Below are 72,089 nucleotides of genomic sequence, written 5' to 3' on the forward strand. Positions count from 1 at the left end.
TAGGATGCAGGAGTCACGCTCCTTACTCACCCGCGGCTCTGTCTGGGCCTCCCGCGGCTCGCATGGACTCCTTCCCCATGGCGCCGAGCTCCGGTCCTCCTATGCGCGTGCGCGCATGTCAAGTCTCCTCTTCTGCCCTCGGTTCAGGGCATGGGTCCGCGCACGCAGCTACAGACGTTGCCACATGGAGGCGCGGCCACACATGGGCGCACCAACCTTTTAAAGAGACAGTACCCTTTTTCAATGCCACAATACAATTCACCAATACTTCTAGGATTTATAGCTCCTCCTCCAGGAACTCATCTAGACCTATCCCTGTCTCAGCCTGGCCCATTCACACACCCCCACCTTGCTACTCGGCTATTGGTTCCTCATACCTACATATACCCTCCAGATTCATTAACTCGTCGGCTGAGCATAGAACCAGTTGTTCTCATCACTCTCTGCCTCCCTAGTTCTATTTCACAGATTCCTCATGTACCGGACCGGCTTCTGCTACGTCTTCCTGCACCTGTGGCATTCCGAACTCGGCATACGGCATCACGAATCTTCCTCTCTGGCATTTCGTTTCTGGCTTACGGTAAACCATAACGTCTCTCTCTCTAACCCCGGACTTGGCTACCGCACCCTCTACCATCCTTACCTCTCCTACCCCAATCCCGGAATTCCAGACCACTCTTCAATCAAGACGTGCCCTCGTGGCTGTGGGTGGCGTGATAATCTTTCCCACCTCAGCACCGCGGTCCCGTCTCGTTTGTGGTGAGCATATCCTGACAAAAGATATGCGGCCTTTTTTGTGGAATGCAAAGCTTGCAAATCTCTCCAGCGACACAGTAGACTCGTCAGTGAAGATGCAATCCTGGAAAGTTTCCCCACTGTCGATCCATGCCTGGGCCTTGACCACTCTTTTGATTTTGTTTGCGTCCCGTATCATGGGGTACACTCTGTAATGACAAGGAATAAATAATTTTAGCGGTACAGTACAGTTTCCTAAAAAAAACTTTTACCTCCTGTACTGGCCAGTACTAACCTCACACGTCCATATTTCCATCCAATGCTGCGTCTCATCTTCTTTATGCTGGTCTCGGATACAGCGAGATTGTGATTTTCCTGCAGAGTGTATTTGACCCCTAATGCACTCCTCTCATCATTCTCCTCACTTATTTTGTCCACCAGAAGAGTTGTCTCCCTACAATATAAAGAAAAACATTCTGGTAAGTAAAAATATTAGAGACAGTAGATCAAGAGGATACAATATATTGTTCTATTAATATGCAGCAATATAAAACTGTTGAAATATAAATATAAATATACAAAATATATACACTGTTGTAATATAAAAACACAAAATATATATACTGTTATAATATAAATATAAATATACAAAATATATATACTGTTGTAATATAAATATACAAAATATATATACTGTTGTAATATAAATATACAAAATATATATACTGTTGTAATATAAATATAAATATACAAAATATATATACCGTTGTAATATAAATATACAAAATATTTATACTGTTGTAATATAAATATAAATATACAAAATATATATACTGTTGTAATATAAATATACAAAATATATATACTGTTGTAATAAAAATATAAATATACAAAATATATACACTGTTGTAATATAAATATACAAAATATATATACTGTAGTAATATAAATCTACAGAAATAACAAAAAATATTAGATAAAGTACTGTAGATGTACAGTACATTTTTGGATCTAATTTTTTTAAAAAAGTTTTATAAATATACTTACGCGTTAGTTACCCTTGGTGCCCTTTTGCGTTCTCTGTTTTTTCCGTGTGCATGATAGCTCACGGTGGTTGCTGGCACAACGAGGCCAGAAGTAGCTAACCAGCGTTGGATAGCAGCAATTTGGTGTCCACTCGGGTACATCTCCTTAATGCCATCTTATCATCTGTTGCATTAATCGCGGCCTATATCAAATACGCGTAACTTCTGTCGGGTTTTTGGAAAACGGGCTGCACTTGAACACTCATGGTGGGCGGCGGGTCTCTGAAGAATACTGTAACCGAAACTGCTCTTTGTCTTTTAGAAAAGCTAAATTGATACATTTTTGCAACCTCTTCCTTCAGTCTCAAGGCCAAGTTACAATAGCACACTGTGGTATCTTTTTTAAACGAAACACCTGCAAGTCGACACATTATTGAAGCGTATGCGCATTACAATTCATGAATATCTGCCATCTGGTGGACACGCAAAGAATTGCAACCTATTAAATCCGAACCATTCTCAATAAACGCATCAACCGCGCGTCAACCGCGCATGACAAGTGGCTGAGAACGCAAAATGAATGCGGCATGCTCCAGGTGAAGTGCGTCGCATTCCGGGAAAAAGCCAGGGAAAAACCGGCGATGTGTTAGACTCAGATGCGCCGCAGCAGTAATAAGGCTTATGTGTTTTAAAACCCTTAGCCTTTGGGGTCAGCAGAAGGTTTTCTTTATTAGCCTTAGCCTGTTGCTTTCACCTTGGCTTGGAAATGGCTACCGCACAGCAGAGGTGAGTGGCTTCCTGCGTCTGTAGAATCAGGGTTGATCCATGGAAGCAGATGGCACAATGCAGTATCTGGACATGGGCAAGTTCAGATACAGATCATCGAGTGGTGGGCTATGCAAAGTGTGTACCTTTTATGCATGGCGACGAGGTACAGGTGTTAAAAGTGGGTGTACTCTAATGTGAGTAATTAACGTATAAATACACAATCCATTTTGTGGATTCATTGCACATTGAATACACATCGAGAAAACATCGAATATACATTCTTGTGCTTGTATTTCTTTCTACTCGCAGCTATGCCTGTTAAAAAGATTTTAAAGGATCTCAGCATTATAATTAAGGAGATGTACACGAGCGGGCAATGAATTGCAGATATCCAACGCTGGTTAGCTGCTTCTGGCCTCATTGTGCCATCAACCACTGTGTGCTATTATGCACAAGGAAAAACCAAACAACGCACGAGGACACCAACGGTAACCAACGCGTAAGTATATTTATATAACTATATAATACAGTATAGCTATTATTGTTTATATTGCTGCATATATATAACTATATAGTATAGATCTATCTAATTTTATAGTTATTTCGGTATATTTATATAATTACAGTATATAATACAGTATATATATTATTGTTTATATTGCTGCATATTAATATAACTATATAGTATAGACCTATCTAATTTTATAGTTATTTTGGTATATTTATATAACTACAGTATATAATACAGTATATCTATTATTGTTTAAATTGCTGCATATTAATATAACTATATAGTATAGATCTATCTATTTATACTATTTAATTTTATACTATTTTTACTGTAAATGATGTGCTGTACTTGTGACCTACTGCACTGTAACTTACCGGATTGTTGTTTTTCTGTACACTGTAGGGAGACAACTCTTCTGGTCGACAAAATAAGTGAAGAGAATGATGAGAAGAGTGCCTTACGGGTCAAATACACTCTACTGCAAAATCACAATCTCACTGTATCCGAGAGCAGCATAAAGAAGATGAGACGCAGAATTGGATGGAAATATGGACGTGTGAGGTTAGTACTGGACAGTACAGGAGGTTAAAGTGTTGTTTAAGAAACTGTACTGTACCTATAAAATTATTCCTTGTCATTACAGAGCGTACCCTATGATAAGGGACGTTAACAAGATCAACAGAGTGGTCCAGGCCAAGGCATGGATCGACAGTGGAGAAACTTTCCAGGATTGCATCTTCACTGACGAGTCTTCTGTATCGCTGGAGAGATTTGCCACCTATGCATTCCACAAAAAAGGTCGCATATCTATGAATCCGCGTCCAAAACACCCAGCGAAGATGCATGTGTGGGGTGCCATCTCTTGGCGTGGACCAGGATGCATTGTCATCTTTGAAGGTAAAATAAGTCACACATTTTTGCCTTATGCACTGTACTGTACTAGTGTGCAGTTTTTTGAGCACTTTTCTTTTCTTATTAAAGGAACCATGAATAAAGCTTTTTTCCAAGAGCAAATTGTGCCTGAGATTGTGGAATACATCACACGTGAGTTCCCAGATGGTCACCGTTTCTACCTGGACAACGATCCGAAGCACACCGCGTCAACAGCGCATATTCTTGAGCGCGGTATTAACTGGGTGAAGACGCCAGCGGAGTAAGTGCGGTAACAGTGTCTCATTTTTTCCCACTGTTTTTAGTGTGTATCTCTTTAACTAATTGGCCTTTTTTTTCCCCTCCAATGAAAGATCACCAGACTTAAATCCTATCAAAATGGTCTGGCATCAGCTGAAGGATCATATCCGAAAAGTTGTGAAATCCTCCAAAAAGGATGAGGTGGAGCAAGGCATAATGAGTTTTTGGAACGATGTACTAACCGTGGAACGATGCAATAAATATATTGACAATATTGCGACTGTGTTGCCCATTGTGATTGAGCGTAATGGGCAAACATCAGGAAGGTAGTATGGTATAGTATTTTATCTAAAGCCCTCTCCCGCCTTAAACCTTTTTCACTGACTGCCCCACACCTCTGGAATGCCCTTCCCCTCAGTACCCGACTAGCACCCTCTCTATCCACCTTTAAGACCCACCTTAAGACACACTTGCTTAAAGAAGCATACGAATAGCACTGTGAACATTCTGAACACATGATACACAAAGCTTGGCCCCCTGCAGACGCACTTACCAGAACTCCCTCCTACTGTCTCTGTACGTTCTCCCTACCTACCAGTTAGATTGTAAGCTCCTCGGGGCAGGGACTCCTCTTCCTTAATGTTATGTTTGTCTAAAGCCCTTATTCCCATGATCTGTTATTTATATTATCTGTTATTTATTTGATTACCACATGTATTACTACTGTGAAGCGCTATGTACATTAATGGCGCTATATAAATAAAGACATACAATACAATAGTACTGTACTGTAGTATGGTAAGTACAGGCACACCAAGTACAGTACTGTATAATACAGGTAAGTATGGAGGATATCCAAGATGTGAAGGTTGTGATTTTCAGGAACACCCCAAAAGGAAAAAGACAAAATAATAGTGTAATAAAATCACACAATAGTGGAACAGTTATGATCTTGGCTCGAGTAGATCTCCTACTTACAACAGGTAAGTGAAGAGTCAGCGTTTAACAGGAAAGCAGGATTGGAGGATATTCAGGTGCACTCTCATTCAGGGTTGTATTCATGTAAAACAGCAAGGAGAGACCATAGTATGGACCAATAGGCAAAAATGAGAAATACGGCTTTTGAGAGAGCAAAGGCTCTAGATAGAAAAACTTTAATAAAAAGTAAAACAACAAAAAAGTACACCATAAATAATTTTGACACAGCTTTTATGACATCATTTAATAGAGAAGTAAGTAATATTGGTAAAATAATTCGCAAGCACTGGCATGTTTTGTTAAATGATCCTGTATTAAAAAAGGAAATCCCAGAAAACCCAAAAATAATTTTCAAAAAAGCAAAGAATTTTAAAAATATTATTGCTCCTAGTGCTCTTAAGAAAGTAGATAACAAAGATAAGGGGTGGTTTCAAAAACTTGAGGGCTTCTACGGTTGCTCAACATGCAAAGCCTGTGAGCATAAACAATCTGATAAGAAAAACTTCAGATCAAATAACAAAAATGAAAACTTCAAGATTAAACAATACATGAATTGTTATACCGAATATGTAATTTACCTATTAGAATGCCCATGTGGGCTACAGTATGTGGGTAAAACAAAGAGAGCAATAAAGAAACGCATTATTGAACATTTAAGTAACATCAGACGTGGCGTAATGACGCAAAGCGTTTCCAAACATTTTGCTCTTTTTCACAATTCAAACCCTAAAGGTCTAGTTTTTACTACTATTGAAAATGTTACCCAGCATTGGAGAGGTCGTAGTAGAGATACTGATTTAAGTAGATGCGAGATGTATTGGATCCACAGATTACATACTCTAATACCTTATGGACTCAATGCAGATTTCGAAATTACACTTTTCCTTGACTAGTTATTATTATTCTATCTATGTTCCTATTTCCCCTCTTGCTACCTCACTCAATATAATTAATAGCAATGTTAAGTTCTCAATGACTTATTAAATAGTTATTAATGCCTTTTTATTTTTCCTCTCTCCCATCCATATGTAATCTCTATCTCGATTTTATTATCATGTTTTATGTATTTTTTACCTTTTCTATTATCATTTTAGCCCTTTTTTATTAAAATTTGTTTATGTTTTGGATCACATGGTTATGTACTCCTTTAAAAGAGAACCTGTGAGTAATTTGCCAATTAGTTACCAATTGTACCTACTATTTAAGTAGCAGACCCATAGGGGATGTTATGTTGCTCCTGAGGAAGCTGACGTTTACATCAGCGAAACGCGTAGAGCTTGTACACCGCATGCGACCGTTCCTGCTTCAAAGATAGAGATGAAGAGTCTTTCATGCCTCCTTGCCATCTGCTCCTGCCCTCCGCTTTACTGGAAGTCATCCGTCCTTGACGGATGTGACGTCAGACGCCGGTTACCACGATCGGATCGAGGAAGTTTCAAACTAAAAGGCTAGACTACCACCCTTCCTGATGTGAACCATACCGCCTCAAAAGATACCATTATGTGTCCACAATTGATGTACATATTGTGAGTACATTTCATATGTTTTTACTTTTATACATTTTTGCCTATTGGTCCATACTATGGTCTCTCCTTGCTGTTTTACATGAATACAACCCTGAATGAGAGTGCACCTGAATATCCTCCAATCCTGCTTTCCTGTTAAACGCTGACTCTTCACTTACCTGTTGTAAGTAGGAGATCTACTCAAGCCAAGATCATATCTGTTCCACTATTGTGTGATTTTATTACACTATTATTGTGTCTTTTTCCTTTTGGGGTGTTCCTGAAAATCGCTCCCTTCACATCTTGGATATCCTCTATTGCCTATGAGGGAACTTGTACAAATTCCCTGTGAAGGTTGAGAATTTTCTTATACACCTTACAAGTCACTGTTTGTATTCACTATACTGTGTTTTAGCGCCTTCTAAATCACTTGGGTTAATACAGGTAAGTATGGCACAGATTTTTTCTTTCCTGAGAGAGCAGCACTAGCCATCTGGTTACAAAGTATTTGACAGTAGTCACAGTATACAGTAGTTCCAGTATAGACTAGTTTGACAGTACTAACTGCATACTGTAGTCCAATATGGAGTAGCTATATAGTACACAATGCCATAATATGCACCTAACTGCACATTTTTTTTCTTTACTGAGAGAGCAGTACTAGCCATCTGGTTGAAAATTATTTAACAGTAGTTACAGTATACAGTAGTTTGACAGTACTTACTGCATACTGTAGTCCAATATGGAGTAGCTATACTGTACACAATGCCATAATATGCACCTACAGTAACTGCACTAATTTTTTCTTTTCTTGTCTTTTCAGAGAAAAAAAGGATGGAAAGGGGGAGGGGTGTATCATGTGTACATTGTGTGAACTGTGTGTACAGTAAAGTGTATCTAAAGTGTAGTCATGATTTACACAAAACCTCCCCTCTCTCAATGAACTACACAGAATGAGGAAGAAGATAAAGACATAAAATGTTATATTATTAAATATATTATTATATATTATATATTATTAATTAATATTATTATCAATGTGCATTATTCATGATTATCCACCGGCCCTCAATTTTCAACTGACAGAAGAACTGAATAAAGACTGGATTTTGTATTATTCATGATTATTTCTATATTTGTATTTTTTGTTCCTGATAAAATAAAATAAATATTTCTTTACATTCATGATAATCATAATCATGGACACCCCCCCCCTACACCAAAGAAAAAGAAAGAATGACAAAAAGTGGTAACTTACTGCATCAAAAACATGAATCAGATTATGTTTTTTTAACTCTCAATTTCACAGTGCTATGCAAATCAGATTTACATATCAAATTCGAGAAGGGATTATCACAAGCGTTACCGTAAACAAAGCCTCAAAAGGGTTGGGGGGGGTGGATGGGTGAGTAATGCGCAGTAATCATCAGCTATCTCCCTTCCCAAAGAGGATTACAGAGAGGTGACTCAAAGCCAACAATAGGAAAATTAATGAATGGTTCTGGAGAGGTGTCAATAAGAGGTTCAAATCCATGAGCGAACCTTGTGTGTGTGTGCGTGGGGGAGGAGGTTTGATCCCTACACCCCCAAATACATAAAAACCACACAAATCAACCATGTGCAGTCAATCGCACAGTGTCGCAGTCAAAAGCTACAGCACAGATTGAATATCGTAATATCAAGATGGTTTAGGCAGGCTTGTGGAGAAAATAAAAATAAAAAATGACGAGAGAATTTTTTTTTTTTGGTCACTCACTCTTGAACTTTGCATGCAAGCAGTGGTGAAGTTACTGTATAGATGCATGCGCAGTAATCATCAACTATGTAGCTTCCATCCCAAAGAGGATTACACACAGGCGCAGAGAGGTGATGCTCGGCTAGGGACGATTAAAAGCACAATGACAAGCTTTAGAAACGGAATGGTTCTGGAGAGGTGTCGATAAGAGGTTCAAATCCTTGAGCAAGCCTTGTGTGTGTGTGCGTGGGGGAGGGGGGTACAGGGTACAGCTGCATGAAGGATTAGCTGTACTGTAGTTCAAAGACATGACATTTTCAACAGGCAGGTCATCATAATAATTTGATCCCCACACCCCCAAATACATAAAAGCCACACAAATCAACCGTGCAGTCAAACGCACAGTGCCGCAGTCAAAAGCTACCGCACAGATTGAATATTGTAATATCAAGATGGTTTAGGCAGGCTTGTGGAGAAAATAAAAATAAAAAATGACAAGAAAAAAAAAATATATTTTTTTTTTGGTCACTCACTCTTGAACTTCGCAAGCAAGCAGCGGTGAAGTTATATACGCATGCACAGTAATCATCAGCTAGCAAGCAGGAATGTGATTGAAACCAGAAAGACACACATTCAAAGGAATGGTGTGGGAGAGGTGTACTGCATTGTTGATAAGATAAGAAGTTGAAATACTGGAGTGCAGTAAATTAGCCTGTATGTGCGGGGTCGAGCGAGGGGAGAGCGCTGCATATGCCGAAATGTGATACTGTTACAGTACACGCCTATGCGTTTCAACAATGTTCAAATGAGACATACTGTACAGCACTGCACATGCATGTATAAATATGCAAATTCACAATTATTGCGCGCGCACACGCAGACTGTGTACTGACGTACTGTAAGTTGAACAGCTCGCGAACGGCCCCCTGAGTTTTTAGACGGTATTGCATTATTGCAGACAGCGCTAATAAAATGCTAATATTACGAGCACTAAAATACCGGAACATATTCCGGAAAAAAAAAAAACTGCATCTGCCCGCAGTTATCAGAGTTGCGCTGATACGGCCGCATTAGGATAAAGGCGGCCGCAGCTGTAAAAGCTCATAACCAGCTTGCATAATTGATAAAAAGGTATATTGTGGGAGTAGACAATACTACTATGAAATGTAACGACTTTTTTTAGCTGAAACTGACAAAAAATATATATTGTAGGTGTACTGAGACGTATTGCCTCTGGCACTAGTTCAAGAGGTTTGACCACGACCGCGACCACGGCTGCCCCTGCACCGGAAGATACCATAAACACTTTGCAAGATATGCAGCAAGGGTACATAACAATTGGTTGTAAAGTACATTATTCAAGATGTTTATTATACTGTAGAAAAGAAAAAGATGGCACTAAGTGAGCTTGCAACAATGTAAGTAATGGTATTGTTATCACTATATAAAAGGAATGACGCCTGCTGCTGAGGTATATTAGAAGGGAGTCTTCAATTCCCATACATACAGTATATAAAGAATAGATGAAAAGAGAATATACTTCAGCACATGGAATCAATTAAAGAGAGAACCCTATGTCTCAGAGGCCAAGGAATTCCAAATAAGACCTCACTCTAGATGTGTGTGGTACAAACAGTAATTTTAATAAAAATAAAACAAAACAAAAACGTGATAAAACAATTATCCCAGCTGGGTGCAGAATTACACCAACACAAAATTGAATATTAAATTAAAAATAAAACATTCATCTTATACTAAGCTTCTAAAAAACAGGCGCTTTTCACTCTGGAAAGCACCCCTTATGTACATATATTTGCATGCATATATATAACCATTTAAAATGTTTGCAATATTAGTGATCTATATGCTAAGCCTGTACGTCCTTCCTGGGGGAACAATGAAGACTTTTGAATCCTCTTTGTAAGCCCCCTAGGTGTTACAGACAGAACCCAACACAGATAATCACCAAATATCTGACTCCAAGGAGAAATCATATAAGCATATTGTATCAATGAAACCAATGAAGTCCAGCTGATGGTATATAGCAGTCAAATTGGTTAATGAAAAAGTAGTAATGCTAAACTTCTTCGTTTAGGGCACGCTACAAAAATGCTAGAATTAAAAATAAGTTGGTGTAAATGGTAGTAAGAATAGTCAATCTTTGTATTCCCGTACTTGTAGTATATATGGCTGGGTAAGAGGGAAGAGGTAAGAGAGCAGTGGAAACACAGATCCCTTAAAGAGATATCTTGCACACTATTTGCAGCTCTCACAAAGTGAAAGAATGGGTTAATGTGCATACTCAGGTTAAGAATGTACAGGTATTTTCCCTTCACCTGGAGCGTTCCTGGCTCTTCACACAAAACTTGGAATTTTTCACAGTTGTATTTGATCTCTCAGCAGAGAGATATTTTGACTCCACTCACCAGGTGCAGGCTGCAGTTACCTGTACTGAGTATCTGTGGGATACTCTGCTTCTTGTCGCCTCTGGCTTGATCGAGTGGTTTGCTGTACACATCCTTGTGGTACTGCGACCCACTAGCTGTTCCACTTCCTCCTCTGCTACCGTCCAGTGTGGTTCTCCGTCCGCAGGTATCTTAGCGGTCACGTGATGCACAATACTAAAATTAACCATAAAAATAACAAGTGGCAAAGATTTATATCTGAAAGAAAGAAACAAGAATTAGTTCCGAGGCAGACATGAATTATTTAAATGACAGAATCAATACAGGGACCATATATCCACATCCTCATTTAACCCTTTAGGGGTGTGGGATTCTAATTTGTAAATCCAGAATGTTTCTTGGATAGAGAGATTCTTAATTCTATCACCACCTCTCCTCCTTAAGGGGACAGTGTGTATAACCTTAAATCTAAGGGAAGATGGGTCTTTTTTATGGTGTACAGAGAAATGCCGAGACAAACTGTGCTTATCATAACCATTTTTAATATTCCTAATGTGTTCCTGGATGCGCACTTTCAAACACCTTTTAGTGCGACCAACATATTGGATATTGCAGGAACATTCAATCAAGTAAACCACATGGGTGGTATTGCAGTTTATAAATTCTTCAATTTTAAACTCCTCATGATTAACTAATGATTTAAAAGTTTCCCTCTCTTTATGTAGATAGTGGCAAACAGAGCACTTACCACATGCATAATTACCTACTATATATAAACATAGTTTATTAAATTTTTCACGATGAGTGTTGTGCGCTTTGTTTGTTTTTTTGTTACTAGATTCTAGGGTCTTGGGCTACCCTTTACACAGCAGCAGACGCTCATCTACATTGGTATATATTTATTTACCTTTTCCACATGGTGGGGTGTGTTTTTTTTATTTAAATTGACATCACAATTAACACTTTGTATTAAGTATATATTTTAGTGCGCACTTATTTTTTTTTTCTATTTGTTCACTCTATTGTTCTAGGGTGCTGCACAGTATTTGCTTTTTATTTTTAGTGTTTAAGGTTATTGTTACTATCTGGGAATAATGGTGTGGAGTCTGCTTTTATCACGTGACAAGCGTCAAGAGGAATTTGATCGTATGTTTGCAGATGAGTCAGATAATTTTAGTAAAGGTTCTGTTAAAGAACTATCTGCAGATGATCATTTTAAATACCTGGAAAAACTTTTATTGGTTGACAATAAACTCTGGTTGGAGAAAACAACCCTCCAGAGATATATTGACTGGTAGGATCCTGAGAGGGTTATGGGTGTCTAAACTACCTACATCTGGCAAAGATAATACCACTTCATGAAGGAGTGGAATAGAATTCTTGATGATTGCTCTAACGAGCTAATGCGCTTGATTATTTACGAACGTAATAAATCACTGGCATTGCTCGAGAAGGAAATAGTTCAAGCAATCAAAGACTTGGAACCTATAGTGATTAATCACGACTGTTCCAAGTTAGAATTTGAACTTAAAACTAAATTAGAGAATGCAGATGATGAACTTATTAAAATTAAACATAGGAAATTTTTCCGCGACAAGAATGACTATGATACAGGAAAAGAAAGGGATTGGGGTAAGGAAGAAACAAGGGGACGTGTTATAGACCGTGTGTATGTACCCAATAACAGAAAGAGTGATGGTTCTCACCCCACGAGGTCAAAAACACCTAGGCCAGAAAGATCTGGGGGTTATTTGGTACCTGCACAGGGTAAGAAACATGGAAATTATAGAAAAAAATCTAAAGGGGGTTATAGAGGACCCCATAGGGATCACTCTAACCATGGTCAAAGTACCAATCAGTATTACCAAAACCCTAGACAACAGAGGTCTAATGACGAACCTCGTTCACATGGGGATAGTGATTCCAATTACCATGAGAGTAAAACTCAAAATAACAAATACCCTGTAGCAAATAAAACTGCTACACCTAAATCCCCCCAAGGGCTTCATTTTTTAGAGAGTCTGAGGAAAAGATTCCTCTCCCCTATAGAGAATACATCCAAATAAAAAAACCCAGCCCCATCTCCAGAAAAACAAAAGAAAAAAAGAGTGTTGTCAGGAGAGGGACAAGAGGAGGAACCAGAGTGCAAGAAAAAAGATCACTACAGAAAAGAGTCCCAATAATGCGTGGTATTTTTAACCTTTCAACCACTATACTGACAGAGGATCAGAAAAGGGTACTTAGTAGAGGTCTTACATTCTCTAAATCTAATGGACCAGATGGGTTTCAACTGTATAAAGACTTGCATAAGTTTACGAGAAATGTTACGCTTAAGAGACACTTTATCAAAACTGATCAAGAGAACCCAATCAAAATACCTGAAGTACAAACTTTGACCATGTTGGAGAATGAGGGAGATAACCTTGTGTGTAAACATACACCTTTTAAACCAAGGTCAAAATTTTACCCTGCCCAATCCAAGGGCCACCACGTGGAAACATTCTTCAATATGGTTAACAGTGAGTTCCTCGAATTAACTAAAACTTTTAAAGCTAAGAGTATTAAACATAATATTAGTTTTAATGAAAATATAGCCTTAAGATGTTTAATAGATAATTCTAATTTAATCATCAAGCAAGCTGATAAGGGGGGCGGTGTGGTCCTCCAGGACCGTAAGGTATATGAGGCTGAGGCCAACTGCCTCCTTGGAGATCAAGCTTTTTATATTAAAATTGCTAAAGGTCCAACTGTAGAGTATACAGCTTTATTAAAACAGCTTCTTACAGTAGCTATGGATGAATTGGTACTTTCTAAATTAGAGTTTGATTTTTTATATTCAGAATGTCCCCGAGTACCTATTTTTTATCATTTGCCCAAGATTCATAAATCTTTAGTTAACCCCCCTGGTCGCCCTATCATCTCAGGCATCCAGTCACTCACATCCAACCTCTCACAGTATGTTGATATCTTTTTACAAAGCTATGTAGTTAAAATGCCTGCTTATTTGAAAGATACTTCATCGGTGCTTCAGATTATTTCTGGCTTCGAATGGAAAAAGTCATATACAGTAAGTGGTTGACTTGTGACGTCCAGGCGTTATATACCCACATCCCACACGACAAGGGTTTGTCGGCGATAAGGTTGGTCCTGGAGGAAGACAGTTTACTGCACCCCCTGAATGTGGAATTCATACTAAAAGCAATTGAATTCATATTAACAAATAATTATTTTCTCTTTCTGTCCCAGTTTTTCTTGCAGGTTTGCGGAACTGCAATGGGACTAGATTTGCCCCCAGTTTCGCGAACCTGTATATGGGAGACTGGGAGAGGAAGAGGATTTGGACCAACAACCCCTACAGTAGGAATGTTGTGATATGGAAACGCTTTATCGACGATATCCTGTGTGTGTGGGATGGTAATGATCAAGAATTGTTACATTTCATAGATTATCTTAATGATCATGATATGAACTTGATCTCCAGCCACATTTCCAACGAGCGATCTATCAATTTCCTTGATCTCAATTTAACTGCCTCGAGTACTGGGGAAGTAACCACAAAGGTATTCTTCAAAGAAGTGGACAGTAATAACCTACTTATGGCCTCCAGTAATCATAAAAAATCATGGATTTCCAATATCCCTAGGGGCCAATTTGTTAGAATCAAGCGAAATTGCAGTTCCACCGTTGATTTTGAGGAACAGGCTAACATACTTTTGCATTTTTTACATTTCTAGAAAGGGGTTATTTGGAAAAAGACCTGTTGAAAGACCTGGATAGAGTAAGGGGAATGGATAGAGACCACATGATATTACCAAAGAGGAAGGAATCACCTGTTGTAACTGGGTCTCTTGATATTCCATTTGTGACTACCTTTAATTCTGTGAGTGTTAAAATTGAGGAAATTTTTAAAAAACATTGGGCAATATTAAATAGGGATGTGTTTTTAGGGGGCCAAATCCCACCAGCACCAACATTCATCTACAGGAGAGCTAAGAATTTTAAAAATACCTTGGCTCCTAGTGATATTTTTCCACCAATCCATAATAGGGATACGTTATGGCTAAATAAATCTGTAGGTAATTATGCATGTGGTAAGTGCTCTGTTTGCCACTATCTACATAAAGAGAGGAAAACTTTTAAATCATTAGTTAATCATGAGGAGTTTAAAATTGAAGAATTTATAAACTGCAATACCACCCATGTGGTTTACTTGATTGAATGTTCCTGCAATATCCAATATGTTGGTCGCACTAAAAGGTGTTTGAAAGTGCGCATCCAGGAACACATTAGGAATATTAAAAATGGTTATGATAAGCACAGTTTGTCTCGGCATTTCTCTGTACACCATAAAAAAGACCCATCTTCCCTTAGATTTAAGGGTATACACACTGTCCCCTTAGAGAGGAGAGGTGGTGATAGAATTAAGAATCTCTCTATCCAAGAAACATTCTGGATTTACAAATTAGAATCCCACACCCCTAAAGGGTTAAATGAGGATGTGGATATATGGTCCCTGTATTGATTCTGTCATTTAAATAATTCATGTCTGCCTCGGAACTAATTCTTGTTTCTTTCTTTCAGATATAAATCTTTGCCACTTGTTATTTTTATGGTTAATTTTAGTATTGTGTTTTAAGCAGCTTTTTAAGTATTACAAATAAAATGTTTTTTTTTTTTTAGACAGCTCTGATTTTGCAGCTGTACTGCATTAGCATGGTGCATAGTGATTCGTTGATACTACTAAATTGTTAACCAATCATATGGTTTTGAATGGTATAAACTTTGATACAGATATCATGTGTTTTATTCCCTGAAGAAGTGGCCTGTTGAGCTACGAAACGCCGCGTAGGAGAGATACCATTCAACCTATATATTTTTATTATTCATGTTCCAAGGTGTATTGTATTGTTGTCAAACGGTTTGCTGAACACTGAGTTGATTTCCTCTTCTGCGCATGTGCCGCGCTGTTGCCTGCCTCTGTGGTTGCCAAGTGAGGTCTGAATCATTACTGGCAGACGCTATTATTCAAAGCAGAGCGGGAGCTCTGATGTCACAGAAGGGCCCGCGGGACCACGCCGTCAAGCTGCCTGACTGATCGGGAAACACAGTGAGGTCTGCAGAGGAACCTGTGTACTACTTGCGAGCAAAGGACAACAACTCCCCAGGGTCCACTAAACGCATTGATGCTATTTACAGGACATTGAGACTGTGGCAGAGTCATCAATTATCTGGCATTTCACCTACCTGTAGGTGGAAAGGAGAGTGAAGCTCTGGTGGTTCCTGGTTGCAGACGCTGGTAACTGCCACTCTGTGGCTCTATGCTTGATTAATCTACCTTGATGTACGCATAACCTTGAAACACCTTATATATAAACATAGTTTATTACATTTTTCACGATGAGTGTTGTGCGCTTTGTTTGTTTTTTTGTGGTTTGTATGAAGCTGGTGGGCATGTGGTGTGTGAGTGTGGGAAGGGTGGAGGGCCGATGTGGTGGCAAGTGCAGGGGGGTGATAAAGGGGGGGTTCAAGGCCGGAGGGGTTAGAGGGGGGAGTGTTGTACTTACTTTGTTCTGTGTCGTGGTCAGCGTCTCGTCAGCTTCTCCAGGGGTGACAGCGTCTCCAGGAGTGAGTGGTTGAGGCTGTGGTGTGTGTTACGAATGGAATCTGCAGGGTTGGCTCACACAGTATGATGAAGCTCAGGGGGGTGAGAGTCTGAAGCTGTATGAGTGTGGTGTGTGAGTGGAACAGTGTGTTAGAGCACACCGGCCAATGAGAGCCGTGGGGGGGTGGGACACACTGGTGGGGGGCGAGACACACCGGCCAATGAGAGTCGTGGGAGGGCGGGCGGACCGATGGACCAATCAAATGGTCTACAGAGACTCACAACCAAGATTTTCAATTATATAGATATATATTACTTCCACCAGCAAATATTAATGGCATAGTTTTTAAAACAAGGGTTAATTAAGATATAGTAAAATCGATGTCAAACTATACTGCACGTATTGCTAGACAGTGTGCCTAATACACAGGCATTTGTTTTTTTTGTTTTGTACATATCTTTTTAATCAAACATTTTACATTTATTTAGATTAGTCAGATAAGTTTGCACTAAATTTGATTGGTTGAGTTTTTGAGGCTAAGGGGCCTATTCAGGTAGCTTCGATAACATCATTGCCATATCGAATAGTTTGGTACAGTATGTTCCTACTGACTGGTCTGACATTTGTGCTATCATGGTATTCAGAAAGTGTTATCGCAAGTCAGAAAGGAAAATGCCAAACCGATTGAGTTAGCAGTGTCTTTAGCAGTGTCCTTCTTAGAGTTGCCTGTCCGATCTCCCTGCAGTCAGTAAAAGCTGGGTATAGAGAAAGCTGCATCTCCCTCGACAGCTCATACAGGTGATCGTGCTGTTTTTATTAAAATTTTATTAACATATTACTAAGCAGGTGGTCCGCATTAATTCAAGGTCCGGGGATTTCGTGCTTCCAGAGTTACAGGCCCGGTATGGGGTACTGAAAGCTCTGAAAAGTTTATATGTCCCAGTCATGTGACGTGGGAGAATTAAACTTGGTGGAGTTACCATAGCAACTAACCGCTAAGGTAATGAAGTGATTACATACTAGTGTCTGGTTTATTGGGGGTAGAGGGGGTGAGTGAAGGTGGTATTTGGCACATGGTGGGATTTTAGACATATTGGGAGTGTTGCGGGAGGAGTAAACACCTTAATTACCTTAGCGGTTTGTACTGCTAAGGTATTGAAGTGGTTAACCCCTTCTGCTACACACCCGGTAGACATAAATACCCACCACAGACAACTCCAACCTTCACACACCCCGTCTACCCCAAATAACAATTAAAATACAATACAAACACCAGTACTGTAACCATGTAACCACTGTAACCATGTCATCTGTGCTCAGGACATACTGGTGTATGTAATTAATATTGAATTAACACCATTTACGGTATATACTATACACTGTTTTTCTTTTCTCTTCATCCACATAATGCACTTAGCATTAACCCACGAGGACTAGCACCAAGGAGGTCCCTTTCTTCGAACATTTCTAGAGATGATTTGAACAAACATAGGGACTTCCTGGCTTCAGGACTTCATCACAGAGGTGGACTTTTTGAACACAATTAATATATTTGTTTGTGATAATTGTATTACATATATCAATGGTCACTTTTGATTTTAACACTAGTCACTTATACATGTAAGAGTGTGGGGTATAGTGCTGGAGTTGTGTATTATTATATTAATTATTTGGATATGCAAATGATAAATTATATAAGTATATTGAAATGATTTAAACTAAAATGTAGTTAGTGTTTAGGCTTGTTCATAGGTATCTCTCCATGGCCTAGTTTCACTAAAGGGAGCACACCATAAGCATGCTAAAGCTTAACACCTTTTAGTGAATCTGCACCCACATATTTTATAAAGGGTTTAAGGAGGTGTAAAAATAACTGGATAGTAGAATACTTTCTCCATTCTTTATAACAAATCCTGTGATGTAATAAAGAATGGCACCAATCATGTTAGAGCAAATAATTTGATTGGTTTCTGTAACATGTGATCCATTTCCATGTGTTATGCAAAGGTCCTATCTAAGGCCAGGTCCCTTGCAGAACCCTGTGAAGGTGGGGGAGGCCACAACTGGTGGCTGAAGAAAACAGAAGCTAAGAAGATTGAAGAAAATCTTACAAATGAAGACTCTTCAAGCAACTGCAGATCAAGGGTATCAAACAAGTCGGTGATCCTTCATCACTTGTCCATGGATGACCTTGGATTTAAAAAAGTTATCTGGTCTTGGATTTACAAATAGGCCCTTGGACCTGGATTAGAAACATGCCATTTGACCCTTGCATTACAAATGTTTTCATTTTGGATGGTTTTAATTTTGGTTTAGATTTCTCTTACTGCTGGCTATCTGGCCTTGAATTCATTTTTTGAATGGTTTGGGAGTAGTTGCGGGGGACAGAGGCCGTTAAGATGATGGTGGCCTTCAATATACAGCAGATGGAAGAGGTTAAATATTTATTTCATTAACCTCTTTGTTGCTCTTGTGGTTACATAGGCTCTCTACTAAAGAAGGCCTAGTTAGCCTCAGTGCTACTTATGGGTGAATGAGCCATCATATATGCATCTTTTAATGCAATTAATGTATAGTGTGTAATTGTGTGTATTTTTATATACCATGAGATGCTTTTTAATTTAAATATATTGCCCCACAACCCTATTATTCACTTTGGGCTGCCCACTTGTGGTGCTCCGGGAGGGAGATTAGGCTCCCATGTGGGAGAATGATAGGGGTTAACCCCTTGCTTGTGTTAGTGGCTAGTGAGGCATTTCTACGGAATGCTATATTAGCCTCTTAGGTAGGACATTGTATTTACAAAATGTTTTACAGAAAATAATACATTGAGTCACCTCCCGTTTTCAAGTATATTCTGGGTACAAAGTTATGAAAACAATACATGGTTGTGTTAAATGAACAGAGATTATACATTATCTTTAAAGACATTTCATGGAGTAATAGATAATATGTTACAGTATGTGCAAATGTAACAGTTGCAGACAAGATAAAAATGGAGACAGCAGAAGTCTTGAAAGAACTTAAACTTGAGGTAGTTTTGAGAGTCTCTGGTAGGCTGTTCCAGTTGTGAGGTTCATGCAGAGCTGCTTCAGTAGAGAACCGGAACAACTGTCCTGAGCCCGGTGGCTGTGGTTGCCTTTCCTTCCGGTGATGGAAGTTGGGCCCAGTCAACTTATACACCTGGCTGCCATTGCTCATATGCCCAAGTTGCTGCATCTGCTGTAATGGGCCTACCAAGCCGGTAAGCTCTGGGCCACCATCCCCAACCGGAAGTTAGGTGGCTCAGAAGTTGGGACCAACTTCCGGGCACCAGTTTCGCACCAGTGACCTTCCTCCCTAAGGTACAATTTTTTGGTGTGCGAATATTGTATTGTATTGTATATCTTTATTTATATAGCGCCATTAATGTACATAGCGCTTCATAGTAGTAATACACGAGGTAATCAAATAAATAACAGATAATATAAATAACAGGTAATGGGAATAAGTGCTTCAGACATAAAAGTAACATTAAGGAAGAGGGTTGGGAATTGTGGTGGGAATTGGGGGAGATATTGTGTGGGAATTTGGGGTAGGTAGTGTGTGGAGGAGGAATTCAGTGTGGGTATTCTGCGTGTGTGGGGGGAATTGCGTGTGTACAGTATGTGGGTGGGATTTGTGTGGGTATTACAGAAGGTATTGTCTGTCGAGTGTGGGGGGTATTGTATGTGAGGATTGTGTGTGGGGGGGGAGTTTTTTCTGTGTTTTTTTGGGGGGAGGTGTGTGTATAGGTGAAGTGTGTGTGTGTGTGTGTGTGTGTGTGTGTGTGTGTGTGTGTGTGTGTGTGTGTGTGTGTGTGTGTGTGTGTGTGTGTGTGTGTGTGTGTGTGTGTGTGTGTGTGTGTGTGTGTGTGTGTGTGTGTGTGTGTGGTCCGTGGGCGATTTAGTAAGAGGAGGGGGGATTGAGTTTTTGAGGGGAGGGAGAATGTCTAAGCGAGAGGGGGGTCGAGAGAGAGGACGAGTGTAAGCGAGAGAGGGGGAGAGAAATACATTGAAGGTGTAAAAACAAAAGGAGAAGTGTTTACAGCGCTACTGCTAAAAAATAATAAAATAGTAACATAATAATATTACAGTGACTACTACAAACTTTACCTTAAAAGTGCGTCTGCCTAGGCAGAAAATGACCAACACAGATCAAATAAACTTAACAATAAAAAACAAACAGCCAGCGCCTACAATAAAATAACTCAGTGAATAAATTCTGACCAAATGAAGAGTCCAATCACGGATATCAAAAAGTCCTGAGAATGATCTTGACTGAAGTCTCACAGCACAGAAAAACAAACATAAAAGACAAGAAAGACAAAGAAAAAAATCATAGTGTAATCCTAATAGATAAACCATAAAAATTCAGACACATAGGAAGAATAACCAAATAGCTATTACAATCTAATAAAACAATGTAAATGAATATAAAAGGACAAAAATTGCCCGTTAGGCTTGGGATATAGGCAGAACAAGTTCATCCAGTAGGGGTAAAATTAGAATCCTACTTACAGCAAAGCTGAAAATAATAGGCCCATAGAACAGATCTCCTTCCTCCCCAGGTGTATAGACCTCTGCGGGGGATGCCACACGAGACCTCCGGAGCTCCATGCTGCTTAGACAAGCTCCTCCGCCGCGCTCCAGACCCGCTGGTCACGTGGTGAACTGATATTGTCACTACACAGCGCTGAGGTGCCAAAAGGTCCTGGAAGCCGATAGAGCTCCAGGCACTCAAATGAAGAAATTCCTGGCTTATCACAGCTCTAAGGGAGAATGAACTATAAAAATCCATGTCCTCAAGCACAGATAGAACCACCCTACGCGTTTCGTGACGGAAGTCACTTCGTCAGGGGCATGATGGGTAATACAGCATACAACCATATATATACTCTCATGGTTAATTAAAAACCAATAATTGAATAATTAGATAATATTAAAATGAAAGAACAATAGGGGTTATTCTTATTAGTGAATGAATATACTAAATGTTAACACAATAAGTAAGTAAAATGGATACAACAAATACATAAAAAATATATAATACATGTATTAATACAATAAATAAACAAATGAACAGGCAACAGTGACCTCATAGAACCCATCAGGGCTTGAACATCCATCCAGAAACAGCAATGCCAAAGTGCATCAATCGCAAAATAAGTCAATGGTAACCTAAAGTGTACTTTGTTAAGCAATTGGGCTGAATCAACAACCCAAACATCCAAACTGCCAGTATCAACAGCAATCAGCAAAACATATCAAACTCTTACATATATAGTCTATTTGACCAAAAAAGCTCCAAGATCAAAGTCGATGTTAAGACCATTTTGGGATAATGGTTTTAGTTCATATATCCAATATGACTCACATTTACTAATCCCATTTATTCTGTCCCCTCCTCTCCAATTACCTGGATATATTTTAATTGCTTGACAAATGAGGCCTTTAGGGTTCTGTTGATGGTGAACTAGGAAATGGTGAGACACACTATGAGTACTAAGACCTCTCCTGATATTATACACGTGCTCATAGATGCGCCTCTGGTATGATCTCCCCGTGCGGCCAACATATTGTAGCCCACAGGGACATTGTAACAGATAGATGACAAACACAGAGTGGCAGTCAATGTAAGAACGAATGTTATAAATCTGGTGTGTTACATTGGATTTAAACGTCACTTGATTATTACTATATTTGCAAGCTGTACACTGGCGACACACTTTATTCGAGCTCGGCTAGTCCCACGAATTCGGGTATACTCGGGTGTATTGAGGTTTGTGACTGTTTTCTGCCCGAGTGCATTGCGTTATTTTCCAGGCAGGGATTGAAGCATTTTATTCCGGCTGGCTGCAATACTGCACAGTATATATATATATATATATACTGCATTACAATTCATGAATTTATGCCATCTGGTAGATACGCGAAGCATTGCAGCCTATTAAATCCTAATCATTATCATTTAACAGATCAGCCGCCCATCAGCCAGGCATGAACCATGGCTGGGAAGGCAAACGCAACGGGGCTTGTCAGAGGTGAGGAGCGGCGCATTCCAGGTATCTGCCAGGTACATACTGGGTATTTGCTCGAATAAAGTGTGTCGCAGCAGTACAACTCATACAGGTAAAGAAGCCCTTTTTATGGGATACTGCACCTGATGTTGCCTGTATATTGGGACAACTAGGTGCTATCCTTGATTGTAAATTAGAGGCCTTCTTAAAAACAATGGCAGGTTTGGGGGGAAGAATATGTACCAATGTTGGATCTCTTAAAAGGATTGGCCAATGCTTACACAAGACCCGTCTGATTTCAGGGGCCATAGAATTGTATTGTGTGATGAATGAAACGGCGTTGGTAGAACCAGGATCTGTCCTATCCTATTTGTACTCCAAAAGATCCAGTCTTTTTAATTTACAATCAAGGATAGCACCTAGTTGTCCCAATATACAGACAACATCAGGTGCAGTATCCCGTAAAAAGGGCTTCTTTACCTGTACGAGTTGTACAGCTTGCAAATATAGTAATAATATAGTTTGTTTGTCTGTGCTGTGAGACTTCAGTCAAGATCCTTCTCAGGACTGTTTGATATCTGTTATTGGACTCTTCATTTGGTCAGAATTTATTCACTGAGTTATTTTATTGGGGGAGTGTGAGACACGGAGCGGAACTAGAGAAGCTCAGAGAGGGGGACTTCGCATGGCCATTGTCAGGACGGGCAAACAGTGGAAACAAGCCCTGGCCCCATTAAAGGTGTTGGCGGCTCTGGGTGCTTGGTAACAGAAGGAGGAGTGACTGGATTCTTTGTTGAACCTTGGGATTCTGAGTACTCTTTTGGAGTCATATCTCAGGTGATAAGAGCTACGTGTGGCAAGAGGAGATTGTTCACATTGATGGGAAGTTTACCCAGAAAGTATTTGAAAGCAAGACAGGAAAAATATACTTTGCCTCTGGACTCAAAGGATATCCAATCTAGTACTTGGAGCATTTTGCAGTGATGTATGTGATAGTTCCATTGTAGGACAAAGTGGCATATTGAGTTGTGCGATGCACTTTCTGAGTTTAAGGCTTATGGAGCAGTTGCTCCTATAAAGTACACCTAGTTTGGCATACGTTTTGGATGTCAGAGTATCAATATTCAACCCAAATGTTATATAAGCATCACGTCATATGCCCAGTGGGCATATAATAGTATTAGAGTTGCTATATGGGGTAATTAGTGCAGTCTTAGGACAATATTAACCCCTTAGTAGCCCTAATTCATCTGTTAGTCATGGGTTCCCATAATTATCTGACTTCTTGCGCTACTAAGGGGTTAATGTGATTGGAGGGGGTAACCAGGGTCTATAATAAAGGCCAAACCCATTTTGGTTACCCCTGATCTGTGTATAAGGGTCCCAGAGAGTTAGCTCTTGGGCCCAGTAACATTGTATTACTGCATTATACTGTCTGTAATAAAACCAATTTTTATATTTTTCCCTTTCCGGGCATGCAGTCAAGCAGGGATTGCTAGTGTATGAGTTTCAAGGTTTTTTTTGCGGAGGAACCATTGACAGAATGTGCCTAGAGCTTGGGGTCTGGAGTTGCCGGTTCCCCAATAAATGTACCCGGGAATCATGCCTGATTCTTGGATAGATGTAGGCACATTATCCCGGCAATATCTCCCCTTGAGAATGAAGCGTGACTCACCACTAGGGTACCCTGCTTCAGAACATCCCAGAAAGGAGAATGAGGCATAGGGATACACATGTATTCCTGTAGCTGAGGGAATCCCTAGGTTAGGTTAAGGTTAAGGGGGGTACCCCAGCAAGTACCAAGGTGACCCACAACTGGTAGAGGGTTTGTGGGTGCCCCACAATATATAAGGTTGGGGGGAGTCCAAACTGATTCACAGGGAAAGTGTGTGGGGAAATAAGTCAGGCAGAAATAAAACAACTAAATTTTTTCCTTTTCTGTTCCCTGCACCCAGAGACTCAGAGTGTATTAAAATATAATATGTTTAAACATTCAGACCGATGTCCAAACAGGCAGCCCATGCAAACACATAGGTGCCGGTATGTCTGCTGGACATAGGAGTTCAAATCAGCCAGAGGTTGCCCAGAGGTGTGAACAGCATTTGGTCAGCGGGGAAAAATGGAGCACTTGGTCCGGAGATCAATGGCAGTTCTCCTGGATGCCACTTGTTCTGCCAGACCTAGTGGAGCCTGCCCAGCGGGTGGCATTGGGATGGCTGAGGGGGTATTTGGCAGGCTTGCGCATGCCCCTTAGCTGTTTTCAATTTCCCGCTGACCTGGCTATTCTAGCCGGCTCAGCTCTGATTGGCTGCTTAAGGAAAGTCCCTACGTGCTGATTAGCTATCTGCTCTGCTTCTATTTTATGAATGAAGCAAAAAATACTATAAGATGTCCAGAGCCAATCAGATGGTGTGCTCCCCTTGAGTCAAAGCTGAAATTGCATGGACGGGCATTTCAAAGAGGCTCGCTTTGTAATAGCAAAGCAACCGGCTTCGATTTCATGCCTGAAAAGCTTGCCTGCTAGAGACTAAGTCCAGCATTTTGCGCCCATGTTTTCAGAATAAAACGTAGCGGTCGTGGCTGGGATTTTATGCTGATTTGAGTTCCAGGAGATTTAGGCTAGTCAGGAGGGACCAAGTTCTCAGAAGAGAACATAGCGGTAGCGTATGGAATTTTATGCCGATTCGGATTCTAGGAGATTCCAGGCTAAGTCCCAGTCAGGGTAAAACTCTCCCATAGAGTTCCCTGCACCTAGCAAAGACTAGTTTTCAACTTCAGCCCCAAGTGCCATTAAAGCCATTTGTCACAGGAGACCCTGAGGGGAAGATTGAGGGGGTTAGTGAGGGGGTTGTACCAGAGTAGGGGGCAAAGATAGCTTCAAATTACAGACTTTCATCCCAAGGGACCCAGAGGAAGTGCTAAAGGGGAGTTGTTCCAAAGTGATGGACAGCAGGGGTTTCCCATTGCACTCATCACCCAGGATATGGCAGTATTTAAGGACCTGTGAAATAGTGATTGGCCAGCACAGGCCTGATTGCTAAGGAAGAGGCAGGGAGACAGACAGCCAAGGGAAGAGAGATATGGGCTTGGAGAGATAGAGACAGCAAGAGGGAGACAGTGAGGCAGAAAGAAGAGACAGAGAAGGAGAGCATGGGAGAGAGAGAGAGAAACAATAAGAGGCTGAGAGGCAGAGAGGAAGAGACTGAGAGACACAGACAGTCAAAGAAAGAGAGAGATAGAGAGACTGAGTAGAAAGAATGAGGGACAGCCAGAGTAAGAGATCAAGCCTGAGAGACAGCAAGAGAGACAGTAAGGAAGAAAGCAATGCTCTCAAAGAGAGATAAAGAGCCTAAGAGACAGTCAGAGAAAGAGACGGCTAGAAAGAGAGAGCCAGTAGGGATGTGGACCCCTGAATGGGAATGATATGGACGGCTCATCATGCCAAGGTGAAGGTGGTATTCATGCTTCTCGGGGCTTACTGAATCGTAGTAGGCATTTTTTGTGAGAAACTGGCGAAAAGTGCCTTTTTGCCGCTTAGTGCATGACCCCCAAAGTGTTTTCTGTAATAGTACCAGATGCTATCGGGGCCTTTGATAGGGTGTTGGTTGTGTTTTGGTGTTATTCCATATTTTAATTTAAAATGTTTTACTAGTGTATTGAAGCAGGGTGTCTCCGGAGCAGAACCATGTCTATTTGAGGTCCGTTTACCCGCTGCATCCCGAGATACAGGCCCCGTTATGGGGTGACGGTATCTCCTACGCATGTAAATGTCTCGCGTCACGTGATCGGGACATTTCAATGCAAACCCAGGAAGTAGGGGGTCCCCGGACCTGAAATCAATGCAGTTCAGCTCCGGAGACCCCCTGCTACATTACTGTAATATTTAAAATTAAATAAAACCCCTGTGATCACCTGTGAGAGGCGCCCAGTTAGAGTTACTGGTTTAGCCAATCTCTTACTGCGCATCTATTACAGACAGGCATACCCTGGTAGGACTCGCACAGCAGGGACCCCTGCTGTGTTAATCAAATGGGCAATTATGTCTGCCCCGGCAAAACTAGTGAATAAATCTCAACCTACACGCGGCATAACGCAACATTTACCCAGGTAAATGTTTGAATATCGGCCGCTGCATCTGTATCTCCTTACATTTCTCTTCTTCCTACCATCCCCAGTCCAATAGTCTCATGGAATGGACCAATCAGCCCTTAGAACAATTCCTCAGATGTTTTGTTTCTGAACTACAGGACAACTGGGTTCAACTGCTCCCGTGTGCCGAGTTTTCCCCTAATTCCATGAAGCATGATTCAACACTGGAATTACAATTCTTCTGTGGCTACGGGTACCATTCCGCTACCCTTCCTCTTTCCAGTCCCCTCTCCAGAGTTCCTGCAGTGGATGGCAAAATTCAAGAACTCTAGTTACTCTGGAAGAAAATACTGGTCAATCTGACTGTGACAGGGTGAATGAACATCACCAGCCATATACCTGCAAACATATGTTTAGGCTTGCAGTGCAGCAGTGACAAGGTTAAGTTTCAGTTGGGAAGGGCTGCTTAATTAGTCTGACCCCAGCTGCATAATCAAGGTGTTTTAAAACCCCCAGGTTGTACACACATGCAGGCTAGCTGGTCAGGAGACAGGACTGAAATACTGAAGAGATTACTGCTATAGGGTCTGTTTTTCAAAGTACATATGTGATGAACTGTCTGTGTCCTGCATGCTGAAGATAAGCTGCCTTGTTTTGTGCATGCTGAAGAGAAGCTATTTTGTTTTTGTCTGCTGAAGAGAAGCTATTTTGTTTTTGTATGCTGAAGAGAAGCTATTTTGTTTTTAAGGCTCAATAAATAAGGCTTATCAAGAGAACCCGCGTGTGTGGTTGCATATACCCTGCAACATATGGTGTCAGAAGTGCTGGGATTTTGAGAGGCCCCTGCAGTTGAAGGGCCACATACACACACAAAAATTAGAAAAATGGAAGAATTTTTCAAAGAGTTTCTGTGCAAGCAGACCAGACAGCAGGGACTGTTAATGCAGGAGCAGACCAAACAGCAGGGACTGTTAATGCAGGAGCAGGCCCAACTACTATTGCAGCAGCAAACCCAGCTCCTAACCCAGCAGCAGGCAGCACAGGATGAGCAGATGGCCAAGCTGCTGACCCAATTCCAAGGGTCTGCCAGTCCAGAACTTGCGAACAAACCCCCGGTTCTCCTGAGAAAAATGGCTCCGAACGAGGATCCAGAGGCTTTTTTACTGAAATTTGAAAGGGTTGCCGAAGGTCAGGGCTAGGCTGCAGATCGCTGGGCAACTGCTTTGGCCCCGCTCCTCATAGGAGAAGCCCAGGCCTCATATCAGGGCCTCCCAGCAGATCAGGCAATGGACTACCAACAAGTAAAAGCCGCCATACTGGATCGCTTAGGTTTGACCCCAGAGACCTACCGGCAGCAGTTCTGGAACCTAAAGTACACCGCTAAGATGAGATCCCGGGTCCTCTCTCAGTGGTTATTGGACTTGTGTACTCACTGGATACAACCCGAGGAGCGCACTAAGGAGGCAATTCTTGAGCAAGTGGTTTTGGAACAATTCTTACAGATAATACCCCCTTCTGCACGCTCGTGAGTAAAACGCCATGCTGCTGAAACCGTAGCGTTGGCGGTCTGACTCGTTGAGAATTTCCTTGGGGCCGAGGATCAGGCGAGTGCCCTGGACTCGACGGATCCAACTTCACCAGCACTTGCGGATACCCAAAGTGGGAGATTGGAAAAACGGGGAAACTACGGCTGCTCCATACGCAACCGCCAAGTGCCACGAAAGGAACAGTCCTTCCAACAAGGAAGAAGTCAAAACGCTGGGCACCGCCGAGACCCTTATCCCCTTCTTGATGTCGGCATGTCACCAAAGGAGAGGAACTTCCGAGGATGTCGCCCACAGCACCCCCCAGATGCCTGGTCTCCAGTATCCGGTCCTGCGGAGCGCTAACCGCGGCACCCTCCTGCGAGGGAACCCTCTCCATGTTCTGCCTGCAGAGAACAAGGCCAACGGCATGTGGACTGTCCACAGATGGATTGTTCCTTCAGCAGGACTGTCGCCTGGGCCTTCACTGGAGAAAATTACAAGCCCTGGTTACTTCCAGCCCAGGTTGGGGGAAAAAACATCCAGGCCCTTGTAGATTTGGGCTCTGGGAAATCTCTGGTCTTCCAGGAACTGTTACCGCCTAACGTGTGTTCTTTTGACTCCCCATGGAGTATAGAATGTATACACGGCGATGTAAAATGGTATCCGACGGCCAAAATCCAGCTACAGGTAAAAGGTCAGGAGGCCTACCTCGAAGTAGGAGTCGCTCCTGGGCTCCCTGCCCCCATTGTGCTCGGCCGGGACTGGCCTTTCTTTTCTGACCTAATGACTCCAGTCTCTCATGAGGAGCCTTATTCGATGGCTCAGGAGAACCATGGCAAACTGTTCCCCTTCTCGGCAGACCTTTTTCCCAGTAGACACTGGGTTCTAAAGACTCTGAAGCAAAGACGCTCTGACAAACAGGACTGGTTGCAAAAATTTGGGTCTCAAGGTGACCATTCTAGTAGCCAGAAGTCACAAGTGATGACTGGGGATGGCCAGAGGGAGGGGGATATGGGCCCTGGAGATTTACCAGACCTATACCTCCCTGATTTTTGCCAGAGGCAAAGGGAAGACCCAGTCCTTGCTAGACAGTATGATAAAGTAGTAAAAATTGATGAGCAGATATTGAATGCACAGTGGGTGATAATGTTCCCCCATTTTGAATTAACTAATGATATCCTGTACCGGGTGAATAGGCAGACACAAACAGGGGAGGTCACCAGACAGATATTGGTTCCCAAGGCGTTTGTTAAATCTGTGTTCACTCTAGCCCATACTGTCCCTTGGGGTGTTCACCTGGGCAGGGATAAAACATTGGACCGTATTTCGTCCTGATTCTATTGGCCAGGGATGCATAGTGATATTGCTAAGTTATGTGGGGCATGTCCGGAGTGCCAGCTAACTAGTCCGAAGGGATAAAAAACAGCCCCTTTGGTTCCTCTACCCTTGGTGTCAGTTTCCTTTGAGAGGATTGGGGTAGACTTGGTAAGACCTCTAGAACCTTCTGCGAAAGGACACAGGTTTATTATTGTAATAGTTGATTATGCAACAAGATATCCTGAGGCATTCCCACTGAGAACAGCTACGGCGAAGCAAGTAGCCAACAAGTTGTTGGAGCTATTCTCATGGGTTGGACTTCCCCAGGTTATGTTGACAGACTAAGGTACAAATTTTATGGCTAAACTGATGCACGATGTCTTAAAATTACTAGAGGTCAGTTCGGACATCGGTCTACCATCCACAGACTGACGGATTGGTGGAAAGATTTAACCGAACTCTAAAAGGAATGCTGAGAAAATATGTAGATTCAGAGAAGAGAGCCTGGGATGAACTTCTCCCTTTTCTGCTGTTTGTAGTGCGGGAAGTTCCCGAGGCCTCCACGGGATTCTCTCCATTTGAAGTGCTGTATGGCCGCCAACCCCGGGATATCCTAGACCTCCTAAAGGAGACCTGGGAGGAACAGCGGTCCCCTTCTAAGAATACCCTGCAATATGTATTGGACCTTAGGAAGCGCCTAGATGTGGTGGGCATTTTGCTAGGAAGAATCTTAGATCAGCCCAGGACAGTCAGGAGAGACATTACAATCAAAATGCTCGTATGAGAGTTTTTCGCCAGGAGATCAGGTGATGTTGTTGTTACCCAGTTGTGAGAGCAAACTCCCAGCCAAATGGCAGTGCCCATTCAAAGTTCTCCGCCGCACGGGTGATGTGGATTACGAGATCGTTCAACCAGGGTCCAGGAAGGGTAAACAAATTACCATGTGAACTTGCTGAAAACCTGGAAGATGCAGCGGTCTCTATTCATCCACCCGGTGGAGGAGGAAATGGACTTGGGTCCTCAGCCCCCACGGGAGAACATCGTGGGTGACGATAAAATCCCAATGGGTAGACAGTTGTCCTCTGAACCAAAAGGGGACTTGTTAGAAATAATTACACAATACCATGATGTTTTTTCTGATTTGCCAGGGCAAACTAATTTAATTTCACATGTGATCGAGACAGCACCTGGGGTAAAAGTACGTTCACATCCTTATAGGTTGCCTGTAAGTCGTAGGGCCCTGGTAGAGAAGGAGGTACAAGAAATGTTACACTTAGGAGTGATTGAGGAATCATGCAGTGAGTGGTGTAGTCCACTAGTTATGGTCCCTAAACCCGATGGGAAGGTAAGATTTTGTGTGGACCTCCAAAAGGTCAATGCGGCATCCAAGTTTGACGCATATCTGATGCCAAGGGTGGACGAGTAAATTGACACCCTTGGTAACGCGGAATATATATCCACGCTGGACTTAACAAAAGGATACTGGCAAATACCCTTAGAGGAAAAGTCCAAGTGCAAAACAGCCTTTGCCACTCCCATGGTTTTATACCAGTTTGTGAAAATGCCATTTGGACTGCATGGAGCCCCAGCCACATTTCAGAGACTCATGGATAAAGTGCTTAGACCCCATAGGGCTTATGCCGCAGCCTACCTAGATGACATTGTCATTTATAGTAAACACTGGCGGGCCCATCTAAATAGGATGAAAGCGGTCCTCAAATCTCTAAGAGAGGCAGGGCTCGCAGCCAACCCTAAGAAATGTGTCTTAGGTAAGGCGGAAACCAAATACTTAGAGTATGCAGTGGGAGGTGGAAAAGTACGGTCACTAGCCGACAAGGTAGTTGCCCTGAAAGAAGTTCTGACCCCCCAAACAAAAATGCAGGTACGCTCTCTGCTGGGTTTAGCAGGGTACTATCAGCGGTTCATCCCCAACTACTCGGAAGTTGCAGCACCATTAACGGACCTCACAAAAAAGTGTGCCCCTACACAAGTGGTATGGTCAAGGGAGTGTCAGAGAGTCTTTGAGGACATAAAAAGGTGTCTATCAGAGGGTCCCGTCCTTAGAAGCCCAGACTTCAACAGGCCTTTTGTAGTGCAAACCGATGCATCAAAGATAGGGCTAGGGGCAGTGTTGTCACAACAGTTTGAGGGAGTGGAACATCCGATCCTTTTTCTGAGTAGGAAATTGTTCCCGAGGGAAAAAACTACTCAGTTATTGAGAAGGAGTGCCTCGCAGTTGTAAAAGCTGTAAAAATGTTACAACAAAAATTCAGTTATCAAATGAGTTTATTCAGAGTGCACACAGTGGAGACAGCTTTAAAACAAAAAGCTCTCCCCCAGATCACACTGTATGCCATATATTTATACTTTAAAACCTAAAGCTCCACCCCTTTATGTGGGGGCTTGCACATCACTAAATATGATGTCATTTTGTAATACATAACAATATTAAAGCTGATGTAATTTTGTAATACATAATAATATTGGATAAATGTATGTAAGCTAAAAATCATTATGGGGTTAAATGTGATGTCAGTTCTGCCACCTAGCATATTGTATGAGACACAGTTTCATTGCAAGAATCTGAGCTTATCTTAGACTACTAACGAGGCTTTCTCATAACTTCTGACCTGTTTACACTTTCATTTGGAGCTGATTGGATGAGGAAAGATCAATAAAGTCAGCTAGGAGCGAAAACATTCCATTCTCTGTTTCACATGTTCGTTCACACAGACATAAAAACTCACAAAGACAAGACAAGATGGAGGACTAAAATAGTCAAACAAAATGGCTTCATAGATCCTAATGCTGTTATGTCAGACCCCTTAATGTCTCAACTTCATCAGTCCCTCCTCTAATTCTTTAAAACATTGCTTTTTTGAGAATTATTGGCATGATTTTAGTCCAGAAACACGTTGGGAGGCACAGGGGTGCTCCATCTCCATCATCCGATAATGCTTGGGGTATAGGACAGTGCAAGAGGGTGCCTGTCAAATATAGTCATTGTCTCGTATGGCGTTGCGGCCAATTTCTTTTCCAGAGTTAGAACACTGTACTTGGCATCTTCTTTCTTCAAGGGACTGCTGTAAATTGGATCTGCAAACAATGGCATCATGTCTGCAGAGGGGGTAGCACATTTGTGGATCATGCATTTGACAAACGTGACACAAACATAGATGACAACGAGTATCACAAGCACACACATACCGCATTCAAAAAATTCGCTCCCATTGATCCTACCAATCCACCAAGCCCCAAAGGGTCCCAGTCTGTGTCACCTTCCTTCCTAAGTCTTTCTTGAATTTCTATCTTGTCTAACTCATGCTGTACCTTGCCACTCTGATCTTGGATGAAGACACAACATTGTTCTTTAATTAGGGCACATACACCTCCTTTTGATGTCTAAAATGTAATCTAAAGCCATTCTGTTTTGTAAGGCCATAAGCCTGATCTGAACCTGTTCTTGGTTGAGTGATGCAATAGCTGTAGTGGTGTGATTGAGGACATCATCTAACACATCTGTTAATGTATTAAGCCTGTCATATAGTAACCCAACTCCTACATTTGGAACTAAACTAACCCAGAATTGTTCTTTCCATAAACTACTTTTCAGTCCTGAAATATATCGTGTTTTTCTCTTGTTTCTGGTTGTTGGAGGCACTTGACCCATAAATCATTGGTGTTGCTAGTGTGTAAAAATGGATACAAAAAATGCTAAAAACCTTATTTTAGGCAAGTGACCTTTCTGCTACTAGCTAAAGAAAATGGCATCTATCTCTATCATCATATATTTTGAGAATTACAGTAGCACAACATTCTATTACTGAGAATTGAAGGGGGTTGGTATCTCTGGAAGTGAATGTATGATCATCATTCCTGCACACATCATATACATTATTCACTCAGAAAAACAGAACAAAAAATGTCTGCGATGGTCAAAAAATGGCTGACTTGTGATCCTTTCCTTTGGCTGACACACGCCCCTGGGTTACCCCCTCCTCTTGGTGGGGGTGCAACACACTTCTGGATCAAAGTTTTGCTGCACATGACACATACATAGAGAGTGATGAGTACTGCCAAAATACATACAAGAGCATTCACAAGCCTCACTTCCAGGGAACCAATGGACTTTGTGATGTTTGTGGGTGAGATGCTTAGTGTAGTGTTACCTTGACCTTGGTGATAGATATCTGCGATGTATAAGGAACACAGGCAGATGAGTATTGTTGACAAAGCTCCGCAGAGCATCATCATTACAATCCTGTCATCTCTCTGTGGGTTATACCTTCGCAGACCCAATGGTGCATACATCTTAAAATTCTAACTTAAACACACTATAAATGAATAAAAATATTGAGTCTTTGAAAAAATGAAATGCTCTGATAAAACCAGGCCTCTGCCTGGTATCTTATTTTCCTCGTTGGTTAACGGTGAGTTTTATGACTAGTCAAAACGTTAACTTGATGCGGCTGTGCTTTAGATGACTTTGGTCTTTGGTGGAGCTGGAATGAGTTTTATGTGAGCCACGTGGATCCAGGAAGAAATCTCTGACACTTTAATTGCGGTATTAGTGGTAAGAAGTATTTGAAATGGTCTTTTCATCTGGGATGAAGAGCGTGCTTGTGTAGGAACTACTTGACCTATTAACTCCATCTCGCGTAGGTGAATTTTTATCATACCTTATGCCTAGAGAGACTCAAAAAATATATTAGATGCATACAATACTTATTAATTGTTTTATTACAAATAGATGGTACTTAATTTGTTCCTTTGAACTACTGATAGTCATAAGTCATCCCATAAGTGTCTCATAGGGAGATAATTTATACCTAGGAATAAATTCTTGTATCATTGTGTTTACTTCTGTCTTAACATCCACATATAGACAGAGGTATCTCCTATTAATGCTCCTCATATTTAAAACTAAGCAGCTAATGTGGACTTGACTATACTACAATCTAAGTTCCTAAGACTTTGGGCCTCATCCATTGTCAAACCAATTGCTTCCATAATCAACTCTTTTCTCTAGGCCATATCCCTAAGACCTGGAAAACTACCAGAGCTGTCCCAATCTTCAAAAGCAGGGACAAAAACACTGTCTAAAACTACAGACCAATCTCTATTCTCCCCATTCACACTTGCTCTCATCCATTCCTCACTGTCCTCTTCTCCGATGCAAATGGTATCAACCTTTTTATTAAATACTAACTAACCTTAAGACTTGCCCAGCAAATCAAGCATCCCAATAGCCTGCACTCATGGCTCTTATCCCACACACAGTCACTCCTACCACCCATTGTGGCCAAGCACTGCCATCTACATTACTTATTCCCTCACTTGCTATCTCTGTAAATTCCCCTCAAACCTTAAATTGTAAGCTCTTAAGGGCAGGGATTTCCTTTCCTATTGTCTCATTTTGCTGCACTTATTATTATTATTTGTGAAGTGCTGAGTACATTTTTGACGCTATATATAAATAAAGTCATACACTACAATACAATACTATCCAAAGTCATGGACAAAAATGTGTTCACTTCCAATTAAACAATTTCTATACTAAGACAAATGCCCCTAGCCAATTCCAGTCTTGCCTCCACCCCAAACACTCCATTGTAACTATTCTGCTAAAAATGTGCAATGCCTTGCATATAATATATACCCTGCTCACTTATGTAACTGCATTTGCAACTATGTATCACCTGTCCTTTAACACTATACCCAGGACACACCCATAAATGAGAGGTGGCTCCCAATGTACCACTTCCTGGCAAAAACATTCTACAAATAAATAAATTAGCAACTAGATGTTGTTTGCTTAATCAGCAGAATTAGAATTATATGTTATACAGTGATTTTAACAGTAACTACTGCTTATAATAAAATAGAACACGTATGGAAAAATAAATGGTTAGAAGTTATAAAATACATCACATATTCAGTTGATAGTCAAATGCTTTTGTATAGGACTACACACTAATTTTTGTAATATAATCTCTTTGCACAGTGCTGAGCACACTGACAGCGTTATTTTTTAAAGACACTCAGCATTATTATTTATTTGACTACAAACTAATTTCAGAGTTTGTTTATCTTGGGCAATTAGCCAGCCCGGGCGTTTCACCAAAAAGACCTTGAGAGTGCCGAGCAGATAACAAAACAGTTTCTCCGTCTTCTAAATATTAATTACTGGATTGAAACTTCAGCTCAAAGTTTAAAATGGAGCTCTCTCCACAGCAATAAAAACGAAAAAATTTATGGCCTCTCATAAATAAAAACGGGACAATTAACTAAACTGAGGAAGTGACGTCAGTCACGAAACGCGTAGGGTCAGAGGTCACGGCGCCTTGGAGAAGTACTGGTTGTGAGAACGTGTCAGTCAAGTGAAGCAGGAAGCAGCGTCATCGAGATATCGCGAGAGAGGCTGTTGTGCTTGCATGCAGGAGTGTGTGGATTTCCCTTACTCGGCGTCCATCTTGGAGAGTGCTCTGAAGTTAGAGGGACATATACCACACATCGGGGAGCTCGCGAGGACCCTTACTACTGCCGGCGTCTGCCCCACTTGGTTATACACGCTTGTTTTTTCCAGTCCTGCTGTAAGTAGGGTTTGGGGTTTTAACCCCTTGATGACCCGCTGCAGCAGGCTCGTTTGTTTTATTAAATAGTTATTTTACTTTCAGCTTGTTTGTCTAGTGTATGTCTTTTATTACATGTTTCATGTTGTTTGTCCAATTTTAACATTACGTATTACACTATTATTTTCCTTTGTTTCTGTCCCTATGTCACGGACCCCTGGATTGGAGATCTTCAAGTGATTGGACCATTTGGATTTTCTCCCCCTCCATCTGTTTGGACTCTATTAGGGACTTTGGACTCTTTTGGGCGCATGTCTGTATATGTTCTTTGTGTTTTCTCTGGTGTTGGTCTGCTAGTGTTCCTGGCTGCCCTGTACACATTGTATATTGTTACATGTTTTATTTAGATTTTATATTGTTAGTATTTTTAATTCAATGATTTATAGCGCCTAAGCACTTTCTTTTGTGTTAAACTGAGGTTAGATACACACCATATATAATTTAAACAATACGTGTGAGCTTAAAATATTTCCAACATATCCTAATCCTATAGAAATACAATTGATGTGTTTTTACTGGTTTACACATACAGAAATCACAATACAGACACACAAAACACAGAGACACAAACTTCTCTCCTACACAGCCAATCAACTTCTCATAAATAACCTGCTTTTGAAACTTTTTTTTTTTATGCTCTGGAGCTTTTGAGTTAATTTTAATATTTTTTGCACATTCCTTTGGAGAAAAGGGGGGGTGTCACGGTCTGTGTTGCTGTTATTCTGATTCTCTTTCTAGTTGACATTTGAACAGAAGGAAAAAGAATATTTTCTGGTTTAAAAGACCTATTCGTGTGGCCAGTACGAACAAACCTTTTAATTTTTTACCAGTTACAGGGCTACTTTTCATCTGCCCATTCTTTTTCTTTTATTCTCTCTCTTAAGGCTGCACTGCAATTACTAGCAAAATGTCCTGCCTTTTTGTTTACAATTATAACACTTTCTGTCCCTTCCAAACAATATACACAGTCTCTAATTGTATCCCAATTTCTGCATATAAAGCTTTCATAAAAATAACCCTCAATACCTACTTCCTCAACACCATCATATGCCTTGATTATCTATCGGCAAATTCACTTGCTATTTCTTTCCTATTCACTTTCTTTTTCACTTCTTATTATATTAACTTCTGTCCTGGCAATGGTTAAAATAAATGCAGTGGGACCCTCCTGTCCCTCAACAGAATTCTTTTGACCCATATTAACGTAAGGTATGTTTCCCTGTGGGATACAAAAACACACGAGACGATGCTCGCTGAGCTTATCAATCCCACAGAAAAAGACCCCTCTTTCATTTAAACTTCTGCGCAAATTGTTGATAAAAGTACAAACAGTGCCATTCACTAGCCAACAAAATATATTTATATTGTCTCTTTTCGTTCTCTGTATTCATTCTTTATTATTTTTGTCTGCAGACACACAATCTTTTCAGAATTTTTGGTTTTCCATTATTCCCCTGTTACAGCAATCAAATTTAATTGACCTGTACAATACTCCTGATACAATAATCAAATTTAATTGACCTGTACAATACTCCTGATACAATAATCAAATATAATTGACCTGTACAATTTAGCATTACAATAATCAGCTGATTACGTACAACTCTTTTGGCATGTTATTGTTCTGAATAGTGTAAATATGCAATTAAGGACCTGTCACGAAACTGTTCCCCAATCATATTTTTTCACCATATCTATACCAAAGAAAAAACTTGAATTACTTCAGCAGGTCCAACCCAGTCCTGATAAACCTTATACTTTTATAACATGGATACAGATAAAACCATCTAAACAGATATCAATGAATAAACTCACTTGGTATGTTAATGACAAGACAGAGCAAATGTACAATCAGGGACCCGTCCTGCTCAGACAACAAAAATATTTAGCAAAACCCAGGACAATCCCTTAAGCATACAAACACTCCCTCTCTTCACCAAAAACACCAAAGCTTTTAATGGGACTCTCACTTTAGCCCCTCACAACTCTTAACAACTCTTACACTTTAAAATGAATACATGAACAGAGAATAATAAACTCACTTGATAAAGTTTCCGTCACTCAGAGAAGACACCCTTTAAGGACCAGCTCTCAACACAGCACTCAAACACTTTTAAACTCAGGCTTTCCTCAAAAGGTGCTTTTTACCTTGATTCTTATGAGCGCTCAGGTTTGAGTGACCGAGGAGTGGCCTGTCCAGGTGCTCTGCATCCGAGATATTGGAAACCATCCTCTGCTACCATCTGTAAAAGCTGTAAAAATGTTACAACAAAAATTCAGTTATCAAATGAGTTTATTCAGAGTGCACACAGTGGAGACAGCTTCAAAACAAAAAGCTCTCCCCCAGATAACACTGTATGCCATATATTTATACCCTAAAACCTTAAGCTCCACCACTTTATGGGGTGGGCTTGCACATCACTAAATATGATCATTTTGTAATACATAACAATACTAAAGCTGATGTAATTTTGTAATACATAATAATACTGGATAAATGTATGTAAGCTAAAAATCATTATGGGGTTAAATGTGATGTCAGTTCTGCCACCTGGCATATTGTATGAGAAACAGTTTCATTGCAAGAATCTGAGCTTATCTTACACTACTAACGAGGCTTTCTCATAACTTCTGGCCTGTTTACACTTTCATTTGGAGCTGATTGGATGAGGAAAGATCAATAAAGTCAGCCAGGAGCGAAAACATTCCATTCTGTTTCACACGTTCGTTCACACAGACATAAAAACTCACAAAGACAAGACAAGATGGCGGACTAAAATAGTCAAACAAAATGGCTTCTTAGATCCTAATGCTGTTATGTCAGACCCCCTAATGTCTCAACTTCGTCACAGTAAAGTGGGCAATCGAGGCTTTGAGGCATTACCTGGCGGGAGTCCATTTTAATCTAGTGACGGACCATGCTCCATTAAAGTGGTTAAATAGTATGAAGGACTCCAATGCTAGATATAGCCCTCCAAACCTTCTCATTTGAGATTCAGCACAGGCCGGAAAATAAAATGCAAATGCTGACCTCTTTTCTAGACAAGGGGTGGATGATCGGGCTTCAGCCGTGGTGGCCTCAGCCACACACTAACAGGGGAGGAATGTGACAGGGTGAATGAACGTCACTAGCCATATACCTGGCAAACATATGTTTAGGCTAAGGCCCCGGTCTCTCCGCTGTAACGCGCACCCGTGATATTGGCGGCACGTTCAGCCGATTCCCCGGTCTGCAGCTAACTGCAGGAAGTGATACCGGGGGGAGGCGTGGCAGGGGAGTGACGGGGGCGTGGCCATGACGTCACCCGGCAGGTTCGCCCTCATTGGCTGAACCGCCGGGGGGCATGCCTAATCGCTCGACGCGAGTTCTGCTCTCAATTCTATTGCGAGCAGGAGCAACTCTCGCCTGAGCACTGTGGCCCCCCCTCGCAGCGGGCCCGGCGCCATTGAGGGGAGGGCTCTCGTCCGTGCAGCGGACGCTGTAGTAGGTAGCGGGGGCAAGGCCTTAGGCTTGCAGTGCATCAGTGATGAGGTTAAGTTTCAGTTGAGAAGGGCTGCTTAATTAGTCTGACCCCAGCTGCATAATCAAGGTGTTTTAAAACCCCCAGGTTGTACACACATGCAGGCTAGCTGGTCAGGAGAAAGGACTGAAATACTGAAGAGATTACTGCTATAAGGTCTGTTTTTCAAAGTACATATGTGATGAACTGTCTGTGTCCTGCATACTGAAGAAAAGCTGCCTTGTTTTCTGCATGCTGAAGAGAAGCTATTTTGTTTTTGTCTGCTGAAGAGAAGCTATTTTGTTTTTGTATGCTGAAGAGAAGCTATTTTGTTTTTGTGTGCTGTATGTTTTTAAGGCTCCATAAATAAGCCTTATCAAGAGAACCACGTGTGTGGTTTCATGTACCCTGCAACACTGACCAAAGCCGCTCTCCAGCAAAAAATCCATGCGGATAAACGTCGACGATCACCACCACCATTTCAAGTTGGAGATCAAGTCTGGCTGGCTACAAAAAATATCCGCTTGGATCAGCCTTCCTCCAAACTCGGTCCCATTTGACCTTATAAAATCTTGAAACAAATCAACCCAGTGACGTTCAAACTGGAACTTCCAGAGACCTTAAAATACCCCCAGTGTTCCATGTCTCCCTCCTCAAGCCGTTCGTCCAGAACACCTTCTCTCCTCCTACCCTCCCTCCTCCTAAACCGTTATTGGGATTCCACCAGAGGGAGAGTGTAGTCAGGTCACCTGATGGCTACTATTCTGCCCCTGCACTGGCAGTAAGCCCTGTAAAATCAGGTTGCCAGTAATTGATATGGGGTTTTCCACCTCCGAGGAGCTGCACTTGAGTGACAGCGGGAGGCGTTGGCATCCGGCCTAGGCATGAACAGTCATGAGACAGACCTGGTGCCCTCCTGGCTGTACTTAAGGGCAGTGCCAGTCTGTTACAAAATTTTTGGTTAGAGTCCAGTAAATTTTGTGTACGACTGGACTGTTATCTCTGATCTAGCTGAACAACCATTGTATATTGTGTAAGTATAAATGTTGCAATTATTTGTCATAATTAAGCTGTTTTTCTATAAGCTACTAATGGTTTATGCTGGTCTCAGAAATCAATCAGGAATAATAGCTCAGAATAATGGTGTCTGTTTTAATTGTGGTGGTTTTGGTCATTGGCAGAGAGTGTGCCACTATCATTCAGAAGCAGGGAAGTGCTGCTTTGCCCGTGGGGGCTCAGAGTGAAAGTCTCTGTAGAAAAAAAAAAAAAAAAACACCGCTACCTTATGTACTGTAAAAGAGTTTGTTTGTAACCATGATGAATTTTTTCCTGAATGATTTCTTGTGTGAAAGATACTGTGTGGTCATGCTGATTAACATGTGTGTACAAAAAATATGAATATTAGTTGCTCATGATGAAATCTAAATTTTAAAAGGTTTTAAAAAGGTGTACACCGAATATAGAGAGAAATACCTCACAACAAAAGGGGAGTATATTCAGCTCTGTCCCTGGTTATAGTTTGAAAGGTTTATTCGTCCTGGCCAGGCGGATACTTTTTAAACTGGACACATGTCTTTTCGTTTGTGGTATTTCTATCTTAATAAAAGGAGGGGTACAGCCTCTCTCTTACAGTTTAAAGAATGCGAAGCATTCACATTAAAATTAACTAGCTCTGTGCTTAAGCAGTTTATTTATGAGAACAAGGTAATGTAGAACTGTCTTCTTATCCGTAAAGCAGTAAGATAACACATTTCAATTTTATTTCTACAAGATTAAGATATGTCTCGGGATGTTTTTGTTTAAAATGCTTGTAAGAGCTCACAAGCACTGTTTGAATTAATATATTGTGTTATATATGTATATAACGCCATTAATGTACATAGCGCTTCAAAAGGAGGGTGTCCGTGGTGTGAGCAGAGTGTGGTGATATCTGCCTTTAGCAGCATGGAGGTCAGTTATTTTAGTGAGAATTGTCTCCGTTAAATAAGCAGTGTAGAAGCCATACAAGACAGGTAGGGTCAAGCTTGCTGTTTTTTTAGTCATGGTATAACTGTTGCATGTTTGAAGATATTTTGTTTAGTTTAAGGGAGGGCATAGTTAAAACGGGATAGCAATTGTATTGATGGAAGTTTGCAGGAATATGAGATTTCTTTCAGAAGGCATTCAGAGGAATGAGTGAAAGAATGTTGCATGCTCTTGTTGGCATAGACTTGGTGTTTATAAGTAATTTAAAATATTCCCGTTATTTAATTTTTGAAAGACCGTACAAAATGCAGTTTTAGGACAGCGTGGAAAGCTTCATATTTAACATTAAACTAATGTTACAATCCCCTGCGTGAGGATTAATCCAGCAGTTAATATGAATTAGACAGTGAAACCCATTGTCTGCTATCTGTACTTTGAGGTTTCTGGCTGTTTTCCCAGAAAGAAAAAAAAAGCGCTTTGAAAATTATTATTTTTTTCTTTTTAAAGTCAGAGTGTCTTTTAAAGTTAATGCTGGCCGTGTGCTCAGCACTTTGCAAAGAGTTCAACATTATTTGTTTATTTTAAAAGGAAATCTTTTGTTCAGGATTTCAGGATTTTTTCTTATATTGTAAATGCCACAGTTGTTAAAAGACCTACTGCAGGCTTTTTCTTCTTTTAATACAAGCAGTAAATATTTTTATAGTCACTACACATACAAATCTATTTATCAGTTTAATTTTGCTATATATCAAAGCAACCTGTTTTCATAACTTTTTTTGTATTTTTGTATTTTTGTTCACATATATAGATAATATATGAACAAAAGAGGGGAGATACATACATAGGTTATTGAAGGTCTCTCTGAAATCCCTATAGAGGGATTTGATATGAACTTGATATGTTGTAAATGATATACAATGCACAGCAGGTTCAGAATTTATTATAGCAATGTTAACTCCAAGGGCTGACAGGCCCCTGGTAAATAATAATAATACCTTTGCAGATGTCACAGCAAAGCAGGTAGCAAGCCGTCCCTACTGCTGCGGCCGAGTTTATTCGAGCATTTGCCCGTTCTCGGCCGCAGCAGTAACCTGGCGCGCGCCGGAGGGTGCCGGGCGCGCGCCGAAGCAGTGGAGGAGCGCCCTCCGGTCGGGGCTTTCTCCCTCCCGCTGCCGGGTCCGCCGGGTCCCCCGGAACCCCCTGCCGCCGTCCACCACATCACGGGACACCAGGGCTCCCTCGGGGAGCCCTGGACGCGCGTGCAGGGGGCGCAGGCACCCGATGACGCGTGACCGCGCATCGGTGATGCGCGACACGCTGAGGGAGTGCGGCTAGCACGCCGGGGCATCCCCCGGCTTGCGGTGCTAGCCGTGCTTCAATAAAACGTGTCGCCAGTGTATGTTGAGGGATATATCATATCTGCCAAATTTATAATTTTGTAACCATTTATTCGTTTTTAGGTATGTCCTGGACAGAGTTAAAGGACAGGGGATATATAATTGCATAAGTGAACAGGGTATATATATTATATACAAGTCATTTCACATTTTTAGCAGAATAGTTACAGTAGAGTGTTTGAGGTGAAAGCCAGGAGTGACTGTGGGTGTGGGACAATAGCCATGAGTGCAGGCTGTTGGGATGCTTGATTTGTGGGGTGAGTTTTAAGGTTAGTTAGTATTAAATGACTAAAAGGTTGACACCATTTGCATCAGAGAAAATGGCAGATGGCAGTTAGGTATGAATGAGAGTAAGTGTGTATTGGGAGAAGAGAGATTGATTTGTAGTTTGAGACAGTGTTTTTGTCCCCATTTTTGAAGATTGGGACAACTCTAGCAGTTTTCCAGGTCTCGGGGATATGGCCTGCAGACAGGATAGAATTGATTATGGAAGCAATTGGTTTGGCACAGGCTGAGGTACCAAGTTTTAGGAACTTGGATTGTAGCAAAGTCAAGTCCATATTGGTTGCTTAGTTTAAAATTTGAGGAGCGTTAATAGGGAATATCTCTGTTTAATATTGTGGATGCTGATAATAGTAGTAACCATATTAATACAAGAATTTATTTCTAGGTATAAATTCTCTCCCTATGAGACACTTATGGGATGAGTTATGACCATCAGTAGTTCAAAGTAACGAATTAAGGACCATGTTATTGGTAATAAAACAATTAATAAGTATTTCATGCAACTAATATATATTTTTGAGTCTTTCTAGGCACAGGTTAAAGCTGAGATGGGTTAATGGTCAAGCATTTTCTACGCAAGCACACTCTTCATCCCAGATGAAAAGGCCATTTAAATACTACTCATCACCAGCATTGCAGTAAAAATTTCTTATCATCATAGATACACATCACGCACGTCAAAATAGTGCCAGCCTATGCACAAACAGCTAATAAAGACAAAGACATAGCACCTGCAAATAAGTGTTTTGATGGACACAATACTCTCTGACCACTAATCATCAAGGGAGAAAGGTCATAGGCAAAAATGTCCAGGCCTCAACACACGATCTTTGAACTTTTTATTTTTTCAGGTTTTTATTATTTTTCAGTTACAATGTATGCTCCATTATGTTTGTGTAAGTGGCGTCCCATAAGGATGACAAAATAGTATAAGGTATTATTTGTTTAACTTTTTTTATTTTGTTTGGATTTATAGGTTAATAGAATCTCCCTGCAGAATGATATCCCGGTGGGAGAATGTTTTATCAGTCAACACACGGTTATGTTAATTGCTCACACGTAGTGTTAGAAACAGAAGAGATGCACCCAATACACAAGTGCTAAAAATAGTCTATGGGAAGAATAAGTTTCAGGGAATTTATTCCCAAATGTAGGAGTTGGGTTACTGTATGACAGGTTTACAGAGATATCCTAAATCATACAACCACAGACATTTACTCACTTAACCAAGAATAGATTTAGTTTAAATTAATGGCTCCGCAGAATAAAATAGCTCTAGACTATATTTTAGCCTCAAAAGGAGGGGCATGTATGCGCCCTAGTTAAAGCACAATGTTGTGTATTTATCCAGGATTTAGGGACCATGGGGACTTGGTGGTTGGATTGATTTGCTTTGAGCGAAGCTAGCGAATGTTTTTATATGTGTGTGTTTGTCCTACTCATTGCTCTCTATGTATTAAGTACAGCAAAACTCTGATCCAGAAGTGCGTTGCAACCCCCACCGATGCTATGCCTCTCTGCGGTGATGATGTCGCCAGTCCCCCAGAAGAAGAGACCGAAGAAGAAATCAACTGGGCTGATATAATGGCCGGAAAAGAAAGGAATGAAGTTATGCACAACTTGGACATCTTGGTCCATCAGGACTATGAAATGGTTAACTGTTCTGTTCTTTAAATAGACTGTCTCTTAAGGATATGGGGGGACTGAGAAGACTAGATATGAGGAAGGTGGGAGGTCACAAAGGGAAGTGAGTCAACCACAAGGAAAGGATCACGTCATCCATTTTGACCATAGCAAACATCTTGGTCCGTTTTGCCATTCTGAGTAAATGCAGTATGAAATATGTGTGCAAGAAGAATGTTTGTACAGTCGCTCTTAGCAGAAATTAGCCCCCACCAATTCTCACAAATAGCTGACCCTTAGATTATGTGACATATTGAGATGTAAGCCATTTTCTAATCTATAGAAATATTTAATGAGATATATATATATATATATCTATTGGTTGTGTGGCATGTGGGCCACTAAGATTGTACCCTGCAATCACACTGCCCCTTGTTATCTGGGTTTCATCCTTCCCACTTTCTATGTATCTGACACGTTACCCCAAGGGAAGCTGAGAAATCGAAAAGATCTGACCAGGACCATTAGTCAAACCCGCATTGCAGCTGGGGTTTCTATACCTAGTTTAGGTGTTCTGGATCTCTATTCTAAATTAAGTGATCTTATGGTAAATATTGATGATGCTCTTAATCAGACAAGTGATGCTATTATCCATCTGACTAATGAACAAGAGCAGATCCGAACAGTATTATTACAGAATAGAATGGCTCTTGATTATCTGTTAGCCTCACAAGGAGGTGTTTGTAAACTTGTAGGACAGAAGTGCTGTGCCTATATTGAGGATGAGTCTGGCGCTATTCATAAAGATATGGATAAGTTACAGGAAATTCAGGCAAGGATGCGTAAAGAATCCTCAGGCCTTAGCTTAAATTGGATGTCAGGACTCACTAGTTGGATCGGAGAATTGGGTATGAAAATTCTCTATGGTTTTATTGTAGTGATTAGTATAATCGCAGCAATTTTTGTTATTTTTCACGGTGCTAAGTGTGCAATGCTTTCATTTGTCTCAAGGAAACCTTCAGTTTCATCTCATGCCATGTATGCAACTAATAATTCATATGTGGCCATGAACAGAGTCTATGATACTATTGGTCTCCATAAGGCCATAGTCATAGAGAAGCGTACCTAGTAAGGGTATTTGTTCTTTTAGAGAACAAAAGGGAGGGGATTGTTAGGACCAATATGTCAGGCCAGAATCTGCACTCATGTTAAGCTTCCATTTTGTCTTGTCATAACTAGTTAAGATTCTGTAGTCAGCCTTTTGCTGAAATATAATTCCTAACGCACTCAGTGTCTGCTAAATTATATTTCTTTTCTTCCTGCTAAGGATATTGCAAAGATACTTTTGTGTTGTCAATTTCCTGATGTTTTAGTTAGAATATAATAGAATGGTTCTCTGCAAGAAGCAAAATAGTGTAATATAGTTGCTAAAGACTCAAGGTCTCTTTTGATAACAGACAATGAATAAGCTATGTAGTCAGACATTGCTTGTATTGTAAAAGACACGTCCCAAAAGTCACGCCACTAATATGTCCTGCCCCTAAATCACGCCTCTAATCAAAGCTACGCCCAAGACACACCTAGGATACGCCTATGTTACACCTAGGATACGCCTATGTTACGCCTCTAACCAATATCTTTTTTTTTCTGTATAAAAGTCATTACCCTATGAGTAATAAATTGAGACAAAGGATTTGAAACCTGGCATGCGTTTCGTTTCATTTCGTTCGTCTTCCAGACCTGATAAAGTTCATCAAAGATCGAAGATAACAGTTGCAGGGCGTGAAAGCTTCTCCGGGGGAGTCTGCTGCAAACGGTGCAGATGGTGTAGTATCCAGTCACAATAAGAGAATGGAAACAAAAGAAAACAGCGCACAACGCCAAATAGTGAAGCAAATTCAACAATATATTATAGAATTAAAAAGGGGTAATATATCTGCGTACATGAAAAAAGTTGGTAAAAGGCATGTAGTGTGTATCACACTGTTTACCACTCGGAAGCTGTTAGCTGTAGATTCAGGTGCTTGCTTCCCTCTGCTGCTGCAGCTCAGTTGATTCTGGGGCAGGACGTCAGTCTGTTCACTCCCAAGGGGATTTCCCTTCATGCAGCCAGGTTCAGCAGCTGGTACTGGGGCTCGGTGAAATCGCTCCTGCTTCCTGGCCGATATGAAGCTGCTCCTGTACCTCGGCAGGTGTATCCTCTGCACAGAGGTTAAAACGCAGCTTGCTGGGGTGCCCTCAGCGTGCCACGATGCCGCTCCGTCGCGGGACGCTGTGTAATGACGTCACTGTCTACACAGCAGTGGTGGATTCAATAGGGAAGTTTGAACAGTCTTACAAAGTCTGAAGAAGTAGTTAATTCTACGAAACTAGTTGGATGTAACATTCTATTGCCTTATATCTGCTTACATTGGCCTTTGTCTATGTGTTGGCCTGTCCTGTTTTTATTTCATCCTGTGTGCTGTTTTGGACACTTGTGAGAGACTTTGTAAGACTGTTCAAACTTCCCTTGGCCAGGAAGCAGGAGCGATTTCACCGAGCCCCAGTATCAGCTGCTGAACCTGGCTACATGAAGGGAAATCCCCTTGGGAGTGAAAAGACTGACGTCCTGCCCCAGAATCAACTGAGCTGCAGCAGCAGAGGGAAGCAAGCACCTGAATCTACAGCTAACAGCTGCCGAGTGGTAAACAGTGTGATACACACTACATGCCTTTTACCAACTTTTTTCATGTACGCAGATATATTACCCCCTTTTTAATTCTATAATATATTGTTGAATTTGCTTCACTATTTGGCGTTGTGCGCTGTTTTCTTTTGTTTCCATTCTCTTAGTGTGTGTGGGGTGCTGAGCCACCCCTGCGTTTACAGCTGCAGACGCCATTATCCCCAACACGGTTATGTGGCACTTATTATTTAATGTATAATTATCTCACTGTGGGGTTTAATTTTTTATAAAATTTTTATCACTAAATTGATGGTATAGTCACTGCACTGTATATATTTATACATTTAAACTTTATAGGTAGTTAGGTAGTAGCGCACAGTTTTGTTTTTTGTGTTTACTATCTAGTCACAAGGCTTCAGTGTACCTGGCAGAGGAAAGGTTCCTCTCTGTTCTGAAGCACAGGCGAGGAAATTAGGTCTTCCTTCACAGTCCAAATTCAGGAGTTCCTCTGTCCACTTGAGAAGGGCAGGTCACACAACAAAGAGCCTGATTTTTGGGCCTTCTCTGGTCCTCTTCCCGTTGGGGGAGAGTGAGTGTGTACCATACCTTTGCACCGGATAGGGGGGCAGGGAAGAGCTGGGACTGCTGCAGGTGCCCTTGGCCTGTAGTAAAGGTCCAGGGACCATCCTTCAGTGAGTAGCTGACATTTGCTGTATTGGGCAGAACCCTGTCGTGTCATATGCTACACAGAGAGAGATAATAAACCGTTCCTGTTATTATACGTCGGCTTGGTGTGTGATCTTACTGTGATGAGAGGTAATCGGTTCTACCGTGGGAGATCAACTTCAGTTCCCTGGAACCTATGGCAGATGGAGGCGCTGTACTGCTAAAGATATGTATGTAAGGTACCCCAGAAACCTGATCCTGTGTCCCCACAACCATCGGCGGACGACTCAGTTCTCCTGTTTACCAGGAGGTATCATGCAGCAATGGCCAAATCTCCCACCGGGTGTGGGAAACACTGTTACACTTGCCTAGGTAAGTTTTGTTCTTTAGTCAGTATTAAATCAGATATGTTAACACCATTCACGGGGTAAGGTTGTAGGGAGGCGTGGGTGAAATTAGGTGTGTATATGGCTGGGACCAGGATTAGATATTTCCAGCAGCAGGAAGGAGAAGATGGAGAAAGGGAGTTAATAGACGATTTGTGGGGGTTCTTTTTATTGTTGGGTAAAGAAGCTGTTGGGAGGTAGGTATACAAATAATGGTGCAGTGTATGTGCAAAGCCATAGTTGGCGGGCAGGAGAGTTGAAGACATGTGGATAAGAGGGGAGCTGGGAAGTTAGGGAGAACAGAAACATTTATAAAGGAGCAGGAAACAGTAAACTGAAAAGCAACAGGCACTGAGATGCAGGAGGAGACTTCCAAGGTATTGGAGGATAGGAAGAGTACAAATTATGAGAGCATTTATAAATTAAATTTCTCACAGTTGCAGGGCTGTTGTGCAGAGTCCAGTTCTTGTATGGTTCACCTCCAATTCACCTCCAAAATTAACAGAACAACACTTTATATGTGACACTTAAGATGTTCCACAGCCAAGATAGACTCACTTAAATACTCTAAACACATTCACTTGACTAATCATTAAGGGAGTGGTTTGCTTATTCAAATCAGACAGACATACAATAGAGTGGTTAATTAGATATAAGTTGCAGATGGGGTTAAATTGATATAGAAAAAACACACTTGTGTGATGTTCTAAACACAGGATAGATATTGGCGAATTAGCATAGACATAAAGGCATGCAATGATGTACCCTTCCAGTAATTCAATAATAAGCACTATAGTCTTCCTCCCTTGATGTAAAAACTGGAACAATCCCACTTAGCACTGAGGTAAGGATAGAGCACTTACTAGTGTCCAGACAAATGTATACATCACTAATGAGAGATTTGAATAAATGACTCACATATAGCTGTGCTTTTCTTGGAGGTCAGTATCCATCTGTCCTGGGGTACCGACGTGCGACCGCTCAGAATGAGCAACAGGTAACAAAAGGAAACAGCAGAGCACTACATCTTCATTGAAAAAAAACGTTAAGCAGATGAAACGAAGTCCCAGAGTTAAAAAAATGTATTGATTGAAGGAATTTTTTTTTAGAAAAATTGGCCTGTAAGCAGCACCTACGCGTTTCAGGCAGAAATGCCCTTTATCAAGGTATCTGTGGGACACTTACCTGAGCATTTAAATAATGAAGTTTGGTGCCGATTTCTCCCTTCCACTTCCTGGTTCGTTAAGTGGTGAGAGAAGTCTGACGTCAGTGCTCAAGCTTCAGTATTCACAATTGTAAAAACTTTATTCAATGGAAAACTTTATTTAAAAACGTATCTAGACAAATGAACAAGACAGCCGTGTCCCACAGTAAGTATTTAAAAAAATAAAAAACAAAATAATAAAACAGTGTTTTGGGCATGTGGATACAAATCCCAAATACAGTATACAATTAAGATAAGGAAAGTATGTCCCCTAATTACCACAAACAGATTAAAAACATAGCAACTGATAATGATTTTAGTATGTTGAAAAAAAGCCACTTGTTTACATAAAGACTAACTATGTGATGCAGATAACCTAAAAATAGCATTGTTAGCTAAAACATTCTAGATCTGTTATTGAGTAATATATAACTATTTATTGAAACTGTAATTGTTTACATTTAGTTTTGATCAATATAAAGATTAATCAATATTGATAAAACAATGCATATGCTAAAGCACAGGAAAAATGTTCTTTGACCCATCCTGAGTAAGCTGAAACAAGGGAGGAAGGAAAAGGAAGAAGGGAGAGCAATAACATGAACAACAGATCACATATAGTATATTTATTATATATGTTTTGTATATGTGCGTGTTAACAATGTAAGCATATATACACACATAAATGCACATACACACATCTGTATTTAATCAGAGTGCATAATGGCAATGGACACAGGGTATAAGTGTGGTGTATGCCCTGGGGTGGAAAGATGGGGGGGGAGGGGAAGGGGAGAGAGGGGAGGAGAGGAAAAGGGAGGGGAAGAGGGAAAGGGGAAGAGAGGGTGGAGGAGAGGAGGGGAAGGAGGGGGAAGGAGGGGGAAGGGGTGGAGGGGAGAGGTGGTGAAGGGGAGAGGGGGAGAGGGAGGAAAAGGGAACAAAAGGGGGGGGCAAAATAAATAAAAAATATGAATGACCCCTTGTATGCAATTAATAATGTATCCTAAAAAATTATTAATCATAACACATATTAATAAAATTCTTTGCCTCCGAGATTTTGGAACCCAGTGTCTACTGGGGAACAGGTCTGCCGAGATGGGGAACAGTTTACCGGGTTTCTCCTGAGCCAGAGAATGAGGCTCCTCCTGAGAGACTGGAGCCATTAGGGTTGAAAAGAAAGGCCAGTCACGGCCGAGCAAAACGGGGGCAGGGAGCAAGGAGCGACTCCTACTTCGATCCTGGCCTCCTGACCTTTTACCTGTATCAGGATTTTGGCCATCGGATACCATTTTACATCGGCGTGTATACACTCTATACTTCATGGGGAGTCAAAGGAAAGAACGTCAGGCGGTAACAGTTCCCGGAAGACCAGCGTTTTTCCAGAGCCTGAATCTACAAGGGCCTGGATGGTTTTAACCCCCAATCTGGACTGGAAGTAACAAGGGTTTGCAACTTCCTCTGGGGAAGGCTGAGGCGACTGTCCTGCTGAAGGAACAATCCATCTGAGGACAGTCCACATGGTGGTGGCCTTGTTCTCCGCAGGCAGAATATGGAGAGGGTTCCCTCGAAGGAGGGTGCCGCGGATAGCGCTCCGCTGGACCGGATACTGGAGACCAGGCATCTGATGGGTCCAGTGGGCGACGTCCTCGGAAGTTCCTCTCATTTGGTGATGAGCTGACACCAGGAAGGGGATGAGGGTCCCGGCAGTGCCCAGCATTTGGACCTCTTCCTTGTTGGAAGGACTGCTCCTTTCGTGGCACTTGTCGGTTGCGTATGGAGGGGCCGTAGTTTCCCCGTTGTTCCGATCTCCCTCTTTGAGTGTCCGCAAGTGCCGGTGAAGTTGGATTCGTCAGGTCCAGGGCACTCGCCTGATCCTCGGCCCCAAGGAAGTTCTCAACGAGTTGGACCACCAAAGCTAGGGTATTATCTGCAGGAATTGTTCCAAAACAACTTGCTCAAGAATTGCCTCCTTAGTGCGCTCCTCGGGTTGTATCTAGCGAGTACACAAGTCCAATAACCACTGAGAGGACCCGGGGTCTCATCTTAGCGGTGTACTTTAGGTTCCAGAACTGCTGCCGGTAGGTCTCTGGGGTCAGACCTAAGCGATCCAGTATGGCGGCTTTTACTTGTTGGTAGTCCATTGCCTGATCTTCTGGGAGGCCCTGATATGAGGCCTGAGCTTCTCCTATTAGGAGCGGGGCCAAAGCGGTTGCCCAGCGATCTGCAGACCAGCCCTGTGCTTCGGCAACCCTTTCAAATGTCAGTAGAAAAGGCTCTGGATCCTCGTTCAGAGCTATTTTCCTCAGGAGGACCAGGTGTTTGTTTGCAAGTTCTAGACTTGCAGACCCCTGGAATTGGGTCAGCAGCCTGGCCAGCTGCTTATCCTGTGCTGCCTACTGCCGGGTTAGGAGCTGGGTTTGCTGCTGCAATAGTAGTTGGGCCTGCTCCTGCATTAACAGTCCCTGCTGTCTGGTCAGCTCCTGCATTAACAGTCCCTGCTGTCTGGTCTGCTCACACAGAAACTCTTTTAAAAATCATTCCATTTTTTTAAATCATTTTTTTTGTGTGTGTGGCACTTCAACTGCAGGGGCCTCTCAACATCCCGGCACTTCTGGCACCATATGTTGCAGGGTACATGCAACCACACGTGGGGTTTCTGGATAAGGCTTATTTATTGAGCCTTAAAATACAGCACACAAAAACAAAACAACTTCTTTTCAGCATACAAAAACAAAACAGCTTCTTTTCATCATACAAAAACTAAAGCTTATTTTCAGCATACAAAAACACAGCCAGTTCATCAAACATGCATTTTGAAGACAGACCTTTTAGCAGTAATCTACTTCAGCATTTCAGTCCTATCTCTTGACCAGCCAGCTTGATAAGGCAGCTGGGATCAGACTAATCAACTCAGCTGAAAGTTAACCTCCTCACTGCTGCACTACAGATAAGTCTGCCAGGCATAGGGCTGGTGACGTTTATTCGCTCTGTCACAGAGAGGAAGAGAGAATGGTTTGGGAGACAGAAGAAGTAGAAATACTTTAGCCTTGTGTGTGTGTGCGGGGGGAGGGGGAGAGCGCTTTATGCTGGATTATTAGTTCAAAGAAATATTTAAACAAGTCATCATAATCTTTTGATCCCTTCACCCCCAAATTAAAATCACAGTATGCCACCCACCTCATAAAGTACGTACATGACTAGTGTAGAATTAAAAAGCTAGAGTAGTGATTGATTCTCATAATATCAAGAATTGTTACTGTATGCAAGCCCATGTCGAGAAACGGAAAAAAAGTTTTTTTATTTCAGAATTTTCATTCAAATTGAATGAGATGTCATACACGCATGCGCCTAAATGTGATGACACGCATATGCATTTCAACAAGGTTCCAATGAGACATACACGCATGCCATAAATGTGATAACACGCACACACAGGCATACAGACATACAGTACACGCATGCGCATAAAATAAAAACAGTAGGAAAAGAAGAGCAAGCCTAGCAAAAGTATTGATTAATAAATAACACATATAGAAATGTGATGACACACATAAAATATGCGTTTCAACAAGCTTCCAATCCGCATGAGCGGAAAAAACATTTTATATTCGGAAGAAAACACAACATTATATTTTTGTAATACTGTACTTCTTTTTCCTTAAGCATCCTGTATACAGTACAGTACTGTACTGATGCAGCAGCCGTTATTCGAACGGATCACGAATTGGAAAACGATATAATCCCCTAATTCTCCCCGGTTTTGGCCCGTTATTTTTTTGAACTGACCGCGGCGCATTAGCTTCCCAAAGCAGGGACCCCTGCTCTGTGAATGCTACCAGCGTCTGCCTGTGTGTAATAGATGCGCAGAAAGAGAGTCTGAATCAGTCCCTCTAACTGCGCGCCTCTCACAGGCGATCGCAGGGATTTTATTAAAATTCTAAAATTACAGTTTTGTAGCAAGGGGTCTCCTGATTTTAACAAAGTGGATTTCAGGTCCGGGGACCCCCTACATCCTGAGTTACAGGCCCAGTTATGGGGTGCCGGTATCCCCGCCATGTTAAAATTGTGGGTCACGTGACCGCGGGACTAGAGAGATACGGGCACCCATAACAGGGCCTGTATCTCGGGAATTAGGGGGTCTCCAAGGCTGAAATAAACTTTGTTTAGCTCGGAAGACCCCCTGCTCCCCCACACTAGTATCAACCCCCCCCTCCAAATAAAAAATCATTACCTTAGCGGGTAGCTGCTAAGGTAATGAAGCTGCTTACATTTTATTTTTATTCATAGTGTGCGTGAGCAGGGTGTCTCCTGAGCTGAACAAAGTTTATTTCAGCCTTGGAGACCCCCTACTTCCCGAGTTACCGGCCCAGTTATGGGGTGCCGGTATCCCCGCCATGTTAAAATTGTGGTCACGTGACCGCGGGACTAGAGGGATATGGGCACCCCATAACTGGGCCTGTAACTCGGGAAGTAGGGGGTCTCCGGACCTGAACTCAACTTTGTTCATTTCAGGAGAATCCCCTGCTCACGCACACAATAACTAAAAATTTAAAATGTAAACAGCTTCATTACCTTAGCAATGCCCGCTAAGGCAATGAAGGGGTTAAGGCACAGGTGCCAACCCTGTGTGTAAAAAACCTAAAACATGGCCTACACAGTACAGTACATTTAAATAAATCACCCCCCCCGTACCACCAAACACACATACAGTACATTACATTCATGAGCCAAATAACTATTATCCAGATATGGATAATAGATTATTTGGCCCATTATTAAACACATTAACTACAGTAGCATAATAAAATAAATACAGTTCTACTGTACTTACTACCACCGCAATACAGTACATTCTGACACGTACTACACTACAGTACTGTATGGCAAGCAATGCTCTAAATAAAATAAAATAAATAAATTACCATACTGTAAATCAATCCATTCACAAATCAATTACAATACAGTCCAAATCAATTACTGTACACAATTCACTATTCAAATCCTAGAAACAAAACAAGGAATCAGAAATAAATTACCATCAATCAACTAAATCTAACCAACAATAAGCCACTATTTAAATGCAAGCCCCCTCTGAAATAAACCATAGCAAACACATTTGCATACCAAGCTGCAAAATACAGTTAAAAATGCATTTAAAAAAAAGTAAGCAAACATGAGCAATACAAGCTTTTATTTGCTCTGTATTATGTATATCCATAGGGACATACATAAATACAGAGGCAATAAATGGACATTAAAAAAAAATTCAAAACCTTTACAAGCTAAATAAAATACATTTCTTTTGTAAACTTACCATTACTTGTCCCACTCACGACTCCCGTTGATACTGCTTACTCTTGAACCAATCCACGCACAGGAACCCATAAAATAATAAACCATAAAATAATAAACCATAAAATAATAAACCATAACAATCCAGGGGTCTGGGTCTTCTGTTTGTAATCCATCTGTCTGTGGAGTCTTCATCTGTATTCTTTTTCCGCTCTTCTTCTCTTCCGCGGCCGCGCCCCGGCCTTCTTCTTGGAGGGGAGGTCCTCCCTCCATGCCGGCTGGCTCTAAAATGAGACGACATAGGCTTTTAAAGGCCCATGACATCACATTTTCGTCATATGGTTACCACGGAAACCATGTGAAAAAAAAAATAATAAAAAATTGATGATGTAATTTAAAGGCAATGAAGCCAGCCAATCAGAATGGCTGTGCTGCAATTGCCTTTAAGACGACGTCATTAAAAGAAAGATGGCCGCCCTCACATGGTACAGTACTTGAGCCATCAGAAGTGGGATGTTCGAACGTGATAAGGCTGATTACGAAGCCAAGCAAGTTTATGCTTGGCAAAAAGCCACATCTAAGAATAAAAATTATTTTAATAAATCTAAGGGTCAAAATGTTAAAAAGGCTAACTCCAACAAATCCATTTTCAAAACCCCTAAAGACAGGACCCAATCATGAGCCTCAGACAGTGATCACACGGGACATGCAGTTTCCTGTACTCTCTCAGAAAGTGACTTTTGTCCATTTTCTGGAGAAGAAAATGCTACTTCAGTTGTCAACATTAATCCCAATAGAGCAGAGGCTATAAAGCTCCAAAAAACGGGGAAGACCAGAAGAAGTAAAAGGAAAAGTCTACAGTGGAATGCCAGCCAAAAGGTTAAAAAACTAGAAAATGATAATTGTAATGAAATTAACATCTCCCATTATGAACTCACTGGTGCAGATTTTAGAGACATGTGTTTCCAGTAAGATCTAACTGATCTTCTCAATGAGAACAACAGTGTGACCTATGATCCTTCTGAATTTTTAGTAAGACAAGATTCAGGCTTTAAGATTAAATCCAAATTTAATCCCACATACATGAAGGGACAATTTATTGAGATCTTTCAAAAGGCTGTAGAACATAATCTCTCTCTTTTGGCTAGAGATATTAGAGTGAATGATATAGATTTTCATGGACACAAATATGATAATCTTACTGTTCCACAGAGAGAAGCTATGTATGCATTGTCATCCAACAGTCAGATTGTCATAAAGAAAGCGGACAAAGGAGGTGCTACGGTCGTCCTTGATAGAGATTACTACATTTCTGAAGCATTGAGACAGCTGGGAGACACGGAAGCGTATAGCACCCTGACATGTGACCCAACCTCTTCTTTACAGCGAGTATTTGGTTAACTTTTGACAGGGGGAGAAATGTTGAATGTTTTGACCTCTTCCGAAAGGGACTTCCTCATCACTCCAAAACCCGTCACTTTTAATTTAATTACACACGAATAAACTTGCAGAAAAGTACGGCTGCACTGTGTACTGTAGGTTGAATTGCTATTAGACTTTTAAGACAACAGCTCACGATCGCCCACTTGAATTTCTAGACGGTAAGGCAGACAATGCTAAAATGCAATTTTCACCGCCCGATAAATAGATTCTGCACGCGATAGAAAACCGATAGAAACCCGAGTCATTTGCTATACGGTTGGAAAACATAGCGTGTCATGACCCGGTATTCAGAGCGGTACGGCGTGCGAGGCTTTAGAATAAAGGCTGGCGCAGCTGTAGGTGTTACGAAAATGTTCTAGGCAAAATGCCAGTAATAAAATACAAGAAAAGATGGGGAAGCACAATTTGAGGAAAAGGACAGTTAATGATGTGTCCTATTAGACTGGTGATCAATGTGGTAAGAGACACCTCTATTGAAGCATCAGTCTATGGAGTGGACTCCATCTATGGGCGGCGAACATACAGTGGTGTGTGTATGTAGGTGGAAAGATAAAAGAATAAATAACGTACACGGCCTTGTGTAAGTTCTATCACATCAAGGTTTCTTTGGATTGCTATTCTTCTTTGGAAGATAGGTTCTCCTTCAGTCGGGACTTCTTTCCTCATTGTGCCTCTGGCTTTCTTTGTTGGATGGATTTCTCCCTCCAGGAGGTTTTCCTCTCGTGAAAATGAAAAGGTGATTAGATCAATACAAATATACAGCGGCTGCGGTGTAGGGAAGGGTAATAAAGCAATATACAATTGCAATACAATGGTATACTAAAGCACTCACATGGGCCAATGTGAGTGTTCTCCTATCGCAGTATCATGATATTGCCCGTTTAAGAGGTTGATACAGGGCTTCAGATGTTGATGTCTGTAGATATCTAGCAAATAATTGCAGATAGTGGTGTGTGTGTAACCTGGGAGTCACCTGATGTTTGAGGTGAAGGGGAGTAAAAAGCGATATTACAAAATACTCACACGGGCCAGTGTGAGTACACACTGGTAGAGGTTTCTTTTCACTTCTGGTTTTTCTTGTGGGGTTCCCCTTAAAACTAATGATGGGGTGAAGGCAGAATATGGGACACTGTGGTCTATGGGATTAAAACTTTATTAAAAAAGAAAAGAACAAACTATAAAGGTACAGAACAAATAAAACAGATATAAAACAAAGAAACCAATGGCTTCTAAATGGAAGTAAAAGCAGGGGGAGTGGTAAGGTGGTAGGTGGTAGGGGATCTCTCCCTCCATGTCCGGATAGAGAGCTATGACTTCACCTCTGGCTCCTCTGAGTAAGCGGCAGAAATGTCCCAAGTGAATGCCAGTAATGTACAAATTCTCAGAGTAGGTTATTTTGACCCTTTCTCTGACATGTGGGTACTTTAGACCCTTTCTCTGACATTTTTTTTTCTGGTACTTTTGTCGCTGATGCAAGATATGCTGATCCACATTTTATTGAAGGGACATGTACATTATGTTCTATCCAAAATCAATTTTAACTGCCAATGTTGTGTAACGGGAATGCCTCATGCTCTGTGTATAAAACTGTCGCTCACACTATAATAAATTGAAGTAAGGAAACAGAACCACCTGTTTGTGTCTGACTCTTTGCTTCCTGAGTACTCCTGATGTTTTTGGACTGGAGCCTGTGTGCAACCAGGTCGGTAAATGTCTCCCCGGGTGGAGTAATAGATGATGTGCCTACCACAGTGAATTAGGAACCTTTCAGCTGTTGGCAGTGGTGGGATCTCCACTGGGTTGGTGAGTAGACTTTAATTTATTGCTTCTTGCCACCCCTCTGGGGATCCCAACTGGTAAGACACAAAGGGTTTAAGTCCCTGATATATGTAACGGGTTAAAGTCCCTAATATTTTTTAACAGGTTAAAGTCCTTAATATTGTTGTATAAAGCCTGGTTGACACTCTCCCTGACACGACAGTATTTTAGGATAAGTCAAGTGTATTTTAGAATAAGTTAAGTTCTAAGTTTACTTTTATTTTAAGAAAATGTTGTTTTTTTATAAACTTATTATGGGTACTAATACCAGTAAGGACTCTGGGAGTAAGCCAGAGGTTATTAAGTACAAAACTAACAAAAAACCTGATAAGAGTAAAAGCAACAGTGTAAGGAATCAGGGAACGCCTCGCTCCAAGAGAGTCCCCTCCTTACCCGCTGCCGCTCTGCAGTCCTCAGATTCCCCTCCAGAAGCACGGGCTCCTCTTCCGCGGGGCAGACTTTCGCACCTGTTACAGTGCGTGCACACACAGGGCTTTTATAGAGACTCGTGGGGTTAGGCAATGCCCACTCCTGTGCCGTGTGGCCACTCCTCCCATACAGCATGTGCATATGGGATGCACACACCGCTTACAAGCCGCACGGCCAGACAATCACCTGCCCAGCTGATCTCCATCATTCTGGCCTATCCCTGGCTTCATTGTGTCCACTCCTCCACCCCACCCCTTGCCCTCATTGGACTCTGGCTCTTACAAATATTCTGCTCAGCCATTTCTTCATTGGCTGAGCATAGCTCTTTGGTAGTTTGCGTTTCCACAGCTTTGCCTTGTGCCTTGTGCTTTGTGCGTTAACCTCTCGTTGTCTTCTCTCCTGTGTACTGACCCAGCTTGACTTTAGACCACTCTCTGGAATTCGACCTCGGCTCTCGGCCTCTGACCATTCTCCTGGCTCCAACCCCTGACCACAGCACTGGGTCACTGACAATTCTCCTGGCTCCAATCCCTGACCATGGCTCTCGGACACTGACCATTCTCCTGGCTCCACTCGACGATCCGGCAAGTACTTTTCTACCTTCCTTCTCCAATCCCAACTGGCACTCCAGACTATCCACCTACCAGGCCTGCCCTCGCTGCCGGTGGTGCAGGGTGTCATATCTTCCCTTCTTAATACTGGTGTCCGACCTTGTAAAGGGTGTGCACAAGTGTTACATTATGCTCAGCCCAATGAGCATGGACCCCGCTGAGGCAGAACAGTAAAGCACCCTAGATCGACTTTACCGGGTGGAGGCGCAGGTCGCCTCCTTGTCTCAAGAAATCTCTAGAATGACTCGTCCCCAGTTCTCTCCTAGTCCCACTGCCACGATGGGTGTTGTCCCTCTTCCTCCGGACTCCTCCACATTTTCAGAGCCACGACTACCAACTCCAAACCGATATGCATGAGACCCCCACGAACTAATGCCCTCTCGCTTTCCTTCCGCAAGATCAAGAGTCGCATACACCATTTCCCTGCTGACTGTTGATGCGCTGGCCTGGGCGTCTCCTATTTGGGAACAGCGACCCGAGATCACACATGACTATCCTCGTTTCCTCCGGGAGTTAAAACAGGTATTCGATACCACCGGTCGCAAGATCACAGCGGCCTCCTCTCTCTTCCACTTTTCTCAGGGTTCCCGACCTGTCGCCAAGTATGCCCTGGAATTACAGAATGTCGCGGCCGAGACCGCCTGCAATGATGAGGCCCTGTCTGCGGCCTTCTGGCAGGGTCTTGCCGAGCCCATCAAGGATCAGCTGGCGGCTCAAGAAAGACCCACCAGGTTGGAGGACCTTATTTCTGTGTGTATCTGTATTGACCAGCGTCTCCAGGAGAGGAGAGTCAAAAACTCATTTCCACAGTCTGTTTCCACTAAATCTGCTAGTCGCAGTCTTGTTCCCTTTGTTCATCCATCTCCCGACGAATCCATGCAACTGGGGTCACTGCTTGTCCGCAACGGAGAGACAGCGCCGGCGGGAAAACGGCCTATGCCACTACTGCGGTCATCCTGGGCATCTGTTGGCAAACTGCCCCCTCCATCCGGGAGATGCCAGAACCCAATAAGGTATAAGGGGGTCACATTAGGTACCATCTCTCCTTCACCTTCTCTCCAGGAAAAACTCCCAACCCGGAAAATGCTGCCCATTCTGCTCAGTGGAGACAAATTCCAGATTTCCACCTCTGCATTCATTGATTGTGGTTCTGGGGGCAATTTTATTGATCAGGAATTTGCCACCAAGAAGAAAATTCTGCTCCTGCCCAAAGCAGCTCCCTTCGGGTTGGAGGCCATTGACGGATGTCCCCTTTAACCGGCCTACATCTCTTTGGAGACATGCGCACCACTGAGGACGTCCATCAGGAAGAGATCACACTGGATGTGATTCATACTCCATCAGTTGAGGTGATACTGGGTCTCCCGTGGTTGCAACAACACAACCCACAGCTGGACTGGATCAACAAGAACAGTAGGAATGCACTATTACATGCAAAAATTGGACACAATCGAAGTCTATTTAGAGGTGTTCCCGTTGGGCAATACATTCGATTACATCGAAATTGTTAGAGTATAGAAGTTTTCAAATCCAGAGCGATAGAACTTACAGATCGATTCATTTCCAGAGGATATAATAAAACCATTCTTGAAGAGGCCTATTTGAATGCCCTTAGAAAAGATAGGGAGGATTTGATATCTTCTAAACATGTTGGGAAGAATGAGAAAGTTGGCCAAAGACAGGATGTCTCTGATCTGGACCCACCATACTTCATAACTCAATTTAGTAACCAATCTTATGCAATTAAACGTTTAATCAACAAACATTGGGGATTACTCTCAGTAGACCCTTTTTTGAAGGGCATTACATCAGTGAATCCAAGATTTGTATCTAAAAAATCACAAACCTTGGGTAATCTTATTTCTCCCAGTATGGTAAAGAATGACAAAAACACGTAAAAAAGGGAATTTTTTCCTAAACTCAAAGGATGCTTTCCCTGTGGACGTTGTAAAATTTGCAAATATGTAACAAGACACAAACTTTTGATAATATGGAGGGTACCCGATCGCATTGCATCCTGTCTTACATTCATTGTAATTCTGAATTCATTATAAACATGCTTACCTGTGGATGTAATAAGAGGTATGTTGGACTTACTACAAGGAAATTTAAAATTTGGATCATGGCACATCTGAGACTTATTTAAAAAAAAGATTTAAATCATCCTGTTTCGCTACATTTTAATGAATGTCAAAATGGTTCACTTGAACATTTCAAATGTGTAGCCATTGAACATACAGCCGCGGCCCCGTTTATTCTCCAACGTCTCCGAATTTTTTCGGGGATTTTTTCCGAATGCCACGCACTTCACCGCACTTCACCACGTTCATGCTGCATTCATACCGCATTCATACCGCATTCATGTTGCATTCACACCCGCGGTTGATGTGTTTATTGATAATGGTTCAGATTTAATTGGTTGCAATTCTTCGCGTATCCGCCAGATGGCAGATATTCATGAATTGTAATGCGCATGCGCTTCAGTAATGTGTCGACTTGCAGGTGTTTAAAAGAATACCACAGTGGTCCATTGTAAATTGGCCTTGGGACTGAAGAAGTTACAATAATGTATCAATTTAGGCTTTTCATATTAAAAAATACAAGCACAGTGGTCTTGCTTTATTGTCCTGAGAGTCCCGACATGAGTGCACAACTGCAGTCCGTGTTCCAAAAACCAGACAGGACGTACGCTTATTTAATGTGGGCCGTGATTAATGCAACAGATGATAAGATGGCCACAGTTGGTCAAATTTATCAGTATTTTATCGAAAACTATGACTTTTACAAATTTTCGCCAGATGCTCATGTGTGGAAGCGTGCAATAAGGAAAAAGTTATGCAGCGATCCATGTTTTTTTCGTATTGATCCCGATGTTATTGGAGGGTATTGGTGTGTATCACCGGGTTTTTCCCGTATCTATGATCAGGGAGACTGCAAAAGGCAAAAGGTCGTGTTAAAACCAACTAAGAAACATCAGTCGCTGGCAAGCAATGCGACAGCGACAGCAGCAGCTTCCAATAACGGTCTGACCTTCAGTGAAAACCTGGTGACCGACAACCCTTGCTATGTGTCCCCGCCCAGATACCTGCAGCCTGAGCCGGATTTCGCGTACAGATTACAGCAAGCTTGCATGTACCTAAGCGATTTCCAGCCTCATCAGCTGACTACAGGTGTAGTAGTCCCGCTGTCACCTTCAACTACGTGTATAATCAAGAATACGGGACTGGCAGTGGCTCGGCGCCAGCTGATTGGCAAAGTCTATGGTGAGTAATGTTGCTGTATTTTATTCTGTTTTGGAAATATCAATTCAATGCACAGTCAAGTGATTCTCCTGTAAGCAATATATCCTGTAAGCAATATCATTGGCTGAGCAGCTTCTACAGTAGATACTGAACAAGTGGTGGAAAGCTAGGCGCGAGCGCATTGGAACCTTCTTGAAACGCATATGCGTGTCATCACATCGCCAGTAAGCGCATGCGCATGTGAACAGGAGCCGCCCCCGAGAAAATTATTGGTGGGACTGACTGTGGGAACTTCTTTAGGGGACTGACTGACCATTACAGTAAAACTTTTACTTTTGTTTTTCCTCAGAAAGAAAACTTTGTCATCTCATGCGGAAAACGGCAAATGGAGGGATTTCGATGGATAATATCGCTTTGTGTTACAATGCCTGCACATTGCTGAATCGGATTAAAAAAAAACACGTACTGGCGTCTACAGTTTAGTGACCGTTGTTATTGATTAGGATAGAATACTGTAACTGAGAGCTTCATCGAAAACCTGAAACAGTATGCTGTTGTTTTCGGACCATATACAATACTTTTTTTTATATATACTGTATAATAAACTCGAAAAATAAAAAGTATGCATTTATTCTACATGTATTCCAGTACATATGTGTATTCTATACCCGTACAGCATACATTGTTTTAATACTCTTGTGATGTACACTACCGACACACTTTATTAAAGTGTGGCCGGTTCCGCAAGCCGGGAGATTTCCCGGCTTGCTAGTGGCCGCCCCTCGGCGTGCCGCGCGTCACCGACGCGCGGTCACGCGTCATCGGGAGCCTGCGCCCCCTGCACGCGCGTCCAGGGCTCCCCGAGGGAGCCCTGGTGTCCCGCGATGTGGGGGACGGCGGCAGGGGGTTCCGGGGGACCCGGCGGACCCGGCAGTGGGAGGGAGAGCGCCCCGATCGGAGGGCGCTCTTCCGCTGCTTCGGCGCGCGCCCGGCACCCTCCGGCGCGCGCCAGTTTACTGCTGCGGCCGAGAACGGGCAAATGCTCGAATAAACTCGGCCGCAGCAGTACTGTACAGTGCTGAGCATGCCTACAGTATACAGTACAGTATTGTACAGTATGCCTGGACAGCTTATACATTGCTTTTATACTACTTACCTGTTGTGAGTAGGTTTCCAATTTTAGATCAGGCGGAGCAAAGAACAGGACTGCTGGACATTGTTCCTAACTATTTAAGTGTGGATAGTGCCTAGGCACCAGTTCATTAATTATTTTATTGTAATCAATGTATGTTCATTAAATGTTTATTAATTGTTATCCATGGTTTTTAACCACGATATTTTAATAATAAATTGCTCCTTCTTTATAAACATCCGGTTATCCCTTGGGTAATACACTATTGCGGGTCCCCTGCATGTCTTGTCTTTTTCTTTCTCCTTTTCCTGAGGTCATTGTTCATCAGAAGAAATCATAAATCCACTCATCTCTACCTCACCTCAGCGCCAGAAAAGATTTCTTTCATGTCTGGACAGAACTGTACAGTATGTTCTAGAAACACTGTATTTTATTACAGTATAAAAGGAGACAATGGAACAATTTAAAACAAATCAACATTTTCTTTTATTGGTGGAGTAGGTACAAAAACATTTATTTACAAATAAAATTTAAAAACATTTTAAAAACAGCCATTCAAAACATTAACAGGTGTATGGTTTACTGCAAATGAAAACATTTATGTACAGAAAGTCAAAACATTTACAGTAGGATGGTGTACAGAACAGTAAGTCAAGCCTGCACAACTCCAGTCCTCGAGGGCCGCAAACAGGCCCGGTTTTAAGGATAACCTTGAAAAACGGGCCTGTTTGCGGCCCACGAGGACTGGAATTGTGCAGGTCTTGTGTACAGTAAGTAAAAACATTTCTTTATTAATACAAGTTAAAACACGCAACATCTCCTTTATCACAGTACAGAAAGTCAAAACATGTACAGCACAACAGAATGATGTTAGTAAAAAAAATCTTTATGCATAACATTTAAAAAACACATCATCTCCTTTATTAAAGTACAGAAAGTCAAAACATTTACAGCACAACAGTATGGTGTTAATAAAAAAAATTCTTTATGCATAAAATTTAAAAAATTCAACATCTCCTTTATTAAAGTACAGAAAGTCAAAACATTTACAGTAGGATGGTGTACAGTACAGTAAGTCAGGCCTGCACAACTCCAGTCCTCGAGGGCCGCAAACAGGCCCGGTTTTATCCTGAAAACCGGGCCTGTTTGCGGCCCTCGAGGACTGGAATTGTGCAGGTCTTGTGTAGGTAAAAACATTTCTTTATTAATACAAGTTAAAACACGCAACAAGTCAAAAAATTAACAATAGTCGAACATTCACACAAATTCGATCCCTACCAGATTGTCCTTCCAGGGCTGATGCCTTGTATGGCGCAAAATGCCATTAATGGAGTCTCGAACGATTTTCATTAAAGTATCTGTAATTAAAAAATAGCGCCGCAATTCCTCCACAATAGTCCTTCTTAAATTTTCAGGAAGCGCCCTTTTTTCGCGATTTCCTTCGTAGTTGACATTTTTGGCCCACCCGCAGTACACCAAGTAGGACACGTGGTGCTTAAAAATTAACATGCCATACTCATCACCCTATACTTCTCCCTGAGTGCCTGTGGCAGCTCGCGCAAGGATGATGTCGGGCACCGTATCGATGTAAGCGTACATAGGTTGGATTCTGGGAGCGGGTGTGCTTCTGGGGGCGGGTGTGCTTGTGGCGGTGGGTGAGGGTAGGTTGTCTGGGAGGAAGCTTTCCTCCTGTCTTGGTCACCGTGTTGTCTCCTGGCATGGTCTTGATGGGGTTGTCATGTTATCCTCCTCCTCAACGGCATACATGTACACAAATTCTTCTGGTGGAGGGGGTGAGCTTTGTGTTGGAAGGTGGTCGAAGGTCCCATTTATCACATCCATGCCACACTCCTGCTCCAGCGTCGGTGATACAGGGGCATGAACACCGAGCAAATTATGTATCCCCGCTATGTCAGTCTCTATCTTCTCCATCCGTCAATCCATCTACGCCATCCGTTGATTCATCTTCTCCATCCGTTGATCCATATTTAGCATGGTCTCTAAAAGCAGATCTATCTTTACCAGCATAGTAGAGTACCCGGGGATATCCACACTTAACCCATTCAGCATGCGGTCTAACGAGCTGGTTCTTGTGCATCGCGTGCTGTGGACACCTGGGTGGATGGGTGCTACGGAGGATGAGATGAGGGTTCCCTGGAGAGAAGCGGCAGCGTCGTCAAAGAAGGATGGAGGAGGTGACCTGTGGATTTCCAGGAGAGAAGCAGCAACATCGTCGAAGAGGGATGGAGAAAGCGACCTGTGGATTTCCGGGTGAGAAGCGGCAGAGTCGTCTAAGCGTAATGGAGAAAGTGACCCGTGGATTTCAGGGACACCAGCGGCAGCGTCGTCGAAGAGCAGTGGAGAAGATGGGCTGTGGGTTTCCGGGAGAGCGGTGGCAGCGTCGGGGATGAGTAGTGGAGAAGATGGGCTGTAAATTTCCGGGAGAGCAGCGGCAGAGACGTTGAAGCGTAATCAAGGAAGTGGCCTGCGGGTTTGATGGGTTGGCTGCCATTTGTTTTGCCTTGAGTGTACATCACCGAATTTCTTCTTGACATAATAAGGCTTACGTGTATTAAAACCCTTAGCCTTTGGGGTCAGCAGAAGGTTTTCTTTATTAGCTTTAGCCTGTCGCTTTGGCCTTGGCTTGGAAATGGCTGCCGCCTTTCACTTTTTCTGTGTGATAGGCACGGCAGAGGCGAGTGGCTTTTTGCGTCCGTAGAATCGGGGTTGATCCATGGAAGCAGATGGCACAATACAGTATCTGGACAAGGGCAAGTTCAGATACAGATCATCGAGTGGGAGGCTATGCAAAAGGTGTAACCGTTTATGCATGGCGACAAGGTACAGGTGTTAAAAGTTGGCGTACTCTAATGTGAGTCATTAACGTATAAATACACCATCCATTTTGTGGACTCACTGCACATTGAATACACATCGACAAAACATCGAATATACAGTCTTGTGTTTGTATTTCTTTCTACTAGCAATGCCTGTTAAAAAGATTTTAAAGGATCTCAGTATGAGAATTAAGGAGATGTACACGAGCGGACAACGAATTGCAGTTATCCAACGCTGGTTAGCTGCTTCTGGCCTCGTTGTATTGTGAATGATAGTGAAACAAGGCGTAAGCAACTCAAAATGTGAACAAATGGTAATAAGTGCAACTAATAACAAGAGTAATTGACAATATGTGCAAAATAATAAACCTAAAATAAACTCAAATAATAAATAACCCTGCTCAAACCCTCTGGTGGGACCTGTTTCACGGGTTCCAAGAAGTGTGATAGATCTCAAACAATCCAGGAGGAGCATATATGGGAAACAAAAAAGAAACAGTGCAAAATTTAAGTGCAGATGTATGGACAATGAGGTAAATGATAGGGTGTAGTCTTGGCTCTGATGGTAAGCCTACTCACAAGATGTCAGAGGTAAGAATGCGGTTAGCAGATAGGGCTGCTACCCATTAGGTATAGGTGTTGTGTGGATCTCCCTCCAGGCTCGTTTCGTCAGTACGATGGTAATGTATGTAAGAGAGGGAAAGAGCACTACATAGCGCGATCAGGTGGATAAAAAACTTTATATAAAAGATAGGTATAAAAATGCGCACTTACAATGTGCAAAATTAAAACAAGCGTTTGTCACAATATATGTGTGTAGTGGGTTCACCGCAGCTCTCACCGCCTCCCCTGGATGCACCAGATCTCCTTCGCCTGCAGTGTGAGATCGCAGCTCCTCTCTTTGCGTCCTTCTGTGAGTATGACGTCACGGCTCTGAGGCTTGGGAAACTACGGGTCGCTCACTAGTCCAAAAAGCACCACTCTACGCGTTTCGCCCAGTCTTGGTAGACTGCATCCAGCTTCGTCAGGAGTGTGCATGCTTGGGGTAAAAGGTGCCTTTATATACCCTATTCTATCCAATAATGTAATTAGCTAAAACATATAAACCAATGCCCATAGCGCTATGTGCAATTTGATTTGGCAAAGCTGTGCACATTAATAATATTACATAAACTTGATTATAATGAGATAACATTATGAGAGTATATATTACATATTACGACATTATGAAACGTCATTTAAAGAGATTAATTAGACTATAAGTGTATTTTGATCACGGAGGGTATATATATTACGAGCATAGGAAAAGATTATTACTTTTATATATGAGGAAACCAGAGAACTAGTACTAAATAGTTAATTAGTTGTGGGTCAGTTAATAGAGGCAATACTCTGTATATCGTTATCAAATATTTTACTAGCAACTATCATATTTCAGGGTGCATATAAATATACTGGGAAATAACAGTGATTGTTTCACAATGATAATTAGTGTGATTTAGATGTTTATTGGATATAGCGATCATATATGAGGATAATTATATTAAATACAACCTTCCACTGGGGTCATTTAAATTCCAACTGCTGGACGAGACTATGTTTTTAAATATATGTGTGTAAGTACTTTGCTAACTAAATAATCTACAAGTATAATAATAATTAATTATATGTGTTTATTTTTAGGAGAAAAAATGACGTTTCATTTACACCACATCAAATCTTCAATGAAAAAATCCTGAAGAACATCAACACGCAACACTTGTTGCAACATACACAGTCTATTTAGCTTAATATAGCTTTGGATATAATATATAACAATGTCAATTACACATGAGAATCACAGATTAATATCTGACTCTTCTTTTCAAGGTAATAACACATCTATTGTATACAGAATATTATTCAATATTAGAGAGCTATTATTATAGTATAATAACACAGACAAGATATAGTTCCACAATATAAGGGATCAGGATCTATCCGGTGTATATAATATGACGCAGAAGGCTGTAATGAAATGAATAAAGCAGGAAATAGCAAAAGAAGACATCATTAGATATATACATATTTATAACAAAAAGGGTGCAAGGTCTATTTCTGCATTTAAACCTTTGGGGGTAAGTGTTTTTAAACGGTGGATCCAGAATGTCTCCCTTTTGAGCAATTCCGATCCCCTGTCACCTCCTCTCCAGTGTGGCAGTACATGTTCTATTGCTTTGAACTGCAAGCTTGTGGGTTCACCCTCATGACATTCTGCAAAATGTTTAGGTATATTATGATTCATCAATTTTCTATTTATACCACTCAGATGTTTAATTATCCTTGTTCGCACAGGCCTAATAGTTTTTCCTACATATTGTAACCTGCAGGAACATTCCAGAAGATAAACTACATAATCTGTCCTGCAGGTCATGAAAGTTTCTATATTGAAACTTTCGTCTGTTACGTTAGAAGAGAAATGAGTGTGCTCAGATGACTTGAACCGACAAGCTGTGCAATTCTTACATCCAAAGAATCCCTTCATGTTTAACCAACTATTATCCCTAGATTTCCTTTCTCTAAGGGCGCTTGGGGCCAGTTTGTTCTTTAAATTATTGGCTTTTTTAAAGATAATATTAGGTCTATCTGGTATGACCTGGCCCAAATAGGGTCATTCTTCAGGATGTCCCAATGCTTGATAATGATGTTCCTGATACTTCCTGCCTCCCTATTATATCCAGTGAGAAAAGCAAATTCAAAATTTCTATTCTCTGTATAGTGAAAGAAAACACTGTTAACAGTTCACTTCTGTTCATATTAGCCACCTTTTCCCTTGCGTTATTGATCAGTTCTTTATTATAATTTTTCTCCAGAAATGTATTCTGAATTTTGTCTGATTGTATATCACATTGTTCCATATCTGTGCAATTTCTTTTAATACGGATAAGTTGGCTGGCTGGCACGTTATCCATCCACCTTGGTAGATGGCAGCTATCTCTTCTAATAAAGTTATTCTTGTCTGTGTCCTTAAAGTGAGTTTTTGTCTTTAACACATTGTTTTCTATGTAGATGTTTAAATCCAAATAATTGACTGTTGAATGGCTCCATTCATTGGTAAAAGTAAGATTATAAGTGTTAGTGTTCACATTCTCCAAGAGTGTAACTAAATTCTTTTCACCCCCACTCCAAATGATAAACACTTACCCCCAAAGGTTTAAATGCAGAAATAGACCTTGCACCCTTTTTGTTATAAATATGTATATATCTAATGATGTCTTCTTTTGCTCTTTCCTGCTTTATTCATTTCATTACAGCCTTCTGCGTCATATTATATATACTGGATAGATCCTGATCCCTTATATTGTGGAACTATATCTTGTCTGTGTTATTATACTATAATAATAGCTCTCTAATATTGAATACTATTCTGTATACAATAGATGTGTTATTACCTTGAAAAGAAGAGTCAGATATTAATCTGTGATTCTCATGTGTAATTGACATTGTTATATATTATATCCAAAGCTATATTAAGCTAAATAGACTGTGTATGTTGCAACAAGTGTTGCGTGTTGATGTTCTTCAGGATTTTTTCATTGAAGATTTGATGTGGTGTAAATGAAACGTCATTTTTTCTCCTAAAAATAAACACATATAATTAATTATTATTATACTTGTAGATTATTTAGTTAGCAAAGTACTTACACACATATATTTAAAAACATGGTCTCGTCCAGCAGTTGGAATTTAAATGACCCCAGTGGAAGGTTGTATTTAATATAATTATCCTCATATATGATCGCTATATCCAATAAACATCTAAATCACACTAATTATCATTGTGAAACAATCACTGTTATTTCCCAGTATATTTATATGCACCCTGAAATATGATAGTTGCTAGTAAAATATTTGATAACGATATACAGAGTATTGCCTCTATTAACTTACCCACAACTAATTAACTATTTAGTACTAGTTCTCTGGTTTCCCCATATATAAAAGTAATAATCCTTTCCTATGCTCGTAATATATATACCCTCCGTGATCAAAATACACTTATAGTCTAATTAATCTCTTTAAATGATGTTTCATAATGTCGTAATATGTAATATATACTCTCATAATGTTATCTCATTATAATCAAGTTTATGTAATATTATTAATGTGCACAGCTTTGCCAAATCAAATTGCACATAGCGCTATGGGCATTGGTTTAATAGTTTTAGCTAATTACATTATTGGATAGAATAGGGTATATAAAGGCACCTTTTACCCCAAGCATGCACACTCCTGACGAAGCTGGATGCAGTTTACCAAGACTGGGCGAAACGCGTAGAGTGGTGCTTTTTGGACTAGTGGGCGACCCGTAGTTTCCCAAGCCTCAGAGCCGTGACGTCATACGCACAGAAGGACGCAAAGAGAGGAGCTGCGATCTCACACTGCAGGCGAAGTAGATCTGGAGCACCAGGGGAGGCGGTGAGAGCTGCGGTGAACCCACTACACACATATATTGTGACAAACGCTTGTTTTAATTTTGCACATTGTAAGTGCGCATTTTTATACCTATCTTTTATATAAAGTTTTTTATCCACCTGATCGCTCTATATAGTGCTCTTTCCCTCTCTTACATACTGCACCGACACACTTTATTCGAGCAAATACCCAGTATGTACCTGGCAGATACCTGGAATGCACCGCTCCTCACCTCTGACAAGCCCCGTTGCGTTTGCCTTCCCAGCCTTGGTTCATTCCTGGCTGACGGGTGGCTGATCTGTTAAATGATAATGATTAGGATTTAATAGGCTGCAATGCTTCGCGTGTCTACCAGATGGCATAAATTCATGAATTGTAATGCAGTATATATATATATACTGTGCAGTATTGCAGCCAGCGGGAATAAAATGCTTTAATCCCTGCCTGGAAAATAACCCAATGCACTCGGGCAGAAAACAGTCACAAACCTCAATACACCCGGGTATACCCGAATTCGTGGGACTAGCCGAGCTCGAATAAAGTGTGTCGCCAGTGTACATTACCATCGTACTGACGAGACGAGCCTGGAGGGAGATCCACACAACACCTATACCTAATGGGTAGCAGCCCTATCTGATAACCGCATTCTTACCTCTGACATCTTGTGAGTAGGCTTACCATCAGAGCCAAGACTACACCCTATCATTTACCTCATTGTCCATACATCTGCACTTAAATTTTGCACTGTTTCTTTTTTGTTTCCCATATATGCTCCTCCTGGATTGTTTGAGATCTGGCCTCGTTGTGCCATCAACCACCGTGTGCTATCATGCACACAGAAAACCAAACAACGCACGAGAACACCAACGGCAACTAACGAGTAAGTATATTTTTATAACTATATAATACAGTATATCTATTATTGTAGATTATATTATATTGCTGCATATTAATTGAACTACTGTATATAGTATAAACAAATCAACGTAAGTACCAGCACTCACTGTCTAATAGCTAAATGATGAAAACAGTTGTAATGCAGATAATACATTTAATAATAAAACAAACCAGAAATATATCAAATGTGTTTGCAGAAACCAGTGTCACAAATGGGCATGTCACAAAGTGAGGGGTGGGGGGGA

Source organism: Ascaphus truei, chromosome 2 (assembly GCF_040206685.1).
Source record: "Ascaphus truei isolate aAscTru1 chromosome 2, aAscTru1.hap1, whole genome shotgun sequence".
Taxonomy (NCBI): Eukaryota; Metazoa; Chordata; class Amphibia; order Anura; family Ascaphidae; genus Ascaphus; species Ascaphus truei.